A 72,089-nucleotide genomic window follows, 5' to 3' on the forward strand; every position below is an offset into this window, starting at 1 on the left:
CCTGAGGTTAAATCTAATTGTGCAATAAAGAGTTGGAAAAAGGTAAAATGCTTACTTACTTGCTTATCATTTTTGTTACAGCCAGAAGTTCACACGTGGAACCAAAATCCAGGAACACACTCCAAGATGAAGTTGTTTCTGGCTTTGCGCCGTAAGGGTTTTTTTCTTGGTCCCTCAGTTACATCTTGAGACAGAAAAGCTCTTCCTTCAGATCTTATTTGGGAAATGAGAGTCGATCAGTTTCCACAGCTTTAATGTTGACAGCAATTCCATAATTATTTGGAAGTGGTTTGCATTTTCTCCTTGATCATTGAATCCCACCTCACCTCGCATCTTAGAGAGAATTTGTTTTTCTTGTTTGCATGGTTTGTTACGAAATTCCCAGGTCAGTTTTGGTACAACATCTTATCATCATGGAAGCCTCCCACTAGGTATCCTTCTAGCATTCCAAAATGGGCGTGATCTGAACATGATTTTATGGGGTTGACGAACAGGGCAAGTCAGCTCCCTCACGGTGCATCAACTGGCATGTGAGCTTCATGATCACCACGTGACTTCACATAGTGACATCATGGCTGGAGCGGTACCTCCAGGGGTGCAGCCGGGACCAAGCCATCAGGGCACTGCTCTAGCCTGACTCTCCAGACTTCAACTGTGAGGCCATACGTGAAGTATACATCTGCTTAGCATTACATTTCTTTCTAGATGTCTCTTGGTTGTACCAGCTAGAATCCTATAAATATGGTAAAATGTTAATATCTCCGAGATCCCTCCTTCTGCGAAAGTATGAACTCAGCACCCTTGAAATTGTTCCTAGTCATCTCTGCAAGTTTCCCATGGGGGTTTTACAAGTGCCACAGAGCAGTCATCTGGTGGCCTCCCATGCTTATTCTTTCTTATTCTCTTATTTCAGCCCCCGTCATCACTGATATGTCAGTGGTTTATCAAAATAAAAACAGTAAACCTAGCAGAGTCGCCTCTATGTACTGGGAATTATCCCATAGCCATATGCATATTAAGTCATTTTTTCCTTACAGCCATACTCAGATGTAGGTCCTGTTGTCTCCATTTCACAGGTGAGAAAACTGAAGTTCAGACAAGTACCATCAAGGAACTGGTAGAGACCAGAGTCTCTGCTTTAACCACTTTGCTCCTTGCCTGGTGTAGTCATGTTAGGTGTTGACTTTAAACTCTGTGGATGAGAGCACAAGCGTTGACATGAGTCAGACTTGGGTCTGAATCAGCTACTTACTTATCGTGTCATCTTGGCAAGTTTTGTAATTTCCTTGGCCCACGGTATCTTTATCTCTAAATGGGGTTAATACTACTACTTTCCTCGTGAGAGGACTGTGGATGGTCAATAAAATAGGGCACATGACAACGTGAAGTGGAACCCATGGTGCGCTATAAGCATGCGATGAATCTTACGTCTGAATATAATAGCATTAATCCACTTTTATACTAATATTCTTTTTATGAGCAAACTGAGACTTGGGGAAGTGGAAAACTTGCCCAAGGTTAAACAGCTTTAAAGAGGCCATCTAGGCTTGAGACTCAGCTCTGGGGCACCAGAGTCTGTGTTCCTTCCACCCATATTGCATCTAACTACATCACTGCCCGTGAGCTCCATGGGTGCTGAAGACTGTGTGGAAGGTTCTATGTGGTTTTGATCAAGAGGTAGTCTCTGCCCCGATCTTCCATACAATGGCCTGTGATAAGAGCCACGTGTGAGAAGTTCCAAATGAATGGAATAAATGACGTGAGGCTAGAGTGCTGAGCAGAGGGAGGCCATGTGACTGTGAGCTCAGTCATTTCTGGGTAATCTCAAACCTCTGGCGGAGTGCCTGACTCTTCATTTCACCTCTTGCCGTGGAACTCTTGTTTTTCTTTAAGCCCAAGAGTCCAGCTCCACGTGTAACATAATATCATGTAAATGAGGGGAATCTTGGAAGGCAGGCTGCTTGTCATACTATAGTTGCTTTGTTGCTGTAACGAAAACCACATGCTTCATGGTATTTTTAGACTAGTTAATATCAGCAGGTCGGCAGCCTTTTTATTTAGATATTGCTATTCCAGCTGTGCTACCTCTAGTTACTTCAAGAAAATTCAGAATTTCTACCAAACTGTAAGCTTTCAGGAGAGTAGATTATCAGAAGAAAATGAACAGCACTTTCCTCTGGGCTCTTTTGGTTTCCACATGGAATTTTTATTTGCTTCCCTGAGTCTCTGTGAAAGGAAGATATGGCTGACCAAGTGGCTTGCTTTCAAAGAATGGTGGAACCAATAACAAGGTGGGATAAATGACGGAGAAACAATTTGAGTTCATCCTGGATGAGAGTGAAGTGAATAGAAAAGAGGAAAGAAGGAGAAAAGGGGATGTCCACATACATCCCTGAGTTCTTGATGTTTACTGGCATGGTATGGGTTTTTTTGTTGTGATTTGTTGTGATTTGTTTTATTGTTTTGAGAAAGGAAGGATCATTCCAGTCCATTCTTGAGCCCTCTTTGAAGTCATTTGGATTTCTAAATTTGCTTCTTTCTGAGAAAGTTTTTATTTCTTGGGAAAGGTCCTTAAATTACTTTTCTCCAAACTAAATTGTACCTCTCCTTCTCCACCCAGCATTAAATACCCAAAGTCTTTGTGGCCAGAAAAATAAAAATGCCACTTCTCTCTCCCTAGAGAGAAATTGAGACCTATGGGTAGGTCTTTGTGGGTTCAAGGAGTGATTGAAGGGTATACTTTCCTCTGCCCAGCAGGCTGGAGGAAAAGGGAGGAAAAGAAAGGAATGAACTAGGTCCTTCATAACAGTCTTACAGACAAAGACCTTTTTGCCAAGGATCAGGTCAATTTATGACAAGCCTGTGCAAGCAACAACTCAGAACTCTCTGTTGGTGGAGGGCAGGACTGATGAAATTTTGCTTGGCATATGTTTTGTTTTGTTTTGACTAATGTATTGTGAATGCATTGCCCAACAGCTACGCACAGGAACCTGCCAAATTATTGCCACCACGACCGCCTTGAAAATGTATGCTGCTCAGTTTTCTTCCCCTGTCCCCTTCTAAAGTCTGGTCATTTTTCACATTAAAAAAACAAACAAATCTTAGCTTGATAATTGTGACTCCTCAAGTATTAAAAGACTCAATAGAGTCTAAATCAAATCTTGGATCTCAGATCCGATTCAAAACTTCTCTTGTTTCCATAGCATAGGCCTGACCATTGACTGGGGGTCCTGAAATGGGGAAGGAGGGTCTGATCTTAGAGTCTGCTTAAGCAATATTCTTTCTGACTCACTCCCCCTCCTCCACTTTCTTTGCTGTTTTTGGTTTCTCCAGGTTAAGGAGTTAGGCAAAAGGGAGAGAAGGGCAAATAGCCTTTTATGTAATTGGGGCTCTTTTTGATTTTCTCTTGGCTGGCACTGCTAAGGTGCTGGGCCCTTTGATACCATTTTTCACGATGTGCATCTGTAGATCCTCCACTTTGAGACTTTTGTGCTGTACTGGTTCCTGAAATGGGTGATATATTCTTCAGCTGACCTCTTGTGACCCACTTTCTTCCTTCCATCTCAACTCCTGTCCCAATGTCTTATCTCCCGCCTCTTATGGGAGGAGTCTCCTCCCATATGGGAGTCTCCTTGCTCTAGCAGGCCACCTTGTAGGGTGGGGTCCTTTTAAGATGTCTCAATACATATTCCATGGTGCCCACAAGGCTCATGAGGACTCATACAGTCATGCTCCACCATCATGAGAACATGCTCCCCTGTTGCTGCTGTCTTTGCCCGCTCTCTTGGGCAGCTTCAGGCAGACTCCTGCCTTCAGAAATGGTCTGCACATGAGGCGGGCTGTGGTCTCTGTTCAACTACTATGTCCTCAAACCTTCAAAGCAAAATAAAAATAACCAAGTGATCTCTATTCCTAGGAATTCCCTTCGATGAGCTCCCTTTGAGAATTTCAAGATTCAAGCACCAGATCAAGAAGCTGAATATTATCAGTACACAAAGCACCCCTCATGTCCCTTTCTAGTGTCTCCAGGCTTTTAGCAAGTGTGGCTTAGTCTCCTTTTATATAGTCTGGGTGTGAAAGACCAGGTGGGCTACCTTTTAGTGAGTTTTGGTATCCAGTAGGTCCCTATAGAACTGAGGAAGGAGGTGCTTGCTATTTATTGTTGTCACCTTAGGGACTCCAGCCAAAATGCAGAGAGCAGGAAAAGTTCTATTTGCACCTAATGGACCCCTGTAAGTTGAAGGTTCATAAGGAGTGAACTTTATGTACTGACTCCACTTTGAGATTTCCTCCTGAGTCATTCAGAAAAATGTTTCCAGATTGTGCTATCTCTGGGAATTAGTATTTGTTCTCAGAAGATGCCTGTGAATGTGTTTATGTCTGCTTCAACAATTACTTGCTAAACAGAAAAAGTGATAGACATGTCTACATTAATGGAGAAAGGTATATATAGCGGTAGCTAAAATTTATTGAGCACTTTTTCTTTGCTAAGCTCTGTTCTATTAATGTCTTAACTCTTTAAAGCCTCACTACTTGCAAAGTATCACTATTATTATCATCATATCACAAATAAGGAGGCTGAGGTGTAGACAGGTTAAGAAACATGACCAGGGGTACCTAGGTGGCCCAGTCAATTAAACGTCTGACTCTTGGTTTTAGCTCAAGTGATGATCTCATGGTTTGTGGATTTGAGCCCCACATTAGAGCCTGCTTTGGATCCTCTGTCCTCCCCCTCTCTGTCCACCACACCCCCAGCTCTCGTGTGCTCTATTTCTCTTTCAAAAATAAATAAACATTAAAAAAAAAAGAATCGTGACAAAAGTCACACAGCTGGGAAAATCAGAGCCATATTCAAGCCCTGGTCACCTGGGTGCAGAAATCCTGCTTGGAACCACAGCACTCTCCTACTCTGGGGTCCAGACTTCACTGGAATCAGGATGTTCCCCCATTGCTGATGAAGTGCCTCTGAGTTTCCTTAGGCTGACTGACCCAGACTTAGAGAAATGTATCATTGGGAAGGTGATGGATTCTGGATCAGTTTTGGGTAGTGAGTTAGATTTTTCAGTTTGGGGTCATTGCTCTGCAGAGTGGGAAGAATGAGGCATTTGAAGAAGTGAGAGCCTCTTCGGGAATAGGCATGTGCCCATGATGGAAACCCCATGAGAAACATCTACTTATTTGATATTTCTCCCTTAGGCCATAGAAAGAATCATGAGCAGTGTACAGACTTGAGTTTTGTAATAGGAAAATATGTTGTTTGTTTCTTGAATTACCCTAGTTTTCAGACAAGACCAAAATACCTCTACTCGTTTGTGTTGACACAATGTAGAATGGAAGGCCCACACACTTGACTGAGGTGTGGTCAGACCCACATCAACCTCTTGTCTGATCCTATGAGAAGGAAGAGGAACCCATTAAAGGGGGTTGACTGGGAGTTCCCAGTGGTGATCAGTGAGGAGGGGCAGAGGCCCATGGCAGAATGGGAGGGAGAACAGGGTGCTAAGAAGCAAGTTCCAAGTAGAGAAGTGATGTGAAGTATATCCCCCCTTCCAATATGTTCTTAGAAAATCTGACCTGTAGGAGGGGAAGAGGAAGAAAGGAGGATACTTGAGTTAGATCTTTCTTCACTAAAGACCAATAGAACTGTTATTTAGTCACATGGTTTCAAAGATAGCAAGTTAGAGTGAATCTTATGTAACCCTTTGAGTGGGACTGTGCTATATCAACAAAGGTAGGAGAAGATCAGGCATTGAGCTTTGTTTGGTTGGGGTCTTGGCTGGAGTGTCATAGGTAGGTGGCAGAATGTGTTCAAAAGGAAAGCCAGAAGTCTCAGCTTCAAGGGAAGGTGGAGTCTGGGCTAAAGTGGGGGGGAGGGGGGGAGGAAGGTCTGGCCATGAGGACAACTGCAAGTATTAGCCACAGCAACGTGGAAAAATATCCTGGAGCATGCTCTAATATGTCTAACTTCTTTTTTTTTTTTTTAATTTTTTTTTCAACGTTTTTTATTTATTTTTGGGACAGAGAGAGACAGAGCATGAACGGGGGAGGGGCAGAGAGAGAGAGGGAGACACAGAATCGGAAACAGGCTCCAGGCTCCGAGCCATCAGCCCAGAGCCCGACGCGGGGCTCGAACTCCCGGACCGCGAGATCGTGACCTGGCTGAAGTCGGACGCTTAACCGACTGTGCCACCCAGGCGCCCCTAATATGTCTAACTTCTCATGCACTAACTTTCATCTCAGAACCACATAAATAGCAACGGAACAGCATTTACTTTTTTTAAAATTTTTTTAAAATTTCAATTAATTTTACAAACATATATTGGATGCATCATATATGTCTTGTCTTGCACTAAGCCCTAGAGATACTATGCCATTAGAAGGACATGGTTTCTGCTCACACAGAGTCCACAGTCCAGGGACATGATGGAAAATCAATACGGTAGTGTAACAAGTGCTTCGATGGAATATGCATAGACGTCCTGGACTCATGGGAGGGCACACAACTTAAACTTTAACTGGGGGAGGTGGTGTTAAAGAAGACTTCCTGGAGGAAGTGACATCTATAAAGAGGCTTGTTGGATGAGAGGCTATCAGCCTGGAAAATGGGTGTGGGGTGGGAGATTGTTTCAGGCAGATGAATCTTGACTTGAATGAGAACCAGAGACCAGAGGGAGCCCTGAGTAGCCTGTTATGACTAAAGAACACTGTGCCCATGGGAAGTGGCTAGAACACAGAGGCAGGAGTTAGGGACAGAGCATGATGGATTTTATAACCAGCCTATAAGGCAGGTAGCACTGTAATTTTACACTTGCGGCCAATGAGCTCAGTGGGTTAAGTGACATGCCCCAAATCACACAGTGGGTAGCAGAACTGGGATTGGATATAATATCTGCCTCACCCAAAGACAGAACTACCTTTACATTATTCCTCTGCATGTTTTTTTTTTTATTTGGGAAAAAGTCTAATTAAAATTTATACCCGAATAAACAATGTCCATCTCCAATAGACCCCTCTGCTCCATTTTGACACAGAAGTCATTCCCTCCTCTATGGATTAAACAGATTGAAATGCAGTAAAGAATATTCTTCTCTGATCCTGATGGAGGCAGCAGATCACTGAGAACTCAGCTCAGTTCTCAGGCCCAAATTGTTGCAAAAGCCAGGCTGCATTTGAATTCCGAGTGAGAGTCCAGAGAGAAAAATGCACAGCGGTTTCTTTCATGAACATTTTAAAGGGACGAGTTTGTTCATCACCTTGGTTGATTAGGGTCAGAAACTTGACATGATAAGGCTGAATATATCAGAAAAATCTATGTTTGCTCACTGGCCCATGTTCCTGACTAGTCTTCTCCAGCTCTAACTTTTCTGGATTTAGCCCTTGGTATATGCAAGTTGGTTTTTTTTTTTTTCCAAGTTTTATTTATTTATTTATTTATTTATTTATTTATTTATTTATATGAAATTTATTGTCAAATTGGTTTCCATACAACACCCAGTGCTCATCCCAAAAGGTGCCCTCCTCAATACCCATCACCCACCCTCTCCTCCCTCCCACCCCCCTGCAAGTTGGTTTTGAAGGGGGTGTGTGTGTGTGTGTGTGTGTGTGTGTGTGTGTGCGCGCGCGCGCGCGCGCGTGCGCGCGCGCGTGTTTTGCTTCTTTTCCTAGTTTGGGACAAAATCCTGCATAATTGTGGCATTTAACTACCATTAAGTGAAAAATAAAGTTCGCTGAAAACAATGAGTGTTGTCATACCTCATAAGAACTCACAGTACTTCCATCCGGATGCCTCCTTCTTGGGTCAAATATCTGCTGACGGTCTTTTCATTTCACCACTGGACCTTGGACTTCAGTCACTCTATGTCTCCCTCCTTGCTGCACTGCAGAGCCCAGCCTGTATCGAGAAATAGGCAAAGAATGTCTTTAGGGCTATCAACCTTCCTCTTCTTCCTCTCTGTGTGGGGCCTCACACCGAGTGGCTTAGGTACCCAGCGCCATGTTGAATGTTCATCCTCTTCCATCAAAATGATGACCAAGAAAGAATCTCAAACTTAATGATTAGAAGAGAGGAAGGGGTGATTATGTTGATAATAGCTTAGGCTTAGTGCATACTATGTGCAAGACACATGGTGCCCAGAGTTTTGTGAATGTTGAGTTAATGAGTTACTCTAGCAACTCTCTGCACTAGAGAATATAACTATCCCTCTGTGTTACAGAGAAGTTAGTTTACTTACCCAAGGTCATGTCAGTAGAATGTTGTAGAGCATGGTTTGGACCCACAGAGTCTGGTTTTGTCCACGATCTTAGTTATTATATAAGGAGAATGGGAAAGATTTCATTGACCAAGATGTTGAAGGCACTGTGCGAGATACCATAAGCATTATTTTACTTAATGCTCCTAATGAGCTTTTGATATAAAATTTTATAACCCCAATTTGCAAAAAGGAAGGCAAGAAGTAAGTGACTTGCTGAGCTTTCATAACTAGTTACGTGGTGGAGTAGGAATTGGAACCATGGTCTGAATGATTGCAAATTTCATGTTCTGTCCACCGTAGCACTTCAGGATTCAGACCATCAATCACACACTAAATGTCAGATTAAGTGTCAGACTAAGTGTCAGTCTTTTCAGATTTTGTACTTTAAATAGTATCAGAGTATTAGATTATTGCAGCCGTGATCACATGGGGTTGGAACTTTGGGTGGCAACTAGGAGGCAGGACAAACATTGTGTTTGGGAATTGGGGGAGTGGGCACTGAGATAATCTTGGATGTAGAGGTTACAGTTGGTAGGCTGGTGACCACTTGGCCATCCTGGCATGCCAGCTTCACCCAGAAGCTTTTTCTCTTCAGTTCGAGCCTGCTGTATTTGCCTGTGTCCAAGCCAATAGTTCACAGCCTCTCCAAAGGAGCCCTGTCTGAAACTAAACTCACCTTTACATCCTCCCCCAGGTTTAACAGTGTTGCCTAAGCTAGAAATGCCTTTTTTTTTCAGCCGTCACAAGTAATGAGTCTTTGAGTTCTATGAATTCTGCCTTTTGCAGACATTTCCAGTCTATTCTCTTATACCTCATCACTCATCTTATGCTTGCAAGGTCACTCATCATCATTTGCCTACATGATCATAGTTGTCTCCCAAGTGACCTCCTCTCTCCTGGTATCTCTCTCCTCTAATGTGCCATCATTGCTGCCCCTGGCATAATTGCCCTAAGATGGAAATCTGATCACATCACTTTCTTGTTCAAAGTCTGTCAGCGATGGGCCCCAAGCACTTATGTAATATTTCCTCAAACTTCAGGCTATGGTCTTTAGTAAAGTGCTCTTGGGGCTGTTGGGTTCTCTCAGACATTTTTAAAAATCTTTTTTTTTTTTTAATTTTAAGGACAGTTTAAAATGTAAATAGAGGCATCTTCTAGGACATTTAATGACCACTTGTAATCAAGGAGCCAAGTTGCCCTATTTTTATTGTCCCAGGCTACCGAGAAAGGAAGTGCAGTTGACACACAGGCAAGGGATGTGGTGGCCACGTGACATCACCACAGTCTTTTTGATGACAGTTTCATGCTAGTTTGACTAGAAAGAAGGATTGGAAGAGTTAGTGCATGGTCATGTAGGCATGCTGAGTTAAAAATAACACACATGCTTGTAGTGAGTGCCGTGTTCACATGCCAGTAGTCATTTGCTTCCAGTTAAATAATAACATCCGTTGCCTCGCGTGGGTTTTGTTCATTTGAATTAGATTGGGTTTTATTTTATAAATTTGTTTTGGTTTTATTATTGTATCATGGTTATAAACATTGGGAAATTATACCTGGTTTGTGTTTGTGTACATCTGGATGATGTTGTAATAAAAATAAGTTGTGGATACATAAGAATAGGTGATACGTTCTCTTTTAGAATATTTTTTTAAGTTTATTTTGAGAGAGAGACAGAGAGGGTGAGAGGGGGAAGGGCAGGGAGAGAGGGATAGAGAGAATCCCGAGCAGGCTCTGCACTGTCAGCCCAGAGCCAGATGTGGGGCTCGAACCCATGGACCATGAGATTGCGACCTGAACTGAAACCAAGAGTCCGCCGCTTAACCGACTGAGCCACCCAGGCGCCCCTCTTTTTTAGAATATTGATCAACACAATTTCCCACACCATGTTCAGGAAATACTGACCTGTGGGATCAAGTGCAAATTCCTTAGAATAGCACACGAGGCCCTTTGTGTGTTCTCTCTACCACTCTTCAGCCTCGTTCCTGCACCTTCCCCCCATACCTGCTCCTCCTTACTTGACTAGCGCTCCTTGGCAGTAGAGATGATTTCTTATTCGTATCTGTACCTATATGTGGACAATGAATGAATGTTTGTAGGACAAATGAATGAGCGAACATGTGATGGGAGGTGAGAGGAAAAGGAAGGCCATTCCACAGGCTTAATGGCCAACTTCTAACATTATTTTATTTTATTTTATTTTTTTATTTTTTATTTTTTAAAATGTTTATTTTTTTTAGAGAGAGAGCTCAAGCAGGGGAGGGGCAGAGAGAGACGGAGACACAGAATCCGAGGCAGGCTCCTGGCTCTGAGCTGCCAGCACAGAGCCTGACGCAGGGCTCGAACCCATGAATTGTGAGATCATGACCTGAGCTGAAGTTGGATGTTTAACCCACTGAGCCACTCAGGCGCCCCTGACCTTATTTTAAATAAGGTTCCTTGTTTGGCTCCAGGCTAGGACACATTGCAGCCCCTCTCATCTCCTCAGCCACAATTTACTGAGTAAGTCATTTACAGGCAGGCAAGGGAGAGAGGAAGGGGAAGGAGAAGGAGTGATGGGGGAGGGAAGGGGAGGAGAGAGAGGGTGAGAGAGAGAGAGGGTGAGAGAGAGAGAGGGAGAGAGAGTCAAAACTAACACTCATAGGGGAAGGTCAGACGCAGCCCATATCCCGAGGGAAGGAGTCATCTCCACGTGGTGTTTTCAACTTGGAAATTCTCAGAGGATCAAAGAGAGACTGTTCACATTGCCAGTAGTCCCAGAGCATATCAGCTGCTCGTCTCCCTCTCCTTTTTAGCTTCCAAAAGAAGAATGATTCATTTAAACAGACTTTTATGTGTACTTTATTTTTAGTCCAGGAAGTATTTGCTTTAAATATTGGTGTGTGGAATGTGAGTTGAGATCAGCTGATAGTCAGGGGCAAACAAGTGCCCGCAGAGGGGCGTAAGTAACTTAGCGAACAAAACTGCATGGCTTAGTATGACCTCTAAGGTCTCTGTCAGTTCCAGAATTCTGCTTAGTCAGTTCCTATTTACTGAGTGTGAGTCAACTGCAGTGGGTTTCTGCCATAACATCATTCTCATAAGGAGGGTTTGGGTGTACTGTGTGGCCAATGTCATTCCCTACAACAGAAGAACTTTCTTCTTCCCTTTCCCTCCTTCTTTCTTTTCACCATTCAATAATTGCTTCATGTGCCAGGCACCACACTAAGCCTGTCTAGCCATGGATCCTGATCAGACACAACAAAATTATAAGACAGGTTCTTCTTGTATCTGCATACAACTTTATGTAGAGATAATGGGGCGCCTGGGCAGCTCAGGCAGTTAAGTGACCGTCTCTTGATTTCAGCTCAGGTCATGGTCTCATGGTTCACGATGTTGAGCCCCACATTGGCCTGGGTGCTGACAGCAAGGAGCCTGCTTGGGATTCTCTCTCCCTCTCTCTCTGCCCTTCCCTGGCTCACTCATGCTCCTCCTCAAAATAAACAAACGTAAATAAAAATACGCTTTACGTAGAGATAATTTGGTTGTGACAAAAGAGACTGTCAGTCTTTGTTTGTTCCCTAGAAATTTGCCTTTTGATGCTGCATCTGGAGATGAGGACACCTGGGTCCTCCCACCTCCGGGACCTAGAGCAACTCGTTCACCTCTTTTGACCTCAGATTTTTTTCCTCTATAAAATGATGGTGGAAAAATACCTGCTCCTTTTTACATGAAGGGCAGTGATGAGGATTCCAATGAAAACAAGACGATCTGTATGAGGGAGCTATCAACTGCATCAGGCACCGAACAACCTCATGGGAGGGTTACAGTTCCCAGCATGCCTTTCCCCCACCCCTCTTGTTAGAACACTGCATCTTCTGTAAGTGAAGTGATTGACAAATAAGGCGTTAACTCCATACTGTTAAGTAGTCATGGTGAATATCTTCCCTCATTCTACCAAATAAAGGTACTCAGAGAGAAGGAGGCTAGAGCAGGGACACCTCTGGACAGAGGGGGCAGGCCACCACTGCTCCAGGAAGAACTGGCCCGAGGGTGTGCACCGTGAGTGAGGGCCACCGTGGAAAGACCCATTTCTCCTTCGTCTTCTGAGCTGCACGGATAGATGGAAAACAACCGAACGAGGGCTGTCTGGGCTTGCTCGTGTCCCTTTCCTGAGCACCTTCCCGTGGACAGCAGTTGTTCAAAGGAACGACACAAGCTCCCAGAGAGTTTTGATTAGTTGTATTTTCTCACTGCGCCCAAATGGTAAGACAAAGCCAGCCTCTGTGTCTTGGGGCTGTATGTAAACACTCTGTTCTACATCACAGTGATAACTCGGCGAGTTTGTAACTCCGTACTGCCTGGCCCCCAGCCCGCTCCCTTCCCATCCCAGCTTCACAGCTGCCTTCTGGTGTGGAAATATTTCCTCTGGGGAGGAAATATTAGCGCTTCAATGTGGAAATAAAGGGCTTTCCCTTTGATGTAAATATCCACTTGGTTCCTTACCGTTAGGAAATGCCTATTTCCTCTTCAAGGGAAGAGACCTACCCTACTGGTAATGGAAAGTACTTTCTCATTGCTATTTTGAACCTCATATTCAGGCTATTCCATTCATTCAGTCATCCCTTCACTCACTCACTCGTTTACTTGTAAATTGAGGGCCTACTATGTGCCAGATGCTGTTCTAAGTGCTTGTAATAAAGTAGTGAATACAAGAGACATGGCCCCTTCTTTTATGAAGTGGGAGGACACAGTCAATAAAACAAACAAGCATGTGTACAAAACAGCTTCAGACAGTGAACGAAGGAGAAAGAGTGACGTGCTAGAGAATGACCAAGGAGGGGCATACCTAGGAAGGCCTCTCCGAAGAAGTGTATTTGAGCTGAGACCTGAGGACAGGGGGATCTGGGACAGAGCAGTCTCTGTTAGGGGAACTCAAGTGTGAGGGCAGAAAAGGCCCAGCTCATGTGCTGAGAAATTAGTGCTGTTTCACTGACATTGAAAACAGCTGGGCGTACAGACTCCCAGATGTTTTCTGCTCCCTAAGCCATGTCACTTAAACCCGTAGGTTTAAGAAAATGGGCTATCTACTTCGCTGCTGATTTTCTCCCCCTTTGCCAGGCGTTTTCTAACAAAGAGAGTAACACAGATGGTCTAATGGGCTTCAAGTTACTGCCTTTCCTCAATTACCCCTATTTCTAGCTAAGCTCCCTGAACCTTTGCAGAGATCTCTGTCTACAATGCTTACTGAAGCCAAAGTTGGTATACAGTTTTTCCTAACTCTTCCCCCACCTCCTCCTCTACTAGACGTTGTGACCTTTAATCTTCAGACATAGACCTCAGTCTGGGAACTTTTAATGGGATTTAAGAATGCCCATTTAAGAAAGGACACCTGTGAACAGACACCAGCATCCTTGTTTGTATTGATGGGCTTTATCAAGAAGAATTGGGAGTGAAAAAACTCCCTTTATAAGTCAGTGATGTAGGAGAAAGAGAAGCAGCCCTCAGATAGGAAAATTATTTGCTAGACGTTAAGAACTATCTTACTTGCCATGTAATGCCCCATGAGAGCGTTCTTATACAAGTGCCCCAAGATGCCTCAAAGAAATTGCCTGGTGACGTGGCCTCTCTCTCTCCATCCTTTTTCTGTTTATGTGCCCATCAGTCCTGGGAGTATTTAAAATACATAGCAACCAATTTTTCCCACAGAGTTAAATTAAAAGATATAAGGAACCAGGACACCCGGGTGGCTCAGTCAGTTGAGCAACTCTTTGATTTCAGCTCAGGTCATGATCTCATGGTTCGTGGAATCAAGCCCTGTGTTGGGCTCTGTGCTGACAGCATAGCATGGAGCTTGCTTGGGATTCTCTGTCTCCTTCTCCCTCTGCCCCTCCTCTGCTCTCTCTCTCTCTCCCTCAAAATAAATATATAAACATTTAAAAAAAAAAAGGCATAAGGAACCAAAGAAAATATTCTACAACTCACATCACACAAAGTGGGTGTTGCAAGTGCACGAGATTTCTAGGCCAATTCAATTCCAGAGGCTCATTCATCTCATCAACAAGTAATGACAGAGTTCTCTCTGCCTCCTTGTTAAAACCTGTCCCTGAAGTCCACCCAAGGGGCTGACTTTGATCTCCAAGTTCTGTGCTGTGTACGTCTTTGTTAGGATGTGTTGTTCATTCCTACTTTAGGACTAATTTCTGCATACATCATTCACTGATTCATATTTATCAAGCATTTAGTATGAACCTGCAGTGTGGAAGGCTCAGACAATACCAACCTACCCACCATTACAGATGAGTAAATATGGCTCTTACTCAGAGGAAGCTTGAAATTTACTAAGAGGCACAGACCAATAGGCAAGAGTTACATGGGGTGACAAGTGCTTTAATAGAAGTAAAACAGGATGTGTGGGGAACACAGAGGAGGGAAAGGAGGGATGCTACTATTTTGAAGAGGGGCAGAAAAGCCTCTCTGTGCTTCTGCCAGTCTCCTCTTCTAGGTGCTTCCATTGCCTTTCCTTCTTTTTTCCTGACTCTGCAGACCCACAGGCCACAAATCATTACTGCTCATTTGGTTGACTCTCTAGGTAGTTTGAAGACATCATCTTTTCACCTTTCCTGTTCCGTCTGCCTCATTTTTGCCAAACCAAGCTTCCCTCCTAGCCTCCTCTGGCCACCCCACAACAAATGACCAATGACTTCCTGTTTATGGGAACACAGGGATACTGTCTCAGTGGGACAAGGATTTAGGGTTGTTTTCCCAGGAGTTATGATGCCTCATGCTCCTTCTGACATATCTAGGTTAAGGGCTTAGGTTTTATGGCTATGGGGAAAATTCTCTCTCTGAAGCTAACAAGCCTGTATGGGAATAAAATAAGCTCCTGAGGCTTCATTAGATCTGAGCTCTAACCAGATGATATAGGGTAGAACTAACAATAATAAATCAACTATTAAAATGAGGAGATTTGCATGCATTTCCAAGCCCAGGACCTGGTATACTTACTAGAATTTTAATAATATAAGCTGTGACCTTCAGGACTCTTATTACACATTGACTGACGATACTAAGTAGGGAAAATGCATTAATAAAGTCTATTAGATACTTCTGAGGAGAGAGGGAGAGCTTTTTCAAGATGAATAGTATTTCTGTGACAACTGTCACAGTTCTTCTCTTATTCTTTATGATTCTTACCCAGCCCATGTCAAAGGCAATGAATGAGGAGTTTACACCTTTGCTGTATTCTAGTGACCTTCTTCCTTTTACAGAATCATTACGTTGCTCAGTCACCCATTGGTCACTCATCGGCTTGAGACTAAATATTTTTATTAGGTTTTGATGTTATTTCTTCCTCCACCCACACTCTAGGGGCAACTCTCTCTTTATCTCTAATTTAGGCCTCCTCTGATAAGTGAGCACAATAGTGCTGATTGAACAGAAATCTCAGATGAGGGCCTGAGTCATCCTAGATAAGGGATCCAGTGGGGTAGAGCTCTGGCCGGGGTGCCTCTCCTTCCATAGAAGTGCAGGGTGTCCTCAAAGAACCCCTGGCCTCAAAAGTCTCCCATTGATCTTCTCCAGAGGCCAGAATTATTTATTTTATATATAACTCTTAGTAGGGGGTATTATATTATATAATTATATTATTATTAATATAGTTATATATTATATAATAGTTATATTAATGTAATTAACACAATCAATAATACAATTATAATATTTATATAATTATAATTAATAATATAATTAATATAGTTATATTAATACAACTATTAATAGGGTTTTTTCCTGTAATACCCCAATAATATATGTTCTTTATAGAACAGTAAAAAATAAAAGCCAAAAGTATAAAAATTAAAGAAAATTCTTAATTCCAACCTTCTTAGATTATAACAAACATGCTTGTTGACATGTATTTTTCTGGACTCTTCAGTATGCATTCGACCTGAGTATGTGCACACGTTTTAAATGTCTACTATATACATGTTGTTTGATTATTTTTTCTCTGTTAATTCCTTATTATGGACTCTTTTTAATATTATTACATGTTGCTCTATGTCATTTTAATGGATGCATAATAATTCATTATGTAGAGAGATTTAATGAAACCACTCCATTGTGGGATGGAGTTTCCAATTTTACACAAGTCTATAATAGACATTTCTCACAGAAAAATCTTTGCAAAGCATCTCTAGATACTTATCTTTAGGAACATTTCTCTGAGTCAAGGCAACCTGGATGTTTTAGCCCATTTTGGCTGCCTATAACAAATACCACACTCTGGTGGCTTATAAACAAATTTATTTCTCATAGTTCAAGATCAGAGTAACAGCATGGTTGAGTTCTGGTGACAACCATTTTTTGGGGGCGGGGGGTTGCAGGCTACCAACTTCTCATTGTGTGCTCACATGGTGGAAAGCAGAGGGCAATAACTCTCATGACTCTTATAAGGGCACTAATCCCATTCATGAGGTTTCTGTTCTTATGACCTCATCTGATTACTTCCCAAAGACCCTCACCTCCTAATATCACCACATTGTGGGTTATGGTTTCAACATGGGAATTCTAGGGGGACTCAAACATTCAGTCTGTAACACTGATTCATCTATGACAAGAGAGATTCATAGTATAGATTCTCAAGAAGAAACTCAGTGATCCTTTCTTTGCTGAAATGTGAAAATAATAATACAACCTAATTTAACTTTTCCCTCCTCTCATATTTACTCCTGCGAATCAATTAATGTTTGAACAGCTCCAGGGTTAGGTGCTCAGTATGTTTACATAGCTCCTTATAACTCACAAAAAATTTCACGTACAGTATCTTACGTTAGCCCCAGAATAACCTATACAGTAGAACAGATATTTTTATTATCATTGTTTTTCAAAGAAGAAGGCTGAACTCAGAGGGGATGAGTGACGCCTCTAATTTCTGCTGCTGGTCCACGGTAGAATCTTGGTTTCTGAATTCAGATATGTGGGGGAGTGGGGGGTGTAGGTGGGGGTGGGAGTAAAGGTCTTTTCGCAAAGCTCTGCTGGCTGCCTAGTATGTTACGTCACTCCCTTGGTCAGGAGAGACCAAAGCTAGATGGTCTTCACTTGTGGCTAGATGGGGCACATCTATTATTTCATTCATCAGTTAGTCCTCCCTGACTGTCTTTGAGGAGGTGAGTTTAGAACTGGGGATGAGGGAGTAGGATAGAGGCCATGGGATTTAGATCAGGAAGCAACGGCCCTAGGGGCACAGCTTAGTGTGAGGCAGAGGTGTGTCTAGGGGGAGGAGGGAAATGATGGTGAGGGTGAAGGGTGTGCTGAAGTACACCTGGCCCTGCCAATTGTCACTGCTTGATTGGTGCCATGGCGCTTCCTGACTTTGGGCTGGACACAGATAACTGTGATAAATCTACTTCCGTTTTATCATGCTCTTACCATTAGAGTGTCAAGAAAGTGAACACACATAGATCACGATGGAGAGAAGTCAACCTAGATGTATTCGTTTTTTTCCCTTTTAAAGTTTTGCTTGCTTTCCCCTCATTTGAAACTGCTTCTGTGATGTCACAGAGATAGCATTTGCCTGCCGGTCGCAGCCAGAAAGCTGTCACAGAAGCAGCATTCTTCAGGACACAGAGCCTTTGCTCTTATGAGCGCACACTGTAGAGGGCAAAGACCTGCCAACCATCTGGGAAATGCCGAGCACTGGGTTTGACGGAAGGGTGGCAAGGACGCCCTCTGGTGGAACTCTACTCATCCTCTAATCTGCCTGACAACAGGCTATATTTTGTAGCTCTAAACCAATAGTTATTTTCTTTCCCTGAATTTGTGTTTGAGGGTATTCTTAGAATATTCTGAGTACAATTCCTAGCTGCTTTTAATATCCACCACGAGCTGATAATCTCAAGTCAGTGGGCAATGGAAAAGGTTGCATTATTTTTTTTTTTTTAAAGGGTCAGATTAAATGTGAATTGTCTCCCACGCTGGCATGTTGGTTAATTATTTTCATATTTTTGTGCAAAGCCTCACAAAGTATGGTTTTGCAATGAGCCCTTTTTTAAAACCACCTCTCCCACCTGGGTGGGATTTAAGCAAAGCTCGGGCAGTTTGGGGCTATTTTTAGTCCTGATTAATTATTAGGCCAAGATAATTCCGAGTTTAGCAGCTTACTTGAAGGAGTCATGACAGCTGGGCTCTCAGGGCAGCCTCCGGTCAAAGCCGACATCTTTATGAAAAAATGGTGCTTTCCCTGCTCGTAGGGGGAGTGCAGGGGCAAGGGGAGGGCACATTCTGTGAAAAGTAGTATCAGCTTTGCCAGCTTGGAGCTAGTGAGTGGAGGAGAAACTGCTGATTCAGGGGCCTGCAGACATGGCTGGTCTCACCGCATTGAAACTAGGTCACTAATGACACATGGCAATAAGCCAAAAAGCCTCAGCCAGGATCTCTGAACCGTCCACTGGTGGCAAGATCCATTTTGCTGGAACTCCAGAAAGAAAGCAATCTGCCTGAATTTGTTTAGAAAAACCACCGAATTGCAAAACACACATGCTCAGATTATGATCTCACTCCCCCTTCCTTTATTTTCCGAAGCATTTAAGTTGCTTGTTTTACGGTTTCAGTTTATCCTGTTTCTATTCCCATGCGCTGAAATAACTCTGAAGGTCCTGGTTGGTTGGTTGGTTGGTTGGTTGGTTGGTTTGTGCAGCCGAGCTGATATGGTTGGTCTTTAAAAATATCTTTTTAATGAAATTTAAATTAAAAAAAAAAATTCGTCTCCACCGCTAAGTGGCAGGGAGCAGAATGGAGATGAGAATGACATTACCCTCGTTGATTCCTTCTATGATGACACTGAAATGGTTCTGACCCGTCTAGTCCACACCACAACAATCTTCATGAAGCTGTCCATCTCCATGATTCTAGCGGGAAGGGTCTGGGGTTGCCATTACATGATAAAACAGCATTCTACTTTTGTTTTGGGTAGTGTCACTCTGGGTTGGTGTTTTCCATTTCTGTCAGGAGTTCCCTGAGAAGGGGAATTTTGGACAGGAAGTCTGGGAATGGCTAATGATTCAATGCTGAGCTTAGGCCAGAGAATCCCAAACAGAAATGAGCTCTGTTGTCTCCTGCAGGGCCTGCTAACACCCAGATTGCTGGGCCCCACGTCCCAAATTCTGATTCAGTGGATCTGGAAGAAGGGCTCAAGGTCGTGTACAGGCTGCTTTTAGGCAAACAGACTTGAGGGATGGAATGTAGGCAGGGGCCCATAGAGAACCCCTGGCTGAACACAGACAGGCCCATCAGGTGACCCACCTCAAAATACCCATAGACCCTAACTGACCAAGGGGCTACTTACAACCAGACACAGTTATCAAAAAAGGGGAAATCCCATACGTTGCCATACCCCCTCACTTTCCTCCTTTACATACAGCCCCCACCCACTAGCACATTGCAGACAGCCTCTCCCTCGCTGTCCTGCCCGCTGCTCCACTTGTGGTGGACTCAAGAAACTTCTATCTCCTTTGTTCTGATTTGGGTGAATTCTTTCAGGACCCGCCATCGACTTCCATCCAATTGTCATCCCACAGTTGGGGGTCCCCATTCAATTGGAATGGACACCACAGGCTGTGAATTTCTAAGCAGTTCCCAGATGACCATATTACAAGAAGCACTAGCTCGGGCAGGTCAACTGTGGCCTCAACACTGTCTGTGCATAAGCAGTTTCCATGTCCTCAAGCTTCTTCCACTGTGCAGTCTGAGGGCAGAGACCATGCCTCATTCACTATCAGGGCTCCAGAATCCAGCAAAGTGTCTGACACAGAGAGAGTGCTCATTAAATTTTTTTAAAGCTTATTTCTTTTTGAGAGAGAGAGATTGGGGGAGGGGCAGAGAAAGAGGGAGGGAGAGAGAATCCCAAGCAGGCTCTGCACTGTCAGGACAGAGCCGATGTGCAGCTCGAACTCACAAACTATGAGATCATGACATGAGCTGACACCAAGAGTTGGACACTTAACCGACTAAGCTACCCAGGTGCCCCTAGAAAGTAGTCATTAGGGGCGCCTGGGTGACTCGGTCGGTTAAGCGTCCGACTTCGGCTCAGGTCATGATCTCGCGGTCCGTGAGTTCGAGCCCTGCGTCCGGCTCTGTACTGACAGCTCGGAGCCTGGAGCCTGTTTCGGATTCTGTGTCTCCCTCTCTTTCTGCCCCTCCCCTGTTCATGCTCTGTCTCTCTCTGTCTCAAAAATAAATAAACATTAAAAAAAAAATTAAAAAAAAAAAAGAAAGTAGTCATTAAATGCTTGTTGAGTTAATTAATGACTGAATCCTACCAGTTGATCTTAACACAGAAGCAGGTTTTCTAAAGGCCTGGGACTGCCTTCAATGGGTTGCACTGATTGTAAATCATTAAATTACTAAGATTTATATTAAAAACACAATGGAGTAAGGAGAAATTGGGCAATATACTCTCTCCAGGCCTGCCCAGGTTGAACAAAAAGAGCTGGGTTTGAGGAGGACACCGAGCAAAGATGGGCCCATCACATTTGATAAGGTGTTTTACCCATAGTTTGTAGTTAAGGACAGAAACCTTCCACGCGTGTCAAGCAGGTGACATGGCAACTCCCCCGTGGAGCTCCCCTCCACCCATGTACTGAATCTCATGGGGCAGCGTATAGAATGGTTCTTAGAGAAGAGTTTTGAGTGTGTCTTGTGTCTCAGGGACTCCTGTCTCTGCTGGGAACAAATGGGTAACCCCTGGAGATCAGCTGCTGAGACGGTTTGAAGCTGTGTGTTCATTTATTTCGACGGCAACCAAAGGGAAAATAGAGTTTGAGTCTGGTTTGGTCACAACGCTCCATGCTCCATGACCTTATTCTAGCTGCCCCAACTTGTCCTCTACTCTACCCTACCTCACGTTTTGCCCTCTATCAACACCATTTTGCTGGGGTTTTCTAACATAGACCGTGTTGCCCTCCTGCTTCTACCTCCCAAGCATTCCCAAGTCTGGGTAACTCTGACGTTGCATTTACGACTTCATTTAGCAGCCACTTTTTACGGGAGGTCTCTTTTGGTGTGTCTTCTCTGCATTCTCATGATACCCTGTGAACATACCCATCACTCATTTAATTATCTATTGAGTTACCGTTATGTGCTAGACATCAAAGGCGGACACAACACTTGTCCTTAAGTTCCTCATTATTGAGTAAGGGAATATGTCAACAAGATACGTAAACAAGTAACTATACTAGAAAGCACAAAGTCCTAAGATATGATTGCTATGGAAATATATAGAAAAGGCACCTAACCCTGACTTGAAGTGTTTTTTTTTTAAGGTTATTTCTTTATTTTGAGAGAGAGAGAGAAAGAGAGAGAGAGAGAGTACAAGTTGGGGAGGGAGAGAGGGAGGGAGAAAGAAAATCTCAAGCAGGCTCCACACTGTCAGCACAGAGCCTGACACAGGGCTCAATTCCATGAACCATGAGATTATGACCTGAGACGATATCAAGAGTTGGATGCTTAACAGACTGAGCCACTGAGGTGCCCCCTGACTTGAAGTGTTAAGGGAAGCTTTCCAGATGAAGTAACATCCTAGTCAAGCTCTAAAGAGTTGAATAGAATTAGCCAGACAAAGATATGGGAGAAGAGCATACCAGGGAGAAAAAAAGAATTTGCAAAGGTCATTTTCTGCTTATATGATTATAGACTGTAGATTTTGGAGGCTGAGACTATATTTTGTTCATTGGTCCAGCCCTAACTCAAAGCACAGAAAGTGGCACCCAAACAGATCTCTAAGAAAATGTTGGTTGAATGAATGAATGAGTAAATAAATGACTTAACCTCTGGTAAGAGGGCTGGTGAGGGTACTAATTAATCACAGAAAGTGAGGACTCTTAGAAAGTACACATTTGCTGGCTTAATGGTTCTCTATTCTAGTTCTTCTATGTTCCTTCCTGTATGCTTATCAACGGGTTAGCAGACATTATTAAAATTGCACAGACTCCCTGTGCAAGTGGATTTCATGTCCTGAATATGATCGTTGACATGGTTTCCACGTAGCAGCAAAATGTTCCAACCCGATGCTTTGAAAACCAATGGGCAATTTCTGTCGAGATTAACGCAAACAAGGTTAGAACTGATGGTGTATTTTAACGCTGCCCGAAATCTAGAGAAATCAAAATTTGTTTTCAGACTTAGGCTCTCTATTTTATCATAGCTGGACAAATACTCATTTTCGTTGTTGTTGGCATTGCCAGTTACCTCTCAAGGTGTATTCTGCCATTAATGGAACAGTGAAGTGTGTCCACAGCCCCCCACACCTGCTCACTCACTTTCAGGGAGCTCTGAATTTCTGAATCACCTTGGGAAAATGGAAAATGATTAACTCAAAGCAAACAGGTGATTTACGTTTTCTGAATGGATGATAGTGATTGAAGTGCTAATTGCTAAGAAATTTGCAGAGGAGTTCATGAAAGAACAGAGAGCACCCTCGTGTTCTCAGAAGTCACTTGAATGACAGGAGCGCTACTTTGAAGAGTAGGAAAGGCAAAAAAAAAAAAAAAAAAGGCAGAAAGCAGTGAGTGGGGGAATTTGGATGACTTGGAGATTCCTTATGCTACTTCTCCGTGCCGTGATTGCATGCACTGACATCTGGATACACATAGATGCTCTCAGCAAGGACTCACGGCTACCATGGCTCATAGTGGTTCCTCACAACTGCGGGTGCACGTTAGAATCATTTGCAGGGGGGCACCTGGGTGGCTCAGTTGGTTAAGTGGCCTCTTGATTTTGGCTCAGGTCATGATCTGTTTGTGAATTCGAGCCCCATATCGGGCTCTGCACAGAGGGCTTAGACCCTGCTTGGGATTCTATGTCTTCTTCTCTTTCTGGCCCTCCCCTGTGTATGCTGTCTCTCTTTCTTAAAGATAAATATATATATTTTTAAAATAATGTATTTAAAAAAATCATTAAAATTTTTTTTTTACGTTTATTTATTTTTTGAGACAGAGAGAGAGCATGAACAGGGGAGGATCAGAGAGAGAGGGAGACACAGAATCTGAAACAGGCTCCAGGCTCTGAGCTGTCAGCACAGAGCCCGATGCGGGGCTCGAACTCACGGACTGCGAGATCATGACCTGAGTCGAAGTACCTGAGCCGAAGTCGGTCGCCCAACCGACTGAGCCACCCAGGCGCCCCTAAAAAAAAATCATTCTGATGCTAGAGCTTTATGCTAAGGTGTGGGATAGGACCTGACTTTAGTGTATTTTTCTTTAAATTCCCAGGTAATTGTATTCAAAAACTAGGGTTGAGATTAACTGGTTGAAGTAGATTAGGAGTGCCTCAAGCCAGCTAGGGAGTGGCTCCTTGACTGACAGTCATTCCCCTCTGTGATCTCTCTGCAGGCACACTGGCTTGGAAAGGAGAAGAAGCAAAGAGGAATAATTAAGGGTTTCATATGATCCTTTAAAAATCCCAGGCTGAAGAGGCCTTAGGAAACACAGGTTACATGCACTTTGGTTGGTATTATTACCCTCGGAATAAAAAAAATAATAATGGAAAGTGAAGAGTTAGCTGAATTTTTTAAAGTTTGTTTATTTTTGAGAGAGAGCGAACCCAAGTGGGGGAGGGGCAGAGAGCGAGAAGGAGACACAGACTCTGAAGCAGGCTCCAGGCGCCGAGCTGTCAGCACCGGGCCCCACTTGTGGCTCGAACCCATGAGCCATGAGATCATGACAGGAGCCAAAGTTGGACGCTTAACCGACTGAGCCACCCAGGCAGGCGCCCCTATCTTTTTAAACGATGGGACAGTGGGTTTCCGGCAAGATACTTCCAGGAGGTCTTGAAAGATGTTAAGCAAGAAACTCACTGATCAGATACAGGGATCTATAAAGTGAAATTTGACGGGAATGAAAGTGCCGGCGGGGTGGGAGGCCGAGCTAGATAGATATCAAGAAATAAATGGCTAGAACTTTATCCGGAAAAAAAAAGAAAAGAAATTGGAGACCTCTCAGTGACGCCTAGGAGAAAACAAGGAAGAGTTCTGGGATAATAGCCATAGTAACAAAACTCAGATTTTAGTTTAGAGAACTGAATTAATTTTAAAAGTTATTATTTTCAGTACCATCAAAACTGTTAGGGTGGGATGCATAAGGAGGACACGGCACCCGAGTTCTGCCCACTAAAGATTTCCACAGGTGTAAAGCTTTCCAACCTTCGTATATTCCACTCAAAGCTCTGTACGTCTTTCAGAACCATACTATAGGACTCTTGGGAAAGTGTCTTCATAGAGGACATTCCAGTACCCATTTTATTTTATTTATTTATTTTTTAAACTTTTTTTTTCAACATTTATTTATTTTTGAGACAGAGAGAGACAGAGCATGAACGGGGGAGGGGCAGAGAGAGAGGGAGACACAGAATCGGAAACAGGCTCCAGGCTCTGAGCCGTCAGCCCAGAGCCCGACGCGGGGCTTGAACTCACGGACCGCGAGATCGTGACCTGGCTGAAGTCGGACGCTTAACCGACTGCGCCACCCAGGCGCCCCCCAGTACCCATTTTAATAACATACCATCACATAGTTGGAATTTGTGCTCATCTCAACGTCACATTCAAATTCACCTATAGAAAACTCTGGTCAGTCCAACAGGACTGGGTCTCTTTCCTTGACCGTTAGCTATTCTGAGTTTCCCTTTGGCCCCTCCCTGCTGGAGCCATTAGATTTACCAGAGCCCCAGAAGTAAGAAGCCTCCCTGGCTCCATCCTGGAAAGCCCCCAAGTTCTGTGACGTAAAGAAAACTGTATCTCCCTGGACCCTGGGGATCTCACAGGGCTCTGACTCCTTCAAGAGATGTGTGGCATTTTGTGGATGAAGCTACAAGAGGACAGCAGTCCTGAAAATAGTCACCCAACACTACCACCCGCTACTGTTGTCATATCCTGCTTGGCATGGTGGGCCCAGAGGTGAGAGGGTTTTTGTTGATTATCCTTGTACCTCACATGCGCACTTCCTAAAACTTGTATCTCACTGCCTAACTTAGGGCCAGAATCTCTGATTTGCAAACAGGATATTGGATCCCACAGAGTTCAAGCTTCTGCAGCAAAATTGAGCCATGTTTCAGCATCTTCCTGAGATAGTCCAACTCTGAAGCTCCCCATGTAGGTGTCAGTGTGTTTAAACTAAGGGATTTAAAACCAGGTGCTAGGGGCGCCTGGGTGGCGCAGTCGGTTAAGCGTCCGACTTCAGCCAGGTCACGATCTCGCCGTCCATGAGTTCGAGCCCCGCGTCAGGCTCTGGGCTGATGGCTCAGAGCCTGGAGCCTGTTTCCGTTTCTGTGTCTCACTCTCTCTCTGCCCCTCGCCCGTTCATGCTCTGTCTCTCTCTGTCCCAAAAATAAATAAACGTTGAAAAAAAATTAAAAAAAAAAATAAAACCAGGTGCTATCAGCCGATACTAGTCAAGAACCTGGTTGAAAAAGGGCCACTAAGGCTTTGAGCATCTGCCTGTAGGTCTTCCCTTACCAGAGTTCAAAGACTTCCGCTCTGACATCTCTTTGTCCACGGATGCCTCTTCTGGCCCCTTTTCTTTTTAGCTTGGGCCTGATATTCCTGGGTCAGGTCAGAGAAAGGGTTTGTCCTAATGGCATGGCTACCCTCAAATCTCCTATAATATCCACTACGCCTCTGAGTTCTTTGATTCTCCAAGATTTGTGGGAAATGGCCAATGAGTGTTAGTTAGGAAAGATCCACTCAGGATATGCCCGTACCTTGTTAATGATGCTATGCATCCGGTGGAGCCTGTATTTGAAAATGGACAAGGTCAACCCTGATTCTTCCAGGCAGCTCTGCATCTGGGGGATCAGAATTCCTGTGCTCCTGAGGCCTTGTAAAATATGTTATTATCTAAAGAAATCAGTACTTCCGTATATTTCATATCAGCATCATCCTTTCTATCAACCCCTTGCAAGTATCAGGAGCCCCAGGATATCTTGTGAATATCACTTAAAACTGAGGCAGCAGTTATGTGCCTCATATTATGTGCCTCAGTTATGTGAATATCACTTAAAACTGAGGCAGCAGTTACGTGCCTCAGTTATGTGAATATCACTTAAAACCAGGCAGCAAAATTGTCTTTTCCTTGTTCTTGGTAGCATCTGGGTCTGATTCTGTTTGCTCCTGAAAATTGGCTTTAAAAACTCTCCGGTAAAAAGTGTTGGGCATTCTCAACCTAGGTTTCGGGTTTGGGTCTCTTTTGGTGTCTCTTTACAAAGCAATAGTCTACCCAAATGTAACTTTTATCTGAATTTGTATCCTTCCCAACACACATGCGGTGAGGCTCAGAGCTAGTAGCTGCGATCTCTTACTCTCCTCAGAACGTGCAATTCCCTAAATGGTCAGGAGTTTTGCCTGTCGACTCTAGATTGCTCTCAGCCTAGGAACAGTGAACCCTGCGCTGCCAACTGACTTGACCTCGGCTTGGAACCTCCTTATTAGCCTCATCTGCATTTCCTCAGGTAAAACAACCGAAACTTTCCATCCTCTGAGGGATCGGTTTGGGACACTCTCGCGAGAGGGAATGGGACAAGCCAGCGCTTGAATATTTGTGTAGCTTTCTGCACATGGGGCGTGCTTAAGGATAGCCATGCTAACTGCCCAAATATGCTGCCTATAGGTCCGGACACGTACAGTAAGCATGCTAGAGCCGGCCCTGTGCACCCATCTACCTCTTGCAAACATCCTGCATTTGCCGTGTTCTTCTCTGACCACCACCCACTCCCACTCCTTCCCCGTCTCTCACGTATATGAGTGCTGGGAGGCTTCTGCCCTGCGGCCGCAGAATCCGAGGCCAGGATGATGGCGCAGGTGCTGGCTCTTGAGTGTCATTAAAGACTCCCTAACTAGCAACGCTGAGATCCAAATCTCTCCTCTCTTGGCAGCCTTTTCTGCTGGGCCTTTCCAGATCCGGGGGACTGAGGGCTGGAGGTTGTCTCCAGCAAGAGCCTGCTCCTGGAAGGCTGGAAACGATGCACATCCTTGGCTAATTCATTGTTTCCCAACCTTCTCCAAGGGGCCTATAACCCTGCAATACTGAAGAAAGGTTCTCTTTCAGCTACAGGTCTTTGTCTGTCCCCTTCCTTTCCACAGCGATTGAATGTCACGGGATCGTCTTTTTCTTCCTTCAGGTCCTGCCTTGCTCCCAGGCCTACGCTCTCCAGTGTTAGCAGTGGGATCCTCGAAGCTTTGCCGGGGACGCTGTGCGGCGTGCTCCAAAGCGTGTAGGTCGGCGGTGGGGTGAGCCATCAACACCCTAGTGGGGACTTGTAGCTCCTATATGTTCTGGCCCTCCTTTTCCTGTTTATTTTTGCTAATGGGAAGAAACATGGGGCTATCTCTGGCCTGTCAGCCACAGTTTCTGCTGCAGCGTTCTCTTCGGAAATTACTCAGGACCTGCCCTCTAGCTATGTTTTCTCTCTGCTGTTTTTCTGCCGCCTTCTAAAACAAAGTTTCCACATTCAGCTTCTAAGCAGAGGGTATTCTCCTTCAATATCTGGTTACAAAAGTGCCCTGTACAGCCTGTGGCTGCTCTCCCAAAGGCTGGCTGGAGAGGATACACAATTCTGCCCCTGATGGGAGGCAGCGTTTGCCCTGGGGCCATAAGTGACCTAAGACAGCAGGCACTCAAAGCTCTCCACCGGCTTTCTTCCCCCCTCCCCCCCATCAGGCTCCCACCATTTTGCATTCTGGCAGCATCTCAGCGGTGTGTTTCTGCCACAGTTGGAAGGTGCCCTCCACCCCACCCTATTCCACCTCCACAGGGCTGGAGCAGGGCTTCCCCGAATAGGTTCAGTTTGTAGGAAGTGACAAGTCGCTTTAACAAATGAGCGGCCCGCACCTCTGAGGCTTTTCAGCAAATTTTACGTGCACAAGAGTCGACATATAAGTATACAGCTCGACGAATCTTCAAAAGATGGATATCCCTGTGCAACCAGCACTCAGATCAAAAAGCACAGTGCCATCAGAAGCCCAGAGTGCCGCTCACATGCCTTCCTAGTCTCTCCAGACTTCCTAGCAGAACGGATTAGTTTTACTTGCTTGTAATCTTACACAGATGGAAACACACACGAGACGCTGTTTTGCGTCTTTTTCGTTCGGCGTTCCGTCTGCGCACTTCATCCACATGATTGCACGGGGTTATAGATCATGCATTTCATGTCCGGTGCGGTATTCTACTCGGGGAACATAGCACATTTTCAAAAATCGATTTTCCTGTTTTGCTCCAGATTTCGGCCACTGCAAACAGTACTGCTGTGAACATCGTGTCGTCTGTCTTTCGCAGGGGCACGCGTCGACCTTTCAGCTCTGTGCTGCCGGTTTTTCAACACGTGTCAGAATTCTCCCCTCCCCACACTTGCCACCGTTGGCATTTTCTGTATCTTCATTTTAGCCAGCGTGGTGGGTGGTGGTTTCAGCTTACATTTCGTCTTGCTTGGCTTTTGTGGAAGCCTCAGGTATGAAGTTCAGGTATCTGATGAAAGAAGTCACCATAGGCGCGTGCCTGTTGTAACTTTCAAGAGACGCAGCCTTTCATCCCCACTTTAAAAATGACTTGTTTGCAGAGCAGAGGCTAGCTTGAAAATCCAGAGTCCTTCAGGCAGCTGCATTCTGAGGAAACACGCCGTCCGGTCGGCACGCTCATTTGTTCACTCATCCACAGTCAGTGGCGAAGCCCTGTACGTGACAGGCAGTGTTCCAGGTGTTGAAAGAAATCGGGGAACAACACACAGCGAACCCTCTTAGGAAGTTCACGTTCTTGGGTGGACAGACAGACAATAAACAAGAAGTAAAATAGCGTGTTGAGCAGTGGCCAGGGCTATTGAGACAAGTAAATCAGCGAGCGGGAAGGGCCGGCACGGGTTTAAATGGGATGGTGAGGGACGGCCTCACCAAGCTGACGTTTGAGCACAGCACTCACACTGACTTGGAAACAAGCAGTGTGGGTATTGGGGGAAGAAACGTCCAGGGGGATCAGCACACGCGCAAATGCCCTGAGGTACGAATATGTTTGAGGAACAGTAAAGAGGCTGTTGGGAACAGGGTGAACAAGAGATAATGGGGTGCAGAGAAGAAGGCGGCTGCGTTGGGCCTTGTGGATAATTCTGAGCGCTCTGGTTTTCCCTCAGCTGTGACTGAAATGTCCTCAAAAGCTGTTCTGGTCCCACCTCTATGAAGCCTCCCAGTATCAGATCTTCCTTCCAACTGGGCCCCCTTGGTTCTCCTCCCACCACCTGGGATGGATCAGGTTAGTATCTCCTTCCTCTCACATCTTTCCTAGTAATTTAGAGGCTACGTGGCTGAGGCCGCAGGAAGGAGAAAGACCAGATGGAATTTGAAGACACTAATTTTTCTGTGATAGAATGCACACAGGGTTCAAACATTCCTGAGGGAATCCAACAGGCTATAATCCCAACTAGGCCTCAGCAGAACATGAGTATTGGCAGGCACAGTAACAGTTAAAATCAAAGGCCCGTGGGGCCTATCTTTCCCATCTGCATCGTAGAAAACCAAATCTTACTTTCAAGGTCCCTCACACCCTGCCCAAGTGTCTCCTGGGGCAACTCTAAGGGGGAATCCAGCATGTGCTCTCGATTCCGTAGCTGTGACTTTTCTGAAAGGAAATAGGAAAGCAGGGGTCTTGGCATCAGAACAGACTGATCAGGAGAGAAAAATCTAGAAAAAGTAACAGTAAATGATAAAGGGAAACGTTATCAACGTATGGTGTTGGAAAAACTTAACCACTGGGGGAAAAAGTAAACTCTTTGCTTTATAGCTAATACCCATATTAATTTCCATAAAAATACTAACTTCCAAAACAATACTATGAATAGTTTTTGTGTTGTTTTTTTTTAAACATTTATTTATTTTTGAGACAGAGAGACACAGAGCATGAACGGGGGAGGGTCAGAGAGAGAGGGAGACATAGAATCCGAACCAGGCTCCAGGCTCCAAGCTGTTAGCACAGAGCCCGACGCGGGGCTCAAACTCACAGACCGCGAGATGGTGATCTGAGCCGAAGTCGGACGCTCAACCGACTGAGCCACCCAGGCGCCCCTGAATAGTTTTGTTGTTTTTTTTTTACAACATGTATAATGGGGAAAGACTTTATCCATCATCCAAAAAATAACCCATCATCATTATATGACACTCTGTGTCAAAAACAATTCTAAAGCTTTATCTGTATTAAGTGATTTAATCCTCACAAAAGCTTATAGGTACTTATATGCACTTTTCCCGTTTTCTCAATGATACGGTTGAGCCATAGAGAGGTTAAGTAATTCTCCCAAGATCCCCATAAGTAATGGTGCCAGGATTCAAAGCAAATGATTGTGACTTCAGGGTCCATAGTCTAAATTACTTAACGGCAAAGGAAAATATGGAGAGATTTCAATACATGAATTAAACAGTGTATGGAAAAAATCATGCAGAGTAAAAGACAAACGGTAATAGGGAAAAATCATGCCACATACCTAACACGTAAAACATTAATATCTTACATAGAACATTTTCTCAAATGTTATTGCCCAGAACACTCGTGTCCTGAATGACGCCAGAGGGTATTCTGTGGGGGGGGGGGGGGGGGCGGGGAGAGAAGGAGGAGGAGGAGGAGGAGGAGGAGGAGGAGGAGAAAATGTTTGATGGTCAATTAAGCTTAGGATATGATGTGTTAAATCTGACCGTGGAAGTCTTTTCCTCCCCTCAACACACCTATTAACATCTCAAAGTGCAATAAATTCCCTGAAATACAGTCTAGAAAATGTCATCTTTGTGTGTAATGAGTTCCTACAATCAGGAAGGAAAATATAAATATCCCAAAAGAAAAAGGAGCACAAGAGAATAGACAATGCAAAAAAAGGAAAAAAAAAAAGTACAAACAGTTATTAGCATATGAAAACCTTGTTAATAATAATAATAAACCCCACAAACTTCTCAGGGATGATGACAGTGTAGGAGGACCCTAAGCTCACCTTGTGCCATGGTTACACCTACATAACACCTACATCAGAAATAGGTGTTGACCCAGAAAACAACCCAAACACTGGCAGAACAGACTCTCCAGAGCAAAATGTAGAGAAGAGGCCACAAAGAATGGAGATACAGTTGGCAACTAAAGGGACCCATGGGACTGTCTGCTGGAGGGAGGGATGTCACGTGCCAAGAGAAGGGGGAGGAGCATACCCCACCCCAGGCACCCCAGGCATGAGGAACCTGCATAGGGACGATGAACCACTAACATTTGGTTTTGAAAACAGAGAGGCTTAACTTCTTGAGTTCTTATAATCCAGTGGGGCTTACCACCTGGAAGTTTAAAAATCAGCGGGCTTATCTCTGTGAGACCAGGGATGGTGAGAGGAAACTGAGTCCCTGTCCTTAAGGAGCAAAACAAACGGCCCAAGAGAGATATAGCTTAGAAGAAGCAATTTGAAAAATACCTGGGGTATACGGGAGGGAGATTTACTTACCGATCTAAGAGTTTGTGTTAGAGAGGCAGGGATCCTTGGGAGACCTAAGAACAGAGGAGCTGGCAAGTGCCATTCCCCTCCCTTACCCCCAAGCCTAGATACACAGACACCCATGGGAACCAGCTTCGCACAAAAACTCTCCACCTAGTTTGCTAACGATGTGTTCTGCCCCTGTGTTCTCCTGCAGACTGGCCTCCTCCCTCCTGGCCTCAGCAGGAGTCTTCCTGGGTGACTGCAGAACCCCCTCCATAGCAGACCAGCATGAACCTTGCTGGCATCACAGCTCTGACCCTGCCCTTTTTCTATGGACCTGCCACGGGCAGGAGTCTATCCGAAGTGGTGCCATAAGCCTGGCAGTGTGCAAGCAGCCTCGACGAGGGTCAGCGCCACTCCACAATGGAGAGGGGAAGATAGCCACACACACCAATCCAACTGTAGCTCCAGCATTGGACTGGGAGAAGACATGTGGTCTGACTCCAGGTCATGGCCAACGATAAAAGCTTCTCGGGGGGATAACCCAGGGAAAGCATCTAGCTCTGGCAAATGCCTTTTCTGACTCAACTCAAGCCCAGGGGGGCCCCGGACTGGCCTACTGACAGCACAGGGACCAAACCCTGCCAACAGGCAAGGAGAGCCTTTGTAGATGACTGGGCTGAAGGAAAACGTGGCTCAACCACACTAGTAGGGTGCACACAACACACACAGGAAATGCTCCATGAAGTGCCAGGCTCTGGTGAACAGGGGACACAGTACTGCAGGGCACTACAGGAACTTCTTCTTTTCATAAGGCCACTACTTTCAAAAGCAAGCCACATAGAAACAGCCACAGAGAGTGAGACAAAATGAGGAGACTGAGGACTACGTCCCAGCTGAAATAACAGGACAACATCCCAAGAGAGCTAAATGAAATGGAGATAACTAATATGCCTGACAGAGAATTTAAAGTAATGGTCATAAAGATACTCAATGGACTGAGAAAATAGTGGAGAGCCTCAGTGAGACATCGACAAGGAGATAGAAGACATAAAAAGGAACCAATGAGAGGTGAAGAACTCAATAACTGAAATGTAAAATACACTAGAGGGAATAAATAGTAGACCAGAGAAAGCAGAATGGATCAGCGACCGGGTGGAAAGCAATCAAGCTGAACAGGTGAGAGGAAAAGAATAGTAATAATAAATGAAAATAGACTAAAGGAACTCAGCAACACCATGAAGTGTAATGATAGGGATCCCAGAAGGAGAAGAGAGAGAAAAGGGGCAGAAAATTTATTTGAAGGAATAGTAGTTGAAATCTTCTAAATCTGGGGAAGGAAATAGAAATCCAGATCCAGGAAGCACAGAGAGCCCCCGACAAAATCAATTCAAGGAGGTCCACACCAAGGCACATAATAATTGTGGGGCGCCTGGGTGGCGCAGTCGGTTAAGCGTCCGACTTCAATCCAGGTCACGATCTGGCGGTCCGTGAGTTGGAGCCCCGCGTCGTGCTCGGGGGCTGATGGCTCAGAGCCTGGAGCCTGCTTCCGATTCTGTGTCTCCCTCTCTCTCTGCCCCTCCCCCGTTCATGCCCTGTCTCTCTCTGCCTCAGAAATAAATAAACGCAAAAAAAAATAATTAAATGACAAAAGGTAGCGATAAAAAGAGAATTTTAAAAGCAGCGAAAGAAAACAGTTACGTGGAAAGGGAATTCTCCAAGGCGATCATCTGGTTTTTCAGTAGAAACTTTGCAGATCAGAAGGGAGTGGCATGATATATTCAAAGTGCTGAGAGAAAAAAAAAAAAAATCTGCAACCAAGAATACTCTGTCTGTCGAGGCTATCATTTAGAAATCCAAGTATATCACTAAAGAAAGCCAAGAAACCATGAGAGAAGAGAGCGAGAGAAGAAAGAAACAGAGAAGAACTACAAAAACAGCCATACGAGTAACAAAATGGCGATAAGTATGTAGCTATCAATAATTACTGTGAATGTAAAGGGACTAAGTGCTTCAATCGAAAGACATAGGGTGACCGGATGTATAAAAAAGCAAGACCGATCTACATGCTGCCTACAAGAGGCTCATTTCAGACCTAAAGACGCATGCAGATGAAAAGGGAACAGACAGAAAAGCATTTACCATGCGAATGGAAGTACAAAAGCCAGAGTAGCGACACTTACATCAGATAAAATAGACTTTAAAACAGACTGTAACAAGAGTCTTTAGTCTTTCTTTAGAAAGACAGTACGTAATAATAAATGGAACGATCCAATAGGAAGATATAAACGATTATCAACATTTATGCACCCAAGATGGAGGAACCCAAGTAAATAAAGCAGCTAATAACAAACAAACAGAATATTATCGATAGTAATAAAATAGGGGACTTTAACACTCTGCTTACATCAATGGATGGCTCATTCAAACAGAAAATCAACAAGGACACAGTGACTTAGGTTGAGACGGAATAATATACCTCAACATGATAAAGGCCATATTTAAAAAACTCATAGCTAACATACTCAATGGCGAAAAACTGATCAGGAACAAGATAAGGGTGTCTACTCTGACCACTTTTATTCAGTATAGTACTGGAAGTCCTAGGCACAGCACTCAGACAAGAAAAAGCAAAAAAGGCATCCAAGTTGGTAAGGAAGAAGTAAAGCCTTTACTATTTGCAGATGATATGGTACTATACGTAGAAAACCCTAATGACTCCACCAAAAAAAAAAAAACTTCCAAAACCGATAAATGAATTCAATAAAGTTGCAAGATACAAAATCAATATATAGAAATCCATTGCATTTATATACACTAATGATGAAATAGCAGAAAGAGAATTTAAGAAAAAAGTCCCATTTACGATGGCACCAAAAACAGTATCTAGGAATAAACTTAACCAAGGAAGGGAAAGACCTGTACTCTGAGAACTATAAAAACATTGATGACAGAAACTGAAGATGACCAAAACAAGTGGAAAGAAAGTCCATGCTCGTGGACTGGGAGAACAAATATTGTTAAAATGTCCACACAACCCAAAGCAGTGTACAGACTTAATACAATCCCTATCAAAACACCAACAGCATTCGGGGCGCCTGGGTGGCGCAGTCGGTTAAGTGTCCGACTTCAGCCAGGTCACGATCTCGCGGCCCGTGAGTTCGAGCCCCGCGTCAGGCTCTGGGCTGATGGCTCGGAGCCTGGAGCCTGTTTCCGATTCTGTGTCTCCCTCTCTCTCTGCCCCTCCCCCGTTCATGCTCTGTCTCTCTCTGTCCCAAAAATAAATAAATGTTTAAAAAAAAAAAAAAAAAACACCAACAGCATTTTTCACAAAATTAGAACAAATAATCCTAAAATTCGTGTGGAACCACAAAAGACCCCAAATAGCCAAAGCAATCTTGGAAAAATAGAACAAAACTGGAGGTATCACAATCCCCGATCTCAAGCTATACTACAGAACGATAGTAATCAAAAATACTATGATACTAGCTAAAAATAGACCCATAGATCAATGGAGCAGAATAGAGAATCTGGAAATAAAACCATGATATTATGGTCAATTATCTTTGATAAAGGAGACATGAATGAGAAGTGGGAAAAAGACCATCTCTTTCCCAAATGGAGCTGGGAAAACTGGATAGCTACATGCAAAAAAATGAAACTGGACCACTTACACCATACACAAAAATAAACTTGCAATGGATTAAACACCTAATTGTGAGACGTGAAAAATCCTGATAAAAACCCTAGAAGAGAGCACAGACAGTAACCTCTTTGACACTGGCCAGAGCAACATTTTCCTGCATATGTCTCCTGAGGCAATGCAAACAAAAGCAAAAATAAACTATTGGGACTGCATCAAGATAAAAAGTTTCTGCACCGAAAAGGAACTAATAAACAAAACTAAAAGACACCCTGCTGAATGGAAGAAGGTATCTGTAAATGACATATCAGATAAAGGGTTAGTATCAAAAATATATAAAGAATTTATACAACTTCACACACACACACACACACACACAATTTAAAAATGGGCAGAAGACGTGAACAGACATTTCTCCAAAGAAGACACACAGATGGCCAACAGACACATGAAAAGATGCACGGTATCACTAATCAGGGAGATGCGGATCAAAACCACAGTGAGATATCACCTCACAGCAGTCCGAGTGGTTAAAATCAGCAACACAAGAAACAACAGATATTGGTATGGATATAGAGAAAGAGGAACCCTCTTGCGCTGTTGGCAGGAATGCAAAGTGGTGCAGCCACATTGGAAAACCGTATGAAGCTTCCCCCCAAAATTAAAAATAGAACGACCATATGATCCAGTAATGCCACTACTCTTTACCCAAAGAATACAAAAACACCAGTTCGAGAAGATACATGCACTCTTATGTTTATTGCAGCATTGTTTACAACAGCCAAATTATGGAAGGAGCCTGAGTGTCCATCCATCCATAGAACTGACAAATAAGATGTGGTATATGTATAATAGAATGTTACTCAGCCATAAAAAATGAAATCTCGCCATATGCAACAACATAGGTGGATCTAGAGAGTATAACGCCAAGTGAAATAAGTCAGAGAAAGACAACGCATGATTTCACTCATGGAATTTAAGAAACAAAACAAACAAAAAAGACACAAACCAAAAAAACACTCTTAACTATGGAGAAGAAACTGATGGCCACCAGAGGGGAGGCAGGTGGGCGAATGGGTGAAAGAGGTGGAGGGGATTAAAAGCACAGTTGGCATGATGAGTACTGAGTAACGTACACAAGTGTTCAATTGCTGTATTGTTCACCTGAAACTAACGTAACACTGTATATTAATTATACTAGAATTAAAATTTTTTTTTTAAAAAAGCATGGAGGTACCATTTTTTTTTCTCTCTCAAATGAGCAAAAATTTTAAAAAGACCTATTTTACTTAGTATTTTTGAGAGTTGGATTTTAAAATGCATCCTAGGGGCACCTGGGTGGCTCAGTCGGTTAAGAGTCTGACTTCGGCTCAGGTCATGATCTCGTGGTCTGTGAGTTCGAGCCCTGCATCGGGCTCTGTGTTGACAACTCAAAGCCTGGAGCCTGTTTCAGATTCTGTGTCTCCCTCTCTCTCTGACCCTCCCCCATTCATGTTCTGTCTCTGTCTCAAAAATAAATAGGGGCGCCTGGGTGGCGCAGTCGGTTAAGTGTCCGACTTCAGCCAGGTCACGATCTCGCAGTCCGTGAGTTCGAGCCCCGCGTCAGGCTCTGGGCTGATGGCTTGGAGCCTGGAGCCTGTTTCTGATTCTGTGTCTCCCTCTCTTCCTGCCCCTCCCCCGTTCATGCTCTGTCTCTCTCTGTCCCAAAAATAAATAAAAAATGTTGAAAAAAAAATTTAAATAAATAAATAAATAAATAAATAAATAAACGTTGAAAAAAAAATTTTTAATGCACTCTAAGGAAGTCAGTGAGGTTGAAAATGAGGCCTAGTTTTCTTGGGGGGGAGACACGATTTGGCATATGTATCAGAGGCCTTGAAAAAAATGTATATGATCTGACCTAGCAAAGTTTGTTGATAGGAATTGTCACAAGGAATAGACTAGTGAGCAAGGAATGTATGTCCAAGTTCATTGCAGCAGTATATGTAGTAGCAAAATATCCATTGTTATAGGTAGATTAAAGCATGTTAATATTTTGCAGTATTCTGCCCCTCTTAAAAACAGTGACATTTATCTATTCTATTTTTATCTAACATCCAAAATGTAAAAAAAAATCAAATTATTAAATAGCTTGTAATTTGTGGGGAAAAAATAATGAAAATCATAGACATTAAAATGTTAATGGTGGTTAGTCTTCTCTAGTGGTGGGATTTGGGAGGATTTTTTTTATCCCAATTAATTTTCTTTTGCATTGATTACTTGTTACATTGAAAATAAGAAAGGCTAGGACCATTTTGAAACATGAAATTTTTATTATTCTGAAATGGTGACTCACAGATTAGGAAACTAAGAGGATTTCATTCTCCAACAAATATGAAGGTCTTTATTGTGCTAGTAAACTCAGCCTCAGTCTAAAAACTAACCTCGAAGTGAGGGTGAGTAGGATTCATGAGGAAGAAAAAGAAGCTTAAGAAAAAATCTGGAATCTGCAGACATAATAGATCTTTATAAAAGGGGATTTGGAGAAAAAGGGGAATTAACCTTTGCTTGGTGTAATGGCTGCACTGAAGCACAGACTTGTCGTAGGAAGAACCCAGACAGCTGAACGGTCCTTTTTGTCTCAGGTGGAGAGACAAGTGCACCTGCAGAGCCACCCTCCAGCAATTTCTGAAGGGAACGGCGAATCCTTGCTCCTGAACGTGTGAAACAGGATCTGGGCCAACCCCTTCCCTTTTTTGACTAACCAAAAATGAACTCTTCATGTGAAATCTGGATCAGTGCCAACACACCCAGGGCTCAAGGTTGTCAGCCAGCTGTTGGTAGCTCACACTAATTCTCTTTTCTCTTAAATGATGCAGAAATATGTTGCTTTACGCACACGGAGGGAAATGAATCAAAGGACCTAATTGGCAAATAACCTAAAACCTCCTAAAATTAGCCTTAAGACCTGGTCAGTGTTTACCCACTCATTCTGTTGCACTCATCTGTGTTGAGAGGGGAGGGGTCACATGGAGAACCATCCTCTTTACTTCTGATATGGAAGGGGACTTCCCCAGCAAATTTCCCTGGAAAGGACGGGGCGTGAACACTAAGGAGGAACATGTCTGCTTTGCCACTTTCTTGCCATTAGCCAAACTCTCCAAAAGCTTACTGCCTCTCAGGACTTCTCAAGTGGGGGTCCAGGGAGAGGTGACAGGACCAGTTTGCTGTACGGGACAAGCTGCTAGGACCTCCATGCCCTGAAGGGGAGGTCAAGGTTCATGGCTGCTTTCACTAGTCCCTTAAAGAATCAGTTTTGATTCTTATGCCTTCATGTGGGTGACCAAGGAGACCCTTCCTCGTACACATTTGTACAAAATGAACGTATTCGCCCACTTAGAAGCTGAGTCTTAAACCACCTGGTAGGCCAGATTTTATTTTACTCAGGGGGGGGAACCTTTCAAGTCCTAATGAAAAGTACAGCTTCCTGTATTTATTTAAAGTAGAATCTTTCATAAAAATATATTTTAGGGAGTAGAGTATTTGGGGAAAGTAGTATCTTTATTCTCGTTAGGAGGGAGCATTGTCCGGTGGTCAAGGTCAGAAGCACTGGAGTCTTTGTTCCTCCATCCATAAGATAGTTGGGTTGTTGTGAAAACGAAGTAAAACAATGTTTTGGAAGTACACACTGCCGGCTTGGCACAGACCAATTAATGGTGGCCAGTAGTAAATACCACCACCGCTGCAGGGTCACAATCCACCTTAGTAAGCACCTTCCCAGAATTCTTTGGGATTTAGAAAGGCCGGCATTGGCAACTTTTGTTGTGGTGGTGAGCTGTTTAAAAATACTCTGCCCATCCAGAAACCCTACAGCTTGTTGTGTTACGGGGTAAATTCCTCCACTCCAGCCCCACGTCCACTGACCTACGAGGCTGGGTCTTTCCCGTTCACGAACGCCTGCCAAGGGGTCAACGGGTCCAGTTTGCGAGTCCTGTTGGACTGTGGACAGAGGGCCGGCCACGTGGGGGGCAGTTCGGGCGGGCTCGGCAACTGCCCAGGTCAGGGGAAGATCACGTGGGATGATGGGGACATGTCCTGGGAGGGCGGGAGGCCCCCATGCAGCCAGGAAGGGAACCGGTGCGGGGGTCTCTGCCTGGAGAGACCACCACTAATCTTTGTGGATATAAACGTTGAAAAAAAAGTTTTTTTAAATGCACTCTAATGAAGCCAGTGAGGTTGAAAATGAGGCCAAGTTTTCTGGGGGGGAGACGCGATTTTGGCATATGTATCAGAGGCCTTGAAAAACATGTCTATGATCTGATCTAGCAAAGTTTGTTGATAGGAATTGTCACAAGGAATAGACTAGTGAGCAAGGAATGTATGTCCAAGTTCATTGCAGCAGTATGTGTAGTAGCAAAATATCCATTGTTATAGGTAGATCCGTGATCTGTGTTGAGTGGAAATAAAACTTCTGAAAACTAACCTTTCCTTCCAGCCTTCCAGTCACAACATTAGTTCTTCTGCAGAGTAGATACTTCTGCCCACTAGGGGAAAGGTCAGGAAGTGCTGGAAAGAAAGAAAACAACAGTGATTAATATTTCAAGGTTTTCTTAACTTCTGTGTAATTGTTGGGAAAGCAAGGAAAATAGAGATAACTGGGGGTGTGGCCTCCCTGGGAATTTCTCTGGATGTTATCTTATCTCTTTGTCTTAAAGGTTTGTCTTTTTATTTTTAAGGCATCTCTGTACCCAACATGGGGCTCTAACTTAAACCCCTGAAATCAAGAGTCACAGGCTCCACCGACTGAGCCAGCCAGACGCCCTGGAGGATGTTAAATTAGGAAGCCAAAGAATTCCTGTGAAGCTTTGAGGGGGTGGGAGAGGTAGGGGTGAGGGTGGGGTTGGAGGGGGACAGGGGCGGCCACTGTGGCTCTCTTGCTTTCTCCATGTGCCCAGTGTCCCTAGAAAATGCCACGCTTGGCCCTGGGGCCTTCCTTTTCCTCCCTGAAGCCCTTTCCAAGTCCTGGGAGAGCCAGGAAAACAGTGGCTGGGACAGCAGCTGTTTTAAGCAAGACTGAGTCTGTTAGCGGACTCCCTCGCCATCTCCTGCTAGATGTGAGGTGGGCATACTGAGCAGTGGTTAAGAACTGCTATACTTTAAGACTGGGCCTGTCTCCAGTGTGTCTCTGATTCACGGATTAAAGTGGAATTTTCCAGGAAGGCTTGATCTAGAAGGAATCCTTCTGTTGGGTCTACAAGTTCTCTTTGTGCAGCAGGAAAATCCTACCCCGTGACCATCTGCGGGCAGGGTCTGCTCACTCGGCCGACCGTTTCCTGAACGAAAGAGAGGAAACACCGTCCTGAGCAGAAAGGATCCCCCAGGCACAGCGTGGCTTTCACACTGTGACAAAAGTCAGAGCCACAGGCTTATTGATAAAATGTGTACCGGGCTTGGAGTTTTCAATTTTTATTAAATTTATTTGATTAAATAAGAACCTAAAAGGAATTTTGCAGTATAATTACCCTGAGCGAGTCACTTAATCTCTGTGTCTGTTTTGTTTTTTTTTTTTAAATCTGGGAAATAAAGGGTTGTAAAATTTTTTTATAGCCATCCTCGCATTAATGCTATTCTTTTTTTAGAAATATTCTAAAGTATCAAATACGTATATGGGGTGTTCTAGACAAAATTTTTCCATTAAAAAAAAAAGCTCCAGGAGCGCCTGGGTGGCTCAGTTGGTTGAGCATCTGTCTTCGACTCAGGTCATGATCTCACGGCTCGGAAGTTCGAGCCCCATGTCGGGGTCTGCAGTGACAGCAAGAAGCTTGCTTTTTGGGTTCTGTCTCCCCGCCCCCCACACCTCCCCCACTTGCTCCATTTTGCTTTCTTTCAAAAATAAACATTAAAAAAAAAAAAAGCCAGCTGACAAAATTTAGCCGTTGGAGTATTCATATCTTGCTTGTTTTCTAGATAGTGGTGAGTGTATTTCTTAAAGGTTAGACTAACCTGACTGGCTTCTTGAGTGCCTGGCAATAGGATTTACAATTACATTTCAGAATGCTTAATCCCTAAAATGTGGTCCCTGGGATACAATACTAAGTGAGACTTGAAGGTCAGAACCCAGGAAGGATATGAAGGACTCTCCATTACTGAGGGACGGAGTAGCAGATCTTGAAGAGAACCCTGGGAGCGGGAACACTGGCCGCAAGATTTGTCGGAACTCTTGAGAAACCAAGACTTTCCCAACTGTGGGGAACGAGCGAGCACGGCCCACAGTGGCAGCTGTCATGTTCATTTCCCAGCCCCTCCCTTCAGGGTTATTTCTGTAAACAGGCAACCACTGTGGTTGGAGCAGGAATGGGAGGGATTCAGGGAAGGATGCTTTGGTGTCTTTGAAGTGAATACCTCAACTTGCTGAAAGGGAGGTCATTATTTATTTGGTTTGACTTGTTCTTCCTATTCAGCAAAACCTGCCAGGAGAACCTACTACTCACTTTCTTCATGTCACTCAGAGTCAAAACACTGGGGATGAAAACCTAGATCTCCACTTGCAGAGGTTTATTGACCTCTTCTGTCTGCCCAGTGTGCCTTGAGTGGCCAGATCTGAATATACCAGAGGGCAGCCCATACGTATTTAGAAGGCACACGGTTACAGGCATCATGAGCTGTGACATCAGTAGACGGTAGCAGTAACATCTACGCTCATAGGTCCCGTGCCGTTGATGGGGACCTACTGGTCCAGTTTTGGATGCGAGGGAGTCCGTAGCTTCTTCCTCCTGCACCCGCACACCAATATTTCTTCCCTTATTCCAGAGCACCCTGAAGAAAAACACCACCTTATGCTCATTCTTAACCTAGACTGACCTCATTTCAGACACCGAGAGGATTTTTATTTTCCATCCTATCGCTTCCTCACAAGACTCCACTCATGCTTTCTTCATCCCAATCTTGGGCCTTTTGCATTAATGGGCCTATAGGAATCACTTTGTACCATCCCCACGAAATATTTTCCTGTCTTTATTGCTGACTCCAGGGCTCATTCTATTTTCTGGCTTTGATGATTTTTCTACTAACATTGTCAAAAAATTTTTTAAGAGTTATGTCCCCTAGAAACTTAAAGCCAGGGGCACCTGGGTGGCGCAGTCGGTTAAGCGTCCGACTTCAGCCAGGTCACGATCTCGCGGTCCGGGAGTTCCAGCCCCGCGTCGGGCTCTGGGCTGATGGCTCGGAGCCTGGAGCCTGTTTCCGATTCTGTGTCTCCCTCTCTCTCTGCCCCTCCCCCGTTCATGCTCTGTCTCTCTCGGTCCCAAAAATAAATAAACGTTGAAAAAAAAAATTTTTTTTAAATAAATAAAAAAAACCCAGCTTGATTCCAAATCAAGCTTTATAAAAAAAAAAAGAAACTTAAAGCCATATTATGACAACTCTTTTAATGCGTTTTTTTAAAAAATTTTTTTAATGTTTATTTTTGAGAGAGACAGAGACCGAATGCGAGCGGGTTAGGGGCAGAGAGAGGGGAAGACACAGAATCCGAAGCAGGCCCCAGGCTCTGAGCTGTCAGCACAGAGCCCGACGCGGGGCTCGAACTCACAAGCTGTGAGATCATGACCTGAGATGAAGTCAGACGCTCAGCCGACGTAGCCACCCAGGCGCCCCGCTTTTAATGCGTTTGATAGGAGTAGCCGGTAAAATGTTGAAGACACCCAACCATCATTGTCACCAAAACAATATACACCTCTAGACTGCACATTAATTATATTTTGTCGGGGCGCCTGGGTGGCGCAGTTAAGCGTCCGACTTCAGCCAGGTCACGATCTCGCGGTCCGGGAGTTCCAGCCCCGCGTCGGGCTCTGGGCTGATGGCTCGGAGCCTGGAGCCTGTTTCCGATTCTGTGTCTCCCTCTCTCTCTGCCCCTCCCCTGTTCATGCTCTGTCTCTCTCTGTCCCAAAAATAAATAAACATTGAAAAAAAAAATTAAAAAAAAATTATTATATTTTGTCTGGAGGGAGTTTACAATCTAACATACAACTACTGTATTGACAACAATGTATTTAGCCTACCAAGTTAGTGCCAAATATTCAGGATTAAATATTCTCACCGGGGCACTGGGTATAGGAATAGTACATGTGCATGTCAACTGAAGAGTTTCTTAAACTAAGATTACCTAGTGAGAACAGTAAAAATTTAGTCTCTAAAAATAATATTCATCACCAATTTAGAGAAATGGCAAAGCCCCTTTTTATTAACACTCAAGTTTCAGAGTATAGATTCTGGTATCATAGTTGTGTCTCTTGTGATTCACATTCTTCCCTTTCAGTTCGATTGAGCCCCATTAAAACCAGGTTACAATGAACTGATATCTTGTATTTTATTCCATCCTGTGAGATCAATGTGTCCAAGCAGACATCTGCATAATTTAAGGTAAGTTAGCTTTTCGGTGAGCCCACAGCTACCTCCTCTGAGTGGGTAGGAGCTACATGAACCCATCTCTCAGAGATATGGTTAGCATTACATATTTATTTGCTTGTAATTTGAATAGGATATATGACTTAAGCACACTGTAAATTAATTTAAATAGGCCAGTTGTTAGAATAGGATTTTCTCAGATTATCAAATTTATGTGTGCCGCCTGCAGGTGCCTGGAATTATTGACTGGCTCTGAGGATCACACGTAGGCATTTATTCCAAGGCTTCTGTTCACTTTAAGAAACGATACACAATTCTGCATTCTTGATCCTCCTGCAGACTTTTCATCATGTAGCATGGAAAATCACGTAGAAGAGAAACTCACAGACCAAAAAAGCATAGCAAAGATTTTTTCTCTTTTTAAATATCAGGAAGGGAGAGGGGAAATTCCTGAATGTAAATGGCAGGGTCTAAAAGTCAGAGTGGAGTTTCCAAGGTCTATTTATAGTGGTGTAATCCTATCATGGGAATTCGAGACTGTGTACTTGTCGCAAGTGGCTGAAAAAATGAAAAGAAAGCAAAATGTTTTTCCCACGTGGAAGACTGGAAGGTAAATCTATCTGAGAAATAAATATACCTTAATTTTTCTCAGGATCCAATTAGTCACCCATTTCACTCTCCATTCTGACAGTTGTTTATCGATTTAATAATATTGGACAACCCGGGAGCTACTCACCCTGATATCTGCCAAGTGCACGTTTAATTTTTGCCTGATAATCTATTTTTAATTCATTTCCATGAATTTATGTCTTTTTTTTTTTTGGTGGCCATGATGGCACCATCAGATGGTTACTGTCATTTTTAAATAAGAAGACATCGGGGCGCCTGGGTGGCTCAGTCGGTTGAGCGTCTGACTTCGGCTCAGGTCATGATCTCATGGTCCGTGAGTTCGAGCCCCGTGTCGGGCTCTGTGCTGACAGCTCAGAGCCTGGAGCCTGCTTCCGATTCTGTGTCTCCCTCTCTCTCTGACCCTCCCCCGTTCATGCTCTCTGTCTCAAAAATAAATAAACATTAAAAAAAAAATAAGACATCCAGAAAGAGTCTGAAGGAGTGTACTCACGTAGCCAGATGTATATAAAGGGGCAGGTGACAGTCGCAAAACTATTTTGTTTTCATTTCTCCCCCTTCAAGCTAACAAGCTCCATCTACTCTCTCCCCGTTGTGAAGAAGGGTTTCTGCCCCCTCTGGGCTGCCTCTATGCATAAGGCAGTACGGGGTTGGTTGGCACTTGAGACAAACAGAGGCATAGCTGATGGAAAGCAAGGACAGTTTTGGCACAAGGGAAGGTATCTTTGTCACCTGTCAAATCCCTCTTCTGTTTCCTCTTTGCCTCCTTGCACTTGTAGCCGCCCTAAGATGGGACTGAAACTGTTGTCTGCTACCTGCCCAAAGTTAGGCAAGAGTCTGAAAAGGTCTTGAAGGTTCAAAGGACTTCTTCCGCAGAGGTAGCAGTCATTTTAATTAGGTAAGGGGACGTGTTTGAAATGGGTCAGTTTCTTAAGAACTTTTGTTGGCAGTCTGCCTAGAAGCTGGTCTTTCCTGTACCACATCATAGGGTGGCCCCTTCTGGGAAGCGGGACCTGAACAATAACACACAGAGAATTATTGATGGCCAGTATGGATGCTGTGGTTATTGGAGCCTGGGGTAAATGTTCCGTAGTCAGTGAAGTCATTACCTTGGCAGTTGCTTGGGCAAGCTTGTGGTGTTAAAGGACCCAAAGACCTTAGACTTACTTTAAGGGGGCAGGTGCCAAAGACAAATCACTCCCTTGAGAAATGATGCAAAAAGCACAGTTAGAGGTACAGATTCGTTATCTGGTTAGGGTTGCGCAGGATAAATTGAGCCAAGTGAACCTAAATGAAAGATATCACGGACAAAGTGTGCGAGATTCAAACAAAGAGTTATCAACTTTCATAACTAGCCAGAGGTATTTCTCAGAAGTGTAATTCAGGTGGCATTTTGCAGATACAAAGACAGACAGAGAGAGAGAGAATTATAGCAGCAACAACACCCAAACCAGATAGGGCAGAAACTCCAAGTAATGCAAGCTTAGTGTGAGAAAATCCAAGGGGTGATACCTTTCTGGAGGTGGGGCAAGTCTGTTTGAAGAACAACCGATAACCCAAAGACGAACATGCTGCAGAGGAGATAATTTTTAGGTGACACTAACACTACTGCTATGCACATGTGATTATTTTGGGCATCTATTTAATACAGCTGTAGCTCGAAGATGGCAAATGCATTCTTCGTGTCTCCCCCCTCCCCCGTTCAGAGCCCTCCGTGAACCTCCCTGATAGACCACACCACCACCAGACATGAAAATGGCCTCAGAGCCATTCTCTATGCAGGATTCGGTGATGCGGGTTGGCGTGGGAGGGGAGATCTATTTGCAGTCTCTACAGTGTTTTCGGTCTTTTCCATATGTTTGTTTGCAAAGCGACAAATAAGAAAGCGCTATTCAGGGTTGTTAAAAGAGAAACTCCTAAACTGGGCGTCAGGTTACTACGTTCCTGGACAAAGTTTCGCAGCACCCAACACTGCACTGCCATGTTATCTGCGTTCACAAAAATGGCACCAAGATGGAACTATCCTGGCAAGAGTGAGTGGATATCACCTTTCAGTGCGTGTGAGAGAGATAGAGACAGAGAGGAGCTCTGAGCCTGGGGAATGGAGGTGCTACAGTTTTTTGGTTTTGTTTTTTTTTTTTCAGCCCACTGCACTTCTAACTCCTGCCCCCTTGGTTTCTGCTATTTCACCTCAACACCAGCTCCTGTTTTCTTTGGAGGATATAATGGGATCCAGTGTCAGCCCAGCCATGGGGGACTCTGGCCCATCAGCTTCTTTCGGGTGCTGAATAATGGCAGAAATGTACAAAAGTTCATCTAGGAAATTGTTTAGTTCTGTCTCACGTAACTTCGGTGAGAAGAGGGACAAGATAGCCTCACATAAGCACGTGGGTGCAAAGATGGGACGCGGCCGTATCCCAGGGTCCTACGATGGGATCTTTACCGTAGGGAAGACTGTTTCCCTGTAGCTCACCCACTCCTTCCTGATGTTGCTCTTTTCTTCTTTCTCTCTCGACAGACCATAATATGGCTCTGAGAGCTACCTTATTTATTGAAAGAATTCGGGGCTTTTTTCCTTTACTAAACTCAGAAGTTGAAAGTTACAGTTTATCAGTTGGTAGGCCTAATATATAACTCTTCCCATTCACCTTGGAGTCAGTAAAGAACCCAACCTCTCGCAAAATTGACAGAAAATTTAGCAAACTGTGTACTAGGAAGGTTCGTTAGTTGTTTCGGTTTGCGCCCCCTCCCCCCGCCTTTTAAGTTTCTTGGTACCTTTTCTGTTTTCAGTCTAGGAAGTTGAAATACTAAGCCTCACGTAAATGCAAACAAAGTGTTCAGAGCGCAGTCTGTGAATTATTTTTTTCATGCCCCAAACATCAGTCTCATTGGCCACAGTCTTACACACTCATAGCAATAACTGAGGTCAGGATTCAATTCTTGAGCAGAGAAGGACGCTAGCAAGTTAGGGAAGAAAGAAATATTCTATTTGTACAGTGAACACAACAGCCGTAACTTCTTCCGGGTGAACACAACAGCCATAACTTCTTCCGGGTGAACACAACAGCCATAACTTCTTCCGGGTGAACACAACAGCCATAACGACCATTTAGAAAGCCTCCACTGTGTGTTAGGCATCGCAGTGCAAGAGGATATCCTTTTAACTCTTGCCATAGCTTGGTGAGAGTGGATATTGTTTTCTTAATAATACAGGTAAGAATATCAAGCCTTTAAGAATTTAATTAGCTTGTTAAAGTTCATACGCTAGAAAATGGCTAAGAATGCATGCTCCCAGAATCCTCTTCTTATATCTACATGAATAAACTTGGCTATTGATCAATGGATCTTCTTAATGATGGTTATTTCCCCCAGCCTGCCCCTCCCCCCCAGTTTACAAAGCTGTCATATACATCGTTTCCTCTTATTCAAGCCTCATAACAATTCTGTGAGGAAGTGATTGTAATCCCACTGCACAATGAAAAAACTAAGGCCCAAATTCAGGAAACTGTGAAAGCAAATCAATCCTAGGGGCGTTTGTGAGTATACTCTGGCTAAGCACTGATGCTCTATTTCCTAAGGGGAAGCTGATTGAACAGGCTCCTCTCCAGAGGGGATTCTGGCTTATCAGATAGGAGCAAAATAAAAATAAGTTTAATAGTCTCCACAGCCTATAAATTCAGTGAGAAGGAAGGAGAGAGTCCCAGGCCAAAGGAGAGCAAGGATTGCTGTTTTCAGCAAGCTGGGATGGTGCACACGTTAAGGCTGGAGTGTGTGTGAGTGCATGTGTGCACATCAGTGTTATCCTGGCAGCCTGAGTGCCTGAAGAGTGCCAAGGTCTTTCTTATCCCATCAGGACAAGGAAAGGCAATCTTATCGGTGGGTTATTGCCAGGACCAGAGTGTGCTTCTTATCGTCTCAGACTCTGTGATTGAGAGAGACTCATCATCTTCCGGGGCCAAATTGGACCTTGCCAAGAGCATCCAGACATTTAAGATACAGCGTTCACCTACAGATATCCACCAGATCCAATGGTCTCCCCCCAAACCTTCACACTCTCTCAATTCAAACATGGCGTCACGCTTACCTTCAAACTCTGCATTGTGACGAAACTGAAGGCTCTTTTCATAATTCAGGGCCTGGGGGCTACAGCTATGTTAGGGAACTGCCTGTGGACCAAAGAGAAAAATACTCGTTATAAGGTGGCTTTTGCCAGAGGCTTTTTCTCCGAGAACAATTATCAATAAATCCGAACAAAGAGGCCACCCCTGAATCCGCCCATGGCGCACGTGGTCACCGCACTCTTTCCTTTTGGGTGTTATTGATTCTGGGCAATCTCTTCAAATCCCTGGGCCATAGTGTTCCTCTTTATGATATCACAAGAACTCGCCCATGGAATAGGAGACATCCACAAATCTGCATTTACGCCAAGGGTCAAAGTAGTCAAGGCAGCGTTGCATTGGGGCTGCGCTGAAATAATTAGACAAGTGTAGTAGTTCTTTCCTGGCCTCTGTCCCTTCCCTGTGACGCTGTACAGTTGTTTAAGGAATCGGCTCCGTGTGACGGTCCTTAAAGCCAGAGGTATTGTCTGTGCCACGTCTCAGAGCCATGTTTCCACTTGACACGGTCTTGGTTGGAGGGAGGGGCAGGCCTGAGTGTGGCAGCCGGGTGTTATTGTTAGTACCGCCTGGGTCAGCACGGGCTGCGTGTCAGCTTGTTTGTCACATGTCACTGAGCCTCACCGGGCAACCACTGGGATAATAGCCCTAATCCAGCCCCGCAGAGAAAGCTGGAACCCTCCGGGAGCTGAGTGCCTTTTCTCTCTCTGTCTAACTGCAACTAGGCGTTTACATCCCAAGTCAGCCTTTACCTAAACACATTCTATTTTTAGAAAAAGGAAGAAAGGCATCCTTGAAGGGTTACCGCCAGTGAACGGTTAGGAACTTAAGAGATTTTCCCCCTAACGTATTTTAGAGTTTAGGAAAACCTAGAAATGAGATACCCTTAAAAAAAAAAACAACCAAGTTTCTCTCTATGCTCCCAAATCATCTTTGTATCTTAAAAAAAAAAAAAAGTGTGTGCAATCTTCAAGGGAAGGAGAATATATATACCACTGCTGACTTCCTATTTCTAAAGATAGTATCCTAATATCTATAAATCAAACTCACTACTTTGACTTTATATAGCAAAAGACAGAGCTTTGAAATACTGCAGTTCTGAGCCCATCTGCAATCCCCTCTTCTCATCATTTTTAGCTTTCCTAAAGTATAGAGACCTTTGGAACCCTGAATTTGGGACTCACTTTTTTTTTTGGAAGCCTGGTTAAGTTTACCTTTGCCTCATCTGTATGTAGCAAGTAGAATTTACGAAGTAAGAGGATAGTAAAAAAAACTCATTTTGGGATGATTGCTTCATTTACTAAAGAAAGGGTGTTTTCATCACATTTTAAACAATTGTAACATCATTTGTTTGAAGGCAAACAGTGAACAGATTACAAAGCAGTATTTCAGATATGAAGGGGTTTTGTTTTGTTTTTTTTTTTTTTGAGCTTCCTCGAAAATACCAAAACTTTTAAAATCCTATAATTTCTCCCTAGTTCACACTAGGCTTCCCTCCATTTATTCCAAATGGGTGAGATTTTACTGAGCACTGAAAATGGGACACTCCTGGGACAATTCCCAATTAGGGTAAAGCCTTGGCTAGCTATGTGGGTTAGCCAGATGGTATAGCAGAGGTGGACCCTACATTCATGATCTCATTCATTTGGGCCGTAAATATTTTTAGCACCTCCAGGCACTGTGGTATGTGAAGATAATAGAAAATAGAATATACACTCTGCCTGGACTTGGCTCCACAGCACTTATAGTCCAACGGAGACAAGTTCTCTTCCAATACGTGTCCAATGGGTGTTATCAACTGAACGGTGTCCCACCAATTTTCGTGCTGAAGCCTGAACCCCCAATGGACTGTTTTTGAGATCGGGCCTTTAAGGAGGTGAGGAAAGCTAAGTGAGGGCCTAAGAGTGGGGCCCTCATCCTACAGGACTGATGTCCTTATGAGAAAGAGAGACACCAGCGCATTCTCTGCATTCACACACAGAGGAAAGGCCACGTGAGGGCACAGCAAGAAGGCAGCTGTCTGGAAGCCAAGGAGAGAGTCCTCACCAGAAACCAACAGTGATGGCACCTTGATGTTGGACGTCTAGCCTCCAAAACTGTGAGAAAATAAGCCTCTATTTTCCCAGTCTATAGGATTCTGTTATGGCAGCCCAGACAAATTCAACAGGAGAAGTGTGGGGTTCCTGGGGTGCATAGGGTAGGGACCCCACAACCACATCTGAAGCAGCAGTGTCTGAGTTGAGACCTAGAACAGCAGCAGGAGTTGGAGAGGGGAGACGAAGGGGGGCATGTTTCATGTGGAGGTTGCAACGTAGGTGAAGCCAGAGGTAAGGAGAGTACAGCCTGAGATGTGACACAGAGGAAGAGGAAGTTCAGTAACCTGGAACACAGGGGGCAAGGGTGCAGGTTCTGGAACAGAGGAAGCTCTGTAGGTCCTGAAGCGCTTAGAGCAGGATTTCTCGCAAATGTTCAATGCAATCCAACTCCTCTTTTCTCTTGAGATTCCCTTTTTCCCCTTTGTTCTTCGGTAGCACCCTGTTCTGGTTTCTCTCCTACTTCACTGGTCACTCTGAGTCTCTTTGATAGCTTTTCCCCTGCTCAACTTCTAAATATCTGAGTGCCCCACGGCACCATTTTGAGGTCTCTGCTCTTTTTTACAATCCTTCCGATGTGGTTTCGTCTAGTCACGTGACTCTAAGTAACATCTATATGCCCAGGACTTTCAAATATCTATCTCCTGCCCTTATCTCTGTTTCCAAATATAGATTCACATGTCCATTTGTTTCCTTGATATCTCCCTTTAGTTGTTCAAGAAGCAACTCAAACATAATATTCGATTAGATAGGATGTTAGTAGCTGTGAGCAACAGAAGACTCCAACTTAAATGGTTTAAATAGCAAGGGTATTCTTAGAGTATGGTTCCTGACCTGGTGGGCCATAGAGATGGTGCTGTATGAGAGGGGAAAGCCTTTCCTGCACTCACTTAGGTGGAGTGACTGAGCCCTGCAAATTAAGTTGACAAAAAGACAGATTAACAGGAGAAAAAAAAAATGATTTACACACACAACGTGGATACACGGAGGCATGCTTGATGAGGAGTTACTTAAAGGGGTTAGAATTGGGGCTCATATACCTTAATAGGGGAAAAAGAGGGAGAAAACGTTTCTAGGGGAAAAAAAGAGGTTTTTTTTTTTTTTTTTAGGATGACGAAGTTTTAGGAGAACAAGAGAGATGAAAGTTTGTGATGCTGGTCTATACAGGAATGATGCTGTATATACGCTCTTTCAGGGCCATAAAATTTCCCTAGAGAGAGGATTTAGGGTAGGTTTACTCTTGGTCTCTGTTTCAGGAACAGACCCACCCCAATGAGGGAATTTATGGTGGCCTGATTTCCCAGGAATTTCTGCTTTTCATCAGATAAGCCCCACGAAGCCACCATTCTGCATCTGTTGAATTTCAAATGTCTTCAGTTTAAAACAATTCTGATATCAAAATGGCATATTTGGGGGTGGCATATCTTGGTCTCTGGCATTACTGCATTCTTTCAGTTGGTCAGAGTTACACAAAGCGGTCAATCCAGTATTCTGAATGAGGTTTTAGGCTAATTCTAGAATTACAAGTCACCGAAGGGCCTCGGTTGGTAGGATTCTTAGCTGTAACCCAGCCACTTGTACCATTCTGTTCACCATATGACTTAAATTCAAGTCGAGAGACTCGTTTGAGGTCTAAGAGTGCCTACCTTGGCCTTCCCCCTACAGTTGTTTCCTTCCATTCTGACCTTGAGCTCATCATGAGACTTGCGTTAGCCGGTGGACCGTTAGCAAACGTACCACAGCCAGTGGCTTCGAAACTTCTTACATGTGGGGATTTACTTTTTTCCTCTCTTCAACCCACATCATCACCATGAGAATGAACCCAGGCTAGCCTGGTAGAGATAGAGGAGAGTTCTCCTAGCTCAGGCCATACTAGGGCAGCCCGCTTCCTGACGATTAACCAGTCAACCACAGATGCATGTGTATGCCCAGCTAAAATCAGCTAAGTCAAGCTCGAATCAGCAGAACTCCCCAGCCAATCAGATTCGTAATGAAAGACAAGTGCAAGCAATTTTAAGCCACTAGCATTAGAGGTGGCTTCTTATGTAACAAAGCCTAATTCGTATGCATGGAGAAGTCCTAACTTTTTGAATGGGGAAGATGAGGGGACACTTTAAGAGAGGGGGGAATAGGAATAGGGTTCCCCTAAACCAGGTCTTCCGAGTCTGGCCATTTTTATTCCCACATTTCCTGAGACGGGAAGTTTTCAGACTGGGCGTTCTTCCCACAGAACATATTGCCGTGGCCCTCGGGGAGTAGTTCTCTGATAGGCAGAATTATATCATTGTCAACTTCTCATCCCTAGGTGTGGAAGACTGTAGTGCAGCGTGGAAGAAGTCTGGTCACTGCTTTGAGACGTGTGGAGTCTATTAGAAGAGGCCGCACAAGGCTGTCCCATTAGCACAAGAGATAGGGTCTTTAAATGGGAGCAATCACGGCAATACACGGAATGGCCCCCGTGGAGAGGGATTTCCAGCAAGTTCTTCGGCGTTACCTTTCCTGTCTTCTTCAGATCCTGAGGTTACGGGCAAGCCTCCAGCCAGAGCTTCACACAATGGCTGGTGACTGCTCCCAGGCCACAGTGGTGCCCTTCATTTGCCAAAGGATTGCCACCAACCCCTAGTTGCCCACTAATCTTTACCCTCTGTTTCTTCCACTGTGTCCTCGGACATGCTATCAAACTTTAACATCCAGCTTGGTGTCTTTTGTTATTTTTCTGTAGGAGGTCAGGTGCCATCATTTAGACATCTCTTGACACACACATAGAGGTCACACAGAGAGGCCCTCAGGAAGAAAACAACGCACATTTCCAGTATGCTTGATACAGCTCTCATTGGTTGAGTGGCTGCAGCATGGTGGGGAGGTGCTCACTGATAGACGGATCTGCCAGGCTGGATCTCAGGGCGTGAGAAGATAGGATAGTTCTCAGAATATCAGGAAAGTATATATCAATGTCATGTGCTGTATTACTCCACGAGGTGACTATTTCAAAGTTCAGTAGTGCTATAACAAATGTAGCTTACTGGCTAAGCATGCAGCCTTTGGAATCAGACAGACCTGGATGCATATTAGGATTTGTGATTCACTAGTGCTGTCATTGTGCTCTGCACCACTGGACAATGAATAACGCCCATCGCCCAGAGATGTTGAAAGGATTAAGTGAGATATAGCATGTAAAATCCCCAACAGTACTCAATATCTAGTAAGCACTCAGTGTAGGTGATGATAATGATGACGATTACTTAATGTTCCTCAAAATATATTCCACCTAGGAATGGTGCACTTGGGTATGTTAACAACTATAACGTGGGGGGAAAGTTTCAGAGGTCACAGAGAATATCCATGTACTCACAGCTCTGTGGGGTTGTGCAGTAAAGCGGTCAGTAGAGTTTTGCGTAACCCATCTTGTCCCAAGTTTATTTGAAGACGGAATCTATTTTCCTCTTAGAACTACTAACCTCACTAGCGTGCCCCAGAGCACTGTTTCAATGATGCTCATTTGTGAAAATAATTCTTAGTTGTGTGACTAGTTAATCAGAATCTACTGTTTTAACTGCTGGCTTCACTCTGAAACAGAAGCCACCCAGGGGCGCCTGGGTGGCTCAGTCGGTTAAGCGTCCGACTTCAGCTCAGGTCATGATCTCACTGTCCGTGAGTTCGAGCCCCGTGTCGGGCTCTGTGCCGACAGCTCGGAGCCTGGAGCCTGCTTCAGATTCTGTGTCTCCCTCTCTGACCCTCCCCCCTTCATGCTCTGTCTCTGTCTCAAAAATAAATAAACATAAAAAAAAATTGAAACAGAAGCCACCCAGACCTCTAAGTGGCACCTCCATCCCCTGAAGAAAAGCCCTGAGTTCTGCACTAGCCTCACTAGGACCACCCAGGCCAAACACTGACTCTCTTTTTAAAGTCAGGAATGGCCACACATATTTTCGACTTTTGTTTGGGTTCGTTTTGTAGGAAACCACATGAAGTGTCAAACAAGTCAGCCTAGCCTGGTCTCTGTAGAAGAAGCTCCACACAGTGATGCTTTTGAAGAGGAAAGTTACATTTGTCAAAGAACATCGGATGGATCCCTAAAACAAGATGACTCATAAAGAGACCGGGGGTTTGGATGGCTACCCCTCTTGAAAAACAGCCGGCTGGCTATTCCTACAGGACTTTTTTTTTTTTTTAGGGGGGAGGTTTACAGAGAGTTACAGAAAGCATGTAGGAGATCCAAAAGGCAGAAAAAGAAAGGTCATGTTGTTGTAAGGGTAAGGTACAGTTTTTAAAAATATTGGTGTTTAACGTAATATTAATTTGATATAACGTTAATACAGAGCCAATGGAAGGGAATTTGCAAGGGAAGGAAACACCAGATTACTTTCGTAATGACACAGTCTATGTATCTTGCCGCAAGAACACGTTTGGTCCCATGCTTTATGAATCGTCACATGGCACAGAAACACGGCATGCTGACCAACCCACTTTGTTAAAACGTGGTATTTCTGTTTTGCGCCCGTCACAAAGGTCCCACAAACAGACCCTCCTGCCCAAACCATGAAAAATAAAACCCTCAGACAACTGACACCGACCTAGGGATCCAAATTAAAAACGAACCTGGAATACTAAGAAAATTACATGCAGCAGCATCTTTGAAAAGACTACAATCTGACCAAGTAAGATTTACCATGGGAATGCAAGGAATAGTTTATTAATAGGAAACCTATAAATAAAACACTTCAATAAGTCAAAAGAGAAAAATTATATAATCATCTTAGCAGATGGTACCCATTTAGGATTAAAAATATACTAAAGTGGAGTTAGAGAATAGTTTAACTGTAGTTAATAGAGATACCAACTGAAGACCTGGGCAGCATTCTTGTCAGAACTAGAAACAGGATACGGATCTCCAGGATTACTTTTAGGATTTTATATTTTTCTGGAAGCTTTAGCCACGGATAGAAGATAGGGAACAATTAACCATGTGATAGTTAATTTTACACATCAACATGGCGAGGCTATGGTACTGAGACGTTTGGTCAAATATCCGTTTAGATGTTGCTATGATGATTTTTTGAAGTGTAATTAATTAAAAAAAATTTTTTTTAGATTTAATTTTGAGAGACAGGGTGAGACAAAATGAGAGTGGGAGGGCAGAGAGAGAGGGAGACACAGGATCGGAAGCAGGCTCCAGGCTCTGAGCACAGAGCCCGACGTGGGGCTTGAACCCACAGATCGTGAGATCATGCCCTGAGCCGAGGTCAGACACTCAACTGACTGAGCCACCCAGGCGTCCCTGAAGTGGAATTAATTTTTAAATCCACAGACTTTGAGGGGCACCTGGGTGGCTCAGTCGGTTAAGCATCTGACTTCAACTCAGGTCATGATCTCACAGTTCATGAGTTCAAGCCCCACTTTGGGCTCTGTGCTGACAGCTCGGAGCCTGGAACCTGCTTCGGATTCGGTGTCTCCCTCTCTCTCTTCCCCTCCCCCTGTTCACACTCTGTCTCTCAAAAATAAATCAACATTGAAAAAAAAATTTTTTTTAATCCATAGACTTCAAATAAAGCAGATAACTCTCTATAATGTGGGTGGGCCTTATCCAATCAGTGGAAGGCCTTCAGAGAAAGACTCAAGTCCCCAGGGAAGGACAGATTCTGCTTTTAGACTGCCTTTGAATTCAAGACCTCATTAATTCTTCCCTAGGTCTCCAGTCAGTTGGCCTGCCCTGCAGATTTCAGATTTGCCAGACCTCACAGTTGTGTCAAACCCTTAAAGTAAATTTCTCTATGTGTATAACACACACACACACACACACACACACACACACACACACACACCCCTTATTGGTTCTGTTTCTCTGGAGAACTATGACTAATACAAATAACCGCTAACACCTACTAAAGACGTTAAAAAGTGCCCGGCAATGTTTTAAGGGCCACACCTGGCTGTATTAACTCTTAATCCTCATAGTAACTGGAAAAGGAGGCCGATGTTTGTCCCTGTTAGAAACTAATCAGAATGACATATTCTGATGACTCCTATGACTGTTTCTGGGCTAATTCAAGGAGAAGAACCAAAAGCCTCAAGTTCCTGCCCTTTTACTTTTAGGCAAAGGACTCCAGCTGGCTCTTTCCGGGTAAGATAGCAGGGTTCCGAGACCACGCAATGGTGGTGAAATCAACCCCACTGTCCTGGCAACAGCCAACTAAATTGGACCCAGGCTAGGAAACAGTGGTGTTCAGGAACCACCGCGGGGACTTGGCCTGCACTTGACTTCTACTCTGACAATCCCATATTAGTTTCCTATTGCTGCTGTGACAAATTAAATAAACGCAGTGGCTTAAACAACACAGATTTGTTGTTTTACAGCTCTGAAGGTCAGAAGTCCTAAAACCAAGGTGTCAGCACGGCTGCATTCCTTCTGGAAGCTCTAAGGGAGAATCTATTTCCTAGACTTTTCCAGGCCCCTATAAGCCACCTGCAATTCTTGGCTCATGGCCCTTTCCTCTATCTTGAAAGTTAGCAGCATAGCATTTTCAAATTTCTTTCTTTCTCTCTGACCTCTGCTTACATTGTCATTACCTTCTCTGATTCTGACCCTTGTTCTCCCTCTTCCAAAGGCCTTTGTGATTACTTTGGGCCCTCTGGGATAATCTCATTATCTCAAGATCATTAACCTAATCATATCTGCAAAATCCTTTGCCACAGAAGGGAACATATTCACAAGTTTCAAGGACTAGGATATGTACATTTTTGGAGGATATTATTCCATCTACCATACGTTAGATGAAAGACCCCATCATATCCTTCCTATGGAGAAGTACACATGCTAATGGAACAAAGAGAAGCTGGCTTCTCAACTCCTATTACAATCATGAAACATGTCAACTTTCAGTGTTTCCCTGTTCCTGGTTCTTTAGTGAGAAGCCTGTTGCACAACCAGGATTTGGACAAACCATACAGCAGGAGAGGGGAGTACCTTTGCAACACTGCTTTCTAACCTTCCCATACACACATAACGTAAGAAACTTTTACAAAACTAGAAGGAGGGTTGCCTTGGTGGCTCAGGCAGTTGAGCGTCTGACTCTTGGTTTCCGTTCAGGTCATGATCTCATGGTTCGTGCAATTGAGCCCCGTGTCTGCACTGTCAGTGCAGAGTCTGCTTGGGATTGTCTCGCTCTTTCTGTCTCTCAAAATAAATACACTTTAAACAATTAAGAAAAACCCCACCAAATTATAAAGAAACATGGACCCGTTACTTTCTCACTTTATGGAGGGCAAGGCTATTCCAAACATAAAAACAAAGACCGAATTCACAGTGGAGAAGATTAATAGCTAGGACTTACTTAAAAATTAATAAACTACACAGGCTTTTAGAGTTTACTTATTTGGAGAGAGAGTGCACACGTGTGTGTGAGCAGGGGCGGGTCAGAGAGAATCTTAAGCAGACTCCATGCTGTCAGCAGAGACCCCCAACACGGGGCTCAAACTCACAAACCGTGGGATCGTGACCTGTGCCAAAACCAAGAGTCCGACGCTTAACTGAGTCACCCAGGCACCCCGCAATTTATATAGGCTTTTAAAAAGCAAACAAATGTCCAGTTTCTCGTCCCACATGTAAATAGCTTGCAGGTTGCCACTCCATCCAAACCAGCACAAATCTGAACTGAAAAACCAACAACTCTTCTTGGATTCATAATAGAGGGGAGGACACAGGTCAGACTACTGCCCCCAGGATGAGAGAAGCAGGGAGTCGCTGCTTACCAGGGCAGAGAATCACGGGTGGAAAAGCCAGGCTGTGAACACTTGATGAATGTTGGATGCCCCAAGTGGATGACTCTGAGAGCCAAAAACCCCAGAGAGATCCAGTCATAGAAGGGACCCCACGGTTTTGTGGGATTTACCTCCAGGAGCTCCAGTAGGTTCTCATGGTAAATAGCAAAGAAAAAGTTCATGTGCCCCCAGGAGGCTGAGACGAAGAGGATCCATCTTGAAATCTGCCAGCGCCCTCCGTTCTCCTTAATAAGGCCTTCCATCAGCAGAAACGAGTTAACCGGCACCTAGCCTGCCGGGATATCATCAGAGCCTAATTAACCCCAGGGGAAGAGAAATACCAAATTCCATCTGGCTCCAGCCTTCCACCTGGGAGAAGGAAATACCCAGATTCAGCCCACATTGGCCATCCTGTCCCACCTGATGAGGAAAAAAAAAAACCTGAGGAACACTTGTGAAGTTCACGGTCCAGAGGGATGGGCTCCCTAAAAGAGTGAGATCTAATCACAGGACCATAGAATGCTTCTCTCCCCATCCGTGCCATCTCCATACAGCAGTTCAGTTTACCCAGGCCATCATGCCCAGCTACCAACAAAAGATGACAAGGCATACCAAAAGGCAAAACACACAATTTGAAGGGACAGAGCAGGCATCAGAACCAGACATGCGAGAGATGTTGGAATTATCAGAGAGGGAATTTAAAACAATAATGATCAATATGCCAGGAGCGCTAGTGGATAAAGGAGACAGCATGCAGGAACGGACGGGCAGCGTAAGCAGAGAGATGGAAATTTTAAAGAAGAACCAGAAAGAAACGCTAGAGATCAAAAACACTCTAACAGAAATAAAGAATGCCTTTGATGGGCTTATAAGTAGATTGGACACAGCTGAGGGAAGAATCTCGGTGCTCAAGGATATCTCAATAGAAACCTCCAGAACTGAAAAGTAAAGAGAACAGCCCCCACCAAAAGCACTAGAATATTCAAGGACTGTGGGACAGCTACAAATGATATAACATATGCACAATAGGAAGACCACAAGGCAAAGAAAGAGAGAAAGGAACAGAAAAAATCTTTGAAACAATGATGACTTAAAAATCACTCCTCAATTGGAGTCAGATACCAAACCACAGAAGCTCAGAGAATGCCAAACAATATAAATGCCAAGAAAAAAAAAAAACCCACGCAACACAAAACAAAATAACCCAACACGTAGGCATATCATTTTCAAAGTACAGAAAAAGAAGATATAGAAAAAAATCTTGAAAGAATCAGGAGAAAACCAACACCTTACCTACAGAGGAGCAAGAGTTATGCGGACTTCTGCTCAGAAGCCATGCAAGCAAGGAGAGAACGGAGTGAAAATTTAAAATGTTAAAGAGAAAAAAACCCCGAAAACCTAGAATTCTGTACCCTGTGAAATCCTCCTTCAAAATGAGAATAACAAAGGCTTTCTCAGACAAAAATTGAGGGAATTTGTTCCTAGTAGACCTGCCTTGCAATAAATGTTAAAAGAAGTTTAGACTGAAGGAAAATAATATAGGTCAAACACTCAGATCTACCTAAAGAAAGAAAAAGCTAAGAAGGAATAAGTGAATGTAGAATAAAAATGCTTATTTTTCTTATTCTTAAATTTTTGAAGTTTATTTACTTATTTGGAGAGAGAAACAGAGCACACAAGTGGGGAAGGGGCAGAGAGAGGGGGGTGACAGAGAGAATCCCAAGCAGGCTCTGTGCTGTTAGTGCAGAGCCTGATGAGGGGCTCACACTCACAAACTGTGAGATCATGACCTGAGCCGAAGTCAAGAGCTGGACACTTAACTGACTGAGCCCCCCAAGAGCCCCTATTTTTCTTATTCTTAATTGATCTAACAGTTAACAGTTTATTTGAAATAATAACAACAATGTGTTCTATTATGTATGTTCATATATAAGCATGCATGTATGTACAGAGTGAATGAATGACAACAAAGATACAAGGGATAGGAGGGAGGAATTAGGATTATTTTGTTATTTTAAGGTATTTCTACTATCTGTGGAGTGGCATAGTGTTATCTGAAAGTGCACTTGGATTAGCTGTAGTGTATATTGCAAATTCTAAAGCCACCACTAAAAGAGGTAAAAATATAACTGATATCCTAAGAAAAGAGAGAAAATGGAATCTTATGAAATGCTCAGTTAAAACAGCAAAAGGCAAAAAAAGAACGGAAGACAAAATAAGAACAAAGAACGAAGTAGAAAACAGTAACAAATATGGTGGACATTAATCCAACTATATCAGTAACCCATTTGAACATTAATGGTCCAAATGCACCAATTAAAAGACAAGATTGTCAGAGTGAATTAAAAAACAAGTCAACTATGGGGGTGCCTGGGTGGCTCGGTCGGTTAAGTGTCCGACTTCAGCTCAGGTCATGATCTCACTGTTGGTGGGTTCCAGCCCCATGTCGGGGTCTGTGCTGACAGCTCAGAGCCTGGAGCTGCTTCAGATTCTGTGTCTCCCTCTCTCTCTGCCCTTCCCGCACTCATGCTCTGTCTCTCTCTCTCTCTCTCTCTCTCTCTCTCTCTTTCTCAAAAATAAATAAACATTAAAAAAAAAAACCAAGTCAACCGTGTATTTTTTTTTACAAGAAACCCACTTTAAATATAAAGGCACTTAATCTATATAAGTACATGGATGGAGAAAACCATATCATGCTAATAAGAGGAAAACAAAAGTAGCTGTATTAATTTCGTAGAAGAAAACAAGGAAAGTTATCAGGGACAAAGAAGGGAATTACATAATAATTAAGGGGCCACTTATCCAAGAAGACATCAATCCTTAATGTGTATGTGCCTAACAAATGAGAGGCAAAACCTGATAGAACCACAAGGAGAGATATGTGAATCCTCCAGCACAGTTAAAGACTTCAACAACCCTCTATCAGAAATGGACAGATCCAGCAGGCAGAAAATCAGTAAGGACTTAGTTGAACTCAACCGCACCATCAATCAATTGGATATAATGGACATTTATAGACTACTTCATCCAACAACAGCAAAACACACATTTTTCCTGAGTTCACATGGAACACTCACCAACACAGACGGCATTCTGGGCCATGAAATACACCTTGACAAATCTAAAAGAATATAAGTCACGCAATGCCGGCTCTCAGACCACAGAATTAAACTAGAAATCAATAACAGAAAGGTAACTGGAAAATCCTAAAACCTGTGGAGATTAAACAACATACTTCGAAATAATATGTTTTTCCAAAAAAAAAATAAATAAATAAACCAAAAACAAAACCCAGAAACAAAGTTAAAAGATAAACAATAAATTAGAAAAATATTTACAAAATGTATAACAAAGGGTTAATATCCTTAATATATAAAGAGCAGTTACAAATTAATAAGGAGAAAAGACAAACACATCAAAGGCAAGATGGGCAGAGGAAATGGACACTTGACAAAAGAAGATACCAAATGGCTTATGCACCTGTCAAAATGTTTCAGCTCATGGGTATAAAGGGGATTTAAATAAAAATAACTTGACAAATGTGCAAATAAATGACAACTAATGCTGGAAAACACGTGATAAAGCTTTTGGGGCACCCTCCCGATTGCAGGTAGGAGTGTGTATGGCACGGCATTGCTGGGCATCCGCTTGGCAATATGTATCAAAAACTTAAAAATTGTGTACACTCAATGACTCAGATATTCCATTTAAAAGAAATTTATCTGAAGGAAATCAGGAGTACGTGCAAAAATTGATATATACATATATGACAGCAAGATACATATATATGTATATGTACATGTATATATATATATATATAGCACAAATATATAACAGCAAAAGAAAGGAAATTAGATATCTGAAGGAAAGATGGGTTAACTATACTGTGATCAGCTGTAAAATAAAATACACTTCAGTCATTTAAGATCCATTTCATCTCATTTATTATCAGATTGAGTATCAGATTGTTTCCCCTCACTGCAAAATGAGGGCAGGGACTCTTTCTTTTTTTTTTTTTTTATTATTTAAAAAAAAAAATTTTTTTTTCAACGTTTATTTATTTTTGGGACAGAGAGAGACAGAGCATGAACGGGGGAGGGGCAGAGAGAGGGAGACACAGAATCGGAAACAGGCTCCAGGCTCTGAGCCATCAGCCCAGAGCCCGACGCGGGGCTCGAACTCACGGACCGCGAGATCGCGACCTGGCTGAAGTCGGACGCTTAACTGCGCCACCCAGGCACTCTTTCTTTAACTGATGTACCCTTAGAAACTGCCATGTACTCTCCTAAATGTTTGCTGATTGGCTTAGTACAAAATATATTTTCAAATAATATAATAGCATGTGAAGTGCCCACAATTTAAAAGGAAAATAAAATCAAGATTAAAAAATTTATGGAGGGCGTGATGTAAAAACAAACAAACAAACAAAAAAAGATGAACAGGAAACACATCAAAATGTTTATACAGATTCTCTCTGGCTGATGAGATTGAAGGTGATTTGATTTTTTCCCCTTGTACATTTTACAGTTTCCAACTTCGCCACAATGATTGTGTGTTAGCTCCATAATTAGAAAAATTTCAATAAATAGTAAAGACGTGAAAGACGAGTAATAGCGTCTTTTGTCAAAATCGCGACGTGTCCTCCCTGATCTTTTCGAAACTATTTATTCAACGTGAGCTCTGCGGACCAACCGAACCCAAAACTTATTTGACATACAGAATCTTCTGCCTTGCCTGACTGCTATGTCCGAATCTGAATTTCATCAAGATACTCAGCTAACATACGCACTGATGCTTGAGAAGCACTGTTTTCGGGCCCTCTCAGCTGATCGTTTCATTACTGCATTCGCTTGGCTAATTACTACCGAGAGGTAGCATTTGGCATTCTGTGCAAGGAGGTTAATAAGATTTCAAGTGCCTTTCTGGCGTTGAAATAACTTTCACGCGTCTTTAGTAGTTAGGATGTGAATGATTCAGAAATACCTGTGTGAAACTTGCCATTAGATTGGCCTCTGTCTTAGCCCTTGCTGCCAGCCGATTTACCCTCTGAGTCAGCAGCCGCTCTAAGCATTCACTGCTCTCTTTCCCTCACCTCATTGTCTCCATTTACTCACCCCTGCACTCACTACCTAATTCAGCTTTGGTTCACCTGCTCAGTCACGCTCATCTACATGCTTCCGTTCAAAATGGTAAAATACGCTGTCACTTCTGAGGTTGCCCCAACCAAGATTTGAAGTGTATTGATCGCACCTGGGTAGAGATTTCTTTCTTTCGTTCACTGAACATTTACGAGGGGACTGATTGAGATGATCCGTGACCTTAAAGACCCCTCGGCGAAATGGCAGGGATGGCAGGAGTGGGGGAGGCGTCAGCTAGAAATTCCATGCAGTAACCCGATGGGATGATACTTGCCTTTGAGTAGACATGAGAATGAAAGAGCGACAGTGGCCTCAGGAAAGCCAGGAAGGATTTGGAGAGGAGGCGGCATCCTTCTGTGACCCCCAACCCCACCCAAATGAGGTCACTCCCATAACAGATAGATCCTCCGGAAGTGCATATGACACTCTTTACTTGTCATCTTTCTTGGTAGACCGATAGCTCAGTGATGGCTCAAAAGTGGGTGCTTACGCCATATTTGTTGAATGAAGGGATATGATCTGAATCTTGGAGGGAGGGTTGAGCTGGGCCTTGGGGCCAGGTAGACGTGCTCAGGGGCAGAGGAGATACAAGGCAAGAGCGAGAAGACAACATAGCTGGCTATAACTATCGTTGGCATGCCTTCCCCAAACCATGCATCGGTCGATCAGGGAGACATCTCCACTCTGAAGCCGACTTTTGTGGATCTACCCTAGCTGGAGGCTATGGAGGTTAAAGCCTTCTGGCCGATCCGCTGTGGCAGACTGAAAGGTGACCTGCCAGCCACAAGCGCATGTCAGAAGGTGGTCCCCTCTTTCAAAGTGTGCTCCGGATGAGCAGGCAGCACAGTGCAGAGTCTGGGCACCTAGAACTTTCCGAAAAGAAAGCAGAGCTGGAGGGCTGCCAAGGCAGTAAGCTGTCTGCTGCACGACCAGGAAAAGAAAAGCTGGGCTTCTGCCTCCAGCTCCTCCCCACCAATTTCTCGATATCCTTCGGCATTTGAACAGGCTGCTGTTGCTTTGGGGGAGAGTGACGTGCACAGTGACATTTGTCTTAATACCTTCCTGATGACTGCCTTCTGTTTACCAACCCATAGTACGAAAGTGGAATCTGTTCCAGAAAACTTAAAGTACATGCATGCTAAGGGCAAAGAACGCACCAGGTTTAGAAGATGGGTCCTACGGCTGCTGGAAAGGGACCTATCACAGGGCCCCTGGTCTCATCAACCATTTGCCCTGTTGTTGGGGGCACTGGGCAGGCGTGATGGGACCGTCCAGGCCAAGAGGAGGCTCTCCCGGTGAGTGAGTCCTGTGGCGTCAGAAGCCACAAGCTGGAGGTGAGCGGGCCGAAGGGGAGCCTGCGGGATCCTAAATTGCTGGTTTCAGAACCCTGCTCCCTCACGGAGGCAGCCACCCCCCGCGACCATGCCACCCTGCTTCGGGCTCACGGGGCTTTGCCAGGCATGAACTCCAAGTCACCCAAGAGAAATCACACCCTCAGCTTCGGGAGGGGGTCATTGCCTCTGCACGCTCCGGCAGGAGGGTGTGAAAAGGACACCCGGGTTGTAGGAATCTGTGTGCTGAGCCCGAGGACACTGCACAGCTGTTTGCCTCAGTCCCAAACCAGCTTCATTCAAACCTCTAGCAAAAGCGGTTCCATGTTTTCAAGGTAAACATGCCGGCCAAGTCTGACCGGCACCCGGATGTACGGAAACCACGGTAGGGAGCAAGAGCTTTCTCCCTTATTCTTCACCCAGAGCATAAACTACATTTTCTTGCTTCTCTTCAGTACACCTGAGCGCTTATACTGTTCACCTATTTGGGGGGCATGCCTCCAAGAACTGGGTCCTGGACCGCAGGGAGCTGAAGAGAAAAGCTCCCTTTTATAGCAAAAGTTTTACGTGCTCCTGAACATTTTTACGCACTGGCGGGCTCCTTGGAAAGACACAAGCCACCCTGTGAGGTGCCCGGGATCCACGTTGTGTTCTTTTGATGTATGTGGAACAAAGAGAGCTGTGATGGACCCGGGTCTCCAGATTCTGGTGCCTCCCCCCTGCACCACGGAGGACTTGTCTTCACCCCTTCATCAGAGGCCTGGAAGGGTGCTGCCTTCTGAAGAAGGTGCAGACAGCACGGTTTGGCAAATCCACTTCCTTCTACATCTGGGACTCACATCGCAAGCTTTTTGTGGGATCTCGGGTGCAGTATCTTTCTTCGTTTGGTTTAAATATAATCTTCAGGAGGCAAAAGAGGAATGCTTAGAAAGCACCCAACTTGCTGATGTCAAGGGGAAAGAGATCTAATTTCTATAGCATATAATTCCGCTTTTATACCACTCATATTTGTTTATTCAGCTGCCATTGTCCTAATTCTCATCTGCATACTGCCTAAAATAATTAATCTTTGGGTCTGCAGTAGCTTCCCCTTTGGTAATTCTGCCAACATATTCCTGGAAGAATCCTATTTCACTGGCTTGCAGTGGAGGATGGCAAGGCTCTGAACAGAGCTCAATACAAAAGAAACGTCTGCGTTCTAGGGAAGGTTTTTTTTGACAGGGGCTGTTGTTCCTAATTTGCACAAAAGCCCCCAGTGGGATAATAGTGTCTCTGGGAGAAGGAGAACTCTGGCCCATGCTTTATAGATACTATTCCTTGTCTCTGAGCGTGGGGTTTTGAGGAGAGAAAGCCCGTTCTCTCTGCAAATCCCAGCCCCTTTTAATCGTTAAAATATTATAACAAACAGGGGCGCCTGGGTGGCTCAGTTGGTTAGGCAACCGACTTTGGCTCAGGTCACGATCTCGCAGATTGTGAGCTCGAGCCCCGTGTCGGGCTCTGTGCTGACAGCTCAGAGCCTGGAGCCTGCTTTGGATCCTGTGTCTCTACTCCCCCTGTCTCTACTCCTCCCCTGCTCACGCTCTGTGTCTCTCTGTCTCTCAATAATAAATAAACGTTAAAAAAATTAAAAAAATATATATTATAACAAACATTCTAAACAGTTTTGGAAAAACTGCCACAGATATTCTTGCATATTCTGTTGCTTCTATCCGTATGTAATTTGCATGTTATATCAGAATATAGTCACAATTTTTATGCTACCTTTTTTGGCTGACCATTATACCATAAGCACCTCACGTTTTCTATGGGTTTTTGATTTTCATAATTATGATGTTGATGCCACATAATTTCCACCGAAGGTAGGAATGACAATGAATTTAACTACTCCTCTCTTGTCGGACTTTAGCGTTGGTTGTGGTGTTTTGCCTTCATGGCTAACACCTCTGTAAGCATCAGTGGATCTATAACTTATTCTTCTTTTGTATTTGAATAAATTCCCAGGAGTGGGGTAAAGCATAACTAGTTTCATGGCCTTTCATGTGTGTTACCACATTGATTTCTTAACGGGTAGTAAAGGTTTACATGCCGTGGATTCTTTGTGATTGAATAATGCACAAGCCGAGGCAGGGATGAGATACAAAATGTATCAGCTAGTTGAAGCACTGGTACTGACTGACCTAAACTGAAACCAACTGGTCGGCCTGCCTGGGCCCACTGCCGGAATATTGGCCCTACTTGGGTGGCCAGCTTAGTTACCTCCAAGGTATCCTTCTCATCGGTTCTCTTTTCTGTCAGCCTGTGTCTCGTTCTCTAGTTCTTTTCTGCTCTTTTAGCAAGGTAGTGATCATAACGGCAATAGCTGATACTTTGTCGAGTGTTTACTCTGTAGTCACATGAATTAGCCCAGTTAACGCTTGGAACAACCCCGATGCCGTGAGTTTCGTTCCATTTTCCAGACATGAACACTAAGGCTTGGGAGGTTAAGTTACTGGCCGGGGCACACAGAAATGAAACAGGACGCGGCTGAGATTCAAACCCAGTCTGGCTGGCTGGCTCCAAAGTTCTCAGCCAGGAGGCTGCCCAACCTGTAGGGTGTTGGGGTGGCTGGGTGGCAAAGCAGAAGAGAGAGAGAAGTTGAAATCATGGGGGGACTGAAGGTGGGTTATTTCCGTTTCCTCTTTGCTCTTTTGTTTCCTGCCTCCTTAAACTATTTGATTAGCTTCTCCTGGTGTCATATTTATTTGCAGCTGTTAAACATTAGAAGACTTCAGAGGGGGGATTTATTTAAAGCATAGCTATTAAAATGTCTATTTTGATTTAAGGATTTCTTCTGCTTTGTATTACTCAGTTGTCTCATCTCGCTTTAATCTATAGTCATTTCTAATAAAGAATGTTCAGAACCTACCAGCCAAAGCCCTTTAAGTGATTCTTGCCAAGTCTCATTTAAACATATTATCTCTCAGCCGAATTATCACTCAGCCATATCCCTGTCCTTTTATCATTTATAAACTTGGCAATGTGTCCATTCAGGTCCATTACAAAGTCATTTATGTATTTCGAGACTATGTCTTCCTTACAGTATCCCATGTTCTCTTGACTGGAAGAGATCCCTGATAATTTTTAATTTTTCCCTATAATGTGCAATTGTTTTCAGTCAAATTTCCATGAGTTGGGCTAGATATCAACCTTTGAAGCAGGGATGGATGATAGGTGTCTTGAAGGAGTTAAGGAAAAGTTCTGTTTCCTGTTGCCAACTTCATAGATCTTGGGAAAAAATTGGAAACTGGAATATGAGGGTGGCATCTCCTGGGTGTTCTCTTCAAGAGCCTTGAGCCAGGACAGGGAACTGTATGTGTTTGGTAGGGGCAGAGCTTGCTGGTAAATGAGAAACAGGTAGGTAGAGTAGGCAAATTCCCTGTCTTAGTTTGAGTTCCCCCAAAGCAGAGGCCGAAACAAGGAATTGAGTGAAGGCAGCTTATTTGGGAGGTGATCCTAGGAGGCAGGAGTGAGAAGGCAGGAAGAGCAGGGGATGAAGGACGAGTTAAGATAAGGGTATGTGCCCCAGGTCACTGACACAGGCCTTGAACTGACGTATACTCTGAGAAGTATATAGAATGCCTTTTAGAACCTTCCACCTGAAAGGAAGCTGGAGCATTTGTATGACTCCAGTCTCCTATTGGTTGAGGGTTGCCCCGGTGTCTAATACCTCCAGCCTGCACTCTCCGTGAGCCTGTCTGTAGGCCAAGAGGACTCCTTTGGTACTGGAGAAGTAGCCCCAGGCGAGTGAGCTTCTGGGAACTGTCCACCACAGTCACAACTGAAATCAGAGGTGAGTCAAAGGCAAGTAACACGGGCGTCCGAGCTTTCCACCACATACCCACAACGTGAGATTTAAGTGTCTGATTTCAAACTATAACTGGAGCTTTAGCCCTTCTCCCCACCTTCACCATGACTTCATCTTAACTGGTTATATGCGCAATGACCCTTTCTCCAACGGTGGTCACATTCCGAGATCCTGGGGGTTGGGACTTCGCCATAAGAATTTTCAGGAGACGCCGAGACCAATTACAAGCGCATCTATGAAATCTATTGCTACATTCTCGTAAGGGGTTACAAAGTGTAAGATTCTGTGTTTGTCACAAATGATCACATCTTAAAGCATCTAGTAACCTATTCGTTGCACCACACGGCAAGAACTTAGCTTGGCACAGATTAGACAGTTTGGGGGAACGATGCTAACAGAGCTTGTCCAGGGACTCTTTAAAGCAAGCGCTCTGTTGGGTTCTAAATCTGTCCTCGGTAATTGATTGCTTTAGCTCGGCTAACAGAGAAAAATCCATTCTGTAAAGAGTTACTAGATACATGGGGTTTGTCCAGGCCACCTTCGTCTCTCACTTGAACCTCCGTAAAGCCTCCCGACTGGTCTTCCTGCTTCTTTACTTGTCTTCTTACATTCTTTTTGCCTTATGCGCCCCTGAAAGAACATCATCTCATTCTTCTGGGAAAATTTTTCCACTGGCTTCCTATTACCCTAAGACTATCTGGTCCATGGCTCCTCAAGCTTCATTCTGAACGACTGTTCCACTTGCTCTCTGTGCTCCAGCCACACAGACCTTCTTATCCTCAACAATGATTGTCCCTCCTTCCTTTCCTTCAGCCTAGCATGATCTTCCTTCTGATTTTCACTTGGCCCATGGCCTCAGTGCTGTCTCCTCAGTGTGGACTTCCCTTAAAACTCTTCCTAAATCAAAATCTCATACTCTCTAACTATTCTTTTTTTTTTTTTTAATGTTTCTTTATTTTTGAGAGAGAGAACACCAACAGGGGAGGAGCAGAGGGCGGGGGGACAGAGGATCTGAAGTAGGCTCTGTGCTTACGGCAGAGATCCTGATGCGGGGCTCCAACTCACGAACCATGAGACCATGACCTGAGCTCGAAGTCGGACACTTAACTGACTGAGCCACCCAGGCACCCGTCTAGCTATTCGTATTGATATTTCTTTGTCTTCATAGCACTTCTCACCACCTGAAATGAGCATGTATGTTTACAAGAATAAAATTCCACAAAAATTCAACACTCTATCTCCAGTATCAAGAATATTCCCTGGTGTATTATAGGTTCTCAATAAAGATTTGCTTAATGGGTGAATAAACAAGTGACTCCAGAAGCATGATGTCTCCTCTAAATTCTCCTCGCAGATGCTCTCATTAATGTGATCACCCCAGTGATACAGGAGGGCGTTACTTCTGTGCATACTTCATCATTTACATCAATGCGGTGAGAATGTATTAAGAGCCCCTACGAGAACAGATAGCCTGAGGTGGGCAGGAAGTGGGTGGTACTTCCTGCCCAGGAATGTGGGCAGGCAGGGAAGCATGGGCAGAGGGCCAAGCTTCAACCACTTACCAACCCATGGTCTGTTTCAAACCTGGCCCACTGGGTGGATTGTGTGAGAGCCAGGGCTGATACTGGCAAATCGATGCTTCTTGCCTCTTTTCTAACTCTTTCCTCTCTCCCACCCCCTCAGGAAATGACAGAGAAGGAGAAGCTAGACCATCTGGGGCCGTGGGAAGGTCTGGCAGAGAGAAAGTACTTGACAGCGAAAGTACTTGGGAGGCCTGACTTCATCTCCTCGTATCCAGGGACTGACTGAAACAACACAGACAAGGGCCATTTATGGAAGTGAGTATAACATTGCAAGAATGTGCTTTTGGGAATTTTGACCAAAAAAATCTGCATTTTGAAGGGGATAGGGGATTTTTGTTAGGACACAGAGTCTCTCTTTGTTCCCCCGCTTCTTTGCTCACCTGCACACCAGACGCTCCTCTTGCCAATACAAGGGGAAACTGGCATTTCCTCAAGTAGTGCCCCAACATCCACATTTTTATGTTCAAAACTTACCTGTCCCCCTTAAGGCTCTGTTCTTCTAATGTGAAGGCCAGCACCCTATTCTCCTACTCAGGTGACAATGTAACTGGAGCATTCTAGAAGCAACACCTCCAACTTCATCTTCTAGGTCAAAGAAATGATTCTCAATATGGACTTCCAGGCTATTGGGAGGAAAGGATGGGCCACTGGGGAGGATAGTTTGTCACCTCCAAGACATTACGGTGTTGGCAGTTGTCTGCTTTGAAGACAGGCCCTGAGACCTGACTCCCAAAGTCCAACCTGCCATTTGGTTAGTTGTCGGACCTTGGAGGTTTGTTCCATCTTCTGCAAAATGGGGATAAGCTGGACCTTCCTCACAGGGTTGGTGTGTTAAATGATAATAACTGGACCTTTCTCATAAGGTTAGGGTGAGCATCAAGTGGGTTTATGGGTGTGCAAGTGCTTAGAAAAATACCAGTGCACGTTGAGCTTCAGAAATGAAGGCAATGATGATTCCGTGGAACTCACAAAGAGCCAACAATTCTCACCATTGGCTTTGCCTCTGCAGAAGTCACTTCCTTGCTTTCCCTATCTCCAACAGTGCCTCCAAACTGTTTTGGGCATGGAATTCAAATTCCATCACTTTCCTAAAACATCCTGTGGCTTTTTGTTGACTAGAGAATGAATTCCCATGAATTCATTGAATCCATGAAGGCCCTTTCTAATCTGTCTTCAGCTCTGCATTATAGGAAAAAATTCAAACTGGCTAAACACGTGGGGAATGTGTCATCTCCTGTATCTGAAAAGTCAAGGGGCAGATTGTTTCAGACATGACAGGATCCAGGTGTATAAATGTGTCGGCCTTTCTCCATGTCAGGCACTCTCCTCAGAGAGACCAGGATTCCAGATTTTCCAGAAAATTCCAGATTTTCATTATTCTTTAGAGCTACTAATCTCATGGAAGGAGAATGTTTCTTTCCAAACTTCCAACAAAATTCCTGAGATTTCGCCTTGGGACATTGGATAACTTGAGTTGTGTACCCAACTCCGAAGCAATTGCTATATCCAGGGAGATAGAAGGCAGTGATTGGTCAAGTGATGATCACTCTGACCCTGCCCTGACTCCAGGAGTAAGGTCAACTCCACTTGTTAGATACCAAGAGTAGATGGGTTCCCCCAAAGGAACCATTTACCACTAGGAAGAGAATAGAGAGTGGATATTGAGTAGGCAAAAGTAACAGATGTCCACCACAACCTACTCTTCTTGTGTCTCCTATCATTCTTTGAACACATGCTGCAATTTTCCATTTCCTGCCCTTGTACGTGATGTTTTCTTTGCTTGAAATGCCTGTCTCACACCTCTACCTATCAGAAGTTCAAAGTACATTTTAACTTATGCTTCCTTTCTGTAGCCTAGCCCTTGAAAATCATAAT

General features: G+C 44.0%; 1 long non-coding RNA gene across 1 annotated transcript; it reads right to left on the bottom strand.

Annotated features, from left to right (window-relative positions):
* Window positions 1–7,752: 7,752 nt before the first annotated feature.
* LOC122473957 lies at window positions 7,753–48,517 on the bottom strand. Its single transcript, XR_006294746.1, has 3 exons — window positions 48,437–48,517; window positions 39,806–39,888; window positions 7,753–7,891 (listed from the first exon to the last, which is right to left on the bottom strand). It is a non-coding gene; the product is annotated as an uncharacterized LOC122473957 (long non-coding RNA).
* Between the last annotated feature and the right edge of the window lie 23,572 nt (window positions 48,518–72,089).

The sequence above is a fragment of the Prionailurus bengalensis genome, chromosome B4 (assembly GCF_016509475.1).
Source record: "Prionailurus bengalensis isolate Pbe53 chromosome B4, Fcat_Pben_1.1_paternal_pri, whole genome shotgun sequence".
Taxonomy (NCBI): Eukaryota; Metazoa; Chordata; class Mammalia; order Carnivora; family Felidae; genus Prionailurus; species Prionailurus bengalensis.